At 34.4% G+C, this 71,609-nt stretch overlaps 5 protein-coding genes across 9 annotated transcripts; 4 read left to right on the forward strand and 1 right to left on the reverse strand.

Moving 5' to 3' along the window:
* The first annotated feature begins 1,405 nt into the window (after window positions 1-1,405).
* LOC130745526 (uncharacterized) lies at window positions 1,406-7,115 on the forward strand. 4 transcript variants are annotated; one of them, XM_057597827.1, is made up of 9 exons: window positions 1,406-1,557; window positions 2,131-2,358; window positions 2,494-2,603; window positions 2,943-2,977; window positions 3,076-3,152; window positions 4,383-4,491; window positions 5,405-5,418; window positions 5,756-5,857; window positions 6,480-7,115. In XM_057597827.1, exons 2-9 carry the CDS (start codon window positions 2,314-2,316, stop codon window positions 6,594-6,596), a joined length of 609 nt encoding a protein of 202 aa, XP_057453810.1. In that variant the 5' UTR covers window positions 1,406-1,557; window positions 2,131-2,313; the 3' UTR covers window positions 6,597-7,115. The 4 variants fall into 4 exon arrangements, with proteins under 4 accessions (XP_057453810.1, XP_057453812.1, XP_057453811.1 ...); XM_057597829.1 differs by having other exon boundaries at window positions 1,481-1,557; window positions 2,171-2,358; XM_057597828.1 differs by lacking the exon at window positions 1,406-1,557 and adding an exon at window positions 1,570-1,693.
* Window positions 7,116-7,877: 762 nt separating this feature from the next.
* LOC130745527 (mitochondrial intermediate peptidase, mitochondrial) lies at window positions 7,878-19,887 on the forward strand. 2 transcript variants are annotated; one of them, XM_057597831.1, is made up of 17 exons: window positions 7,878-8,224; window positions 8,326-8,407; window positions 8,659-8,711; window positions 8,818-8,872; window positions 10,848-10,986; window positions 11,093-11,147; window positions 11,630-11,852; window positions 12,153-12,248; window positions 14,487-14,606; window positions 14,713-14,838; window positions 14,924-15,079; window positions 16,035-16,151; window positions 16,473-16,598; window positions 17,671-17,738; window positions 18,618-18,753; window positions 18,851-19,016; window positions 19,562-19,887. In XM_057597831.1, exons 1-17 carry the CDS (start codon window positions 8,052-8,054, stop codon window positions 19,798-19,800), a joined length of 2,130 nt encoding a protein of 709 aa, XP_057453814.1. In that variant the 5' UTR covers window positions 7,878-8,051; the 3' UTR covers window positions 19,801-19,887. The 2 variants fall into 2 exon arrangements, with proteins under 2 accessions (XP_057453814.1, XP_057453815.1); XM_057597832.1 differs by lacking the exons at window positions 7,878-8,224; window positions 8,326-8,407 and having other exon boundaries at window positions 8,818-8,891.
* An 833-nt stretch (window positions 19,888-20,720) lies between these two features.
* LOC130745528 (vacuolar protein sorting-associated protein 9A-like) lies at window positions 20,721-24,709 on the forward strand. Its single transcript, XM_057597833.1, has 6 exons — window positions 20,721-20,879; window positions 22,050-22,197; window positions 22,869-23,039; window positions 23,153-23,329; window positions 23,665-23,965; window positions 24,117-24,709. The coding sequence occupies exons 1-6, from the start codon at window positions 20,779-20,781 to the stop codon at window positions 24,389-24,391; spliced, it is 1,173 nt and encodes a 390-aa protein (XP_057453816.1). The 5' UTR covers window positions 20,721-20,778; the 3' UTR covers window positions 24,392-24,709.
* A 7,758-nt stretch (window positions 24,710-32,467) lies between these two features.
* Window positions 32,468-49,465, reverse strand: LOC130745529 (peroxisome biogenesis protein 5). The gene is made up of 15 exons (XM_057597834.1): window positions 49,179-49,465; window positions 48,953-49,075; window positions 48,696-48,840; window positions 47,686-47,879; window positions 46,872-47,123; window positions 45,912-46,028; window positions 43,181-43,348; window positions 40,655-40,842; window positions 39,212-39,458; window positions 38,336-38,420; window positions 37,852-37,964; window positions 35,940-36,164; window positions 34,424-34,489; window positions 33,006-33,100; window positions 32,468-32,881 (listed from the first exon to the last, which is right to left on the reverse strand). The coding sequence occupies exons 1-15, from the start codon at window positions 49,299-49,301 to the stop codon at window positions 32,800-32,802; spliced, it is 2,223 nt and encodes a 740-aa protein (XP_057453817.1). The 5' UTR covers window positions 49,302-49,465; the 3' UTR covers window positions 32,468-32,799.
* A 3,260-nt stretch (window positions 49,466-52,725) lies between these two features.
* On the forward strand, window positions 52,726-58,736 carry LOC130745533 (ankyrin repeat domain-containing protein 2B-like). The gene is made up of 9 exons (XM_057597836.1): window positions 52,726-52,884; window positions 53,007-53,064; window positions 53,808-53,959; window positions 54,622-54,831; window positions 54,913-55,061; window positions 55,762-55,930; window positions 56,349-56,441; window positions 58,172-58,311; window positions 58,406-58,736. Exons 2-9 carry the CDS (start codon window positions 53,031-53,033, stop codon window positions 58,503-58,505), a joined length of 1,047 nt encoding a protein of 348 aa, XP_057453819.1. The 5' UTR covers window positions 52,726-52,884; window positions 53,007-53,030; the 3' UTR covers window positions 58,506-58,736.
* Window positions 58,737-71,609: the final 12,873 nt, after the last annotated feature.

Raw genomic sequence — 71,609 nt, forward strand, 5'->3', positions numbered from 1 at the left:
TCCTCCACCACTGTCACGCTCACCGTATCCTTTGGCCACCAGATCTTCCTCCCTCACCTTATCGATCCCATTAACGGGTCGTTGCACTAATGTCACGTCGTTGTGCAACGTCCCATTATTGTGCCACCACTATCGTGTGATGCCCCATTGACGTCTCACTACTTTTGCTCCATTGTCGTGACGACACCGCATCCACTATCTTCCACTAGATTTGTCAAGTCGTGAGCTACAAGAGAGCAAGGCATCCTACCAATAGCATGGAATTACATAAGTATGAGATTTTATAGTATAATGCCAAATAAAGAAAAAAAATAGTAATTTAAGAATATATATATATACCCGAGGGTTAGGTCAAGTGGTAAGACTTATAATTTAATGGAATATATTCCATTAATTTTTTTATTCTATTTTATTTCATTATAATCCAAACAAATTCTTACGAATTAAGTGTCTCGCGAATACTAATTAAAAAGGTTATACAAAAATTTCAATAAAAGTATGAAAATTGAAATATTAATATAATGATGAACTTAGACCATCCACAATGGGTAAACAAAAAATGTTTTGTTTACCTCTTTTCTATCCCATTTTTTCTCTTCCCAACACTCCACATCATCTTCTCTCTCCAATTCAACAAACTCTCAACAATTACCCACTCCAATGGTTTTCTCTCTCAACACCCTACCCCACCACTCACCCTACCCCACCACTTTTTTATTTCATATTTTTATTTAATTTAATTTTTTTGTTTTTATTATTTACATAAAATTACAATTATTATTTTAAATTAAATTAAATAATAAACACTTAACAAATTATATTTTTTTTAATATAGACAATAATTTATTTTGTTGAGATTTTGGTTGTTAGATGGGTAGTTAGATGAATTCTGGGTGTTGAAATGGTGATTGTTGTGATCCATTTCAAAAGAAAAGCTAATAGAAAGATAGTAAGATGGTGAGAGAGATAATAAGAGAGTGAAAAAACTTGGTTTTTTTTTCTGTGTCCAAATCAAACGAACCAAGTCTCTATTTATAGAGAAAAAAAATCATGAATTTTGGTATATTTTTTTTTCAGAAAATATTTTTTTTATGAAATAATTGAGTTCAAAAGATAAGGATAAAAGAAATCCGGACGACCAACAGAAACATGACACGTGGCGGCTGCAGAAAAAGCAAACATCTCCCTCTCTCCTCCCAGGCGCGTCACGCGCCTTGTCTGGCCGTGTGGCCCACGCGCCTGGGAGAGGCCAACCGCAGGCTGCCACGTGGCACTTCGCAGAGGGCTCAACATTGTTGAGCTTCCTCAACATTTTACACGTTTCTCTCTCCTCCCAATCACTCTCAACAAGGTTTCACACCCATTGCAAGCCCTAAACAAAACTCAACAAAGATTCTAAACTCTTATGAGCAATTGATTTTTTTTTAAAAAAAGAGCAATTGATTATGTCATATAAGTTAATACAGTATTAAATTATGAACTTTCTGAAGCTCATATAAAAGCCCTCCATCCAGCCCAGCCACTCTCAGCAGGTTAAGTCAGTGGAGCACTTCGCAGGTAATAACTCTGTTCCTTCCTTCCTTATCCATTCCTTTTTGTTCCAACAAGCAAACTCACACTCTCTCACTTTCAACTAAACTCAATAACTTTGTTGGATTCTGCATTCTCACAACGATAGCTAATGCTTCTTCATGTTAAGTATTATGCTCAACTTAAAATTCTGAGATTGTTTTGCTTATGCCCATTCATATTCTATTTGATACTTTGTACAGTTCTGGTATTTTCAATTTTGTCATAGATTCATTCATTGCAATGGTTCATGTGAATGAATTGATTCTCCATTTGATGAACATTTCTCTTATTCTGTGTCCCTTTTTCATTAAAGAAAGGTATAAATTGTTGGTAACAGTAGCAGTTGAATGTGGTGAGGCTATTTTACTAGATATAGTTAATTATGTTTCACTATTGCTAGATAATGTATAGAAGCTTCCAGCAGGTTTAAAATTTCATATGGTGTTTTGAACAGTGTCATTAAGTGAATGTGGATTGTGGAGTTATGTTAATTGTATTTGATTAATGATTTTGTATAAGCAATGAGTGAGTATGGGTACCTGATATGTTATTTTACAGGTTCAATTTTAACCCTAGAAAGAAAAACAAAATCTTACAGATTCCAAGAACTGTGGTGGGTATTTGATATTCTCCCAGTACACCCTCTATCTTGGGGTGGATGTCAAAGTAAGAGGCTTTCCTCTTGGCCAAATAAAAAGACTGGATTCTAGAGAAGTACTGTGGTGAAAATTGGAAGAAAGAATGCAGACAATATCTCAAATCTTCATCTTAAATCCAACACCACAGGTTAATTCTTCCCTCATTTTTTCTTTTGCTTTTTCGAACTTCTTTTTTCTCATCGTCATGTTCTTACTATGTCAAATGAAGACAGTAATATTAATTTGTTTATTGTTCTTTTGAAATATGAAAATTTGTTTGTAGATGGCCAGATGCAAGCAGAGAGTAGATGAGCTTATTTTACCTAGCCTGAATTATAGACGTTTTGGTCTTTCGTGGAAGCTTAGGCATGGTGCAAGGAAGATATTAAAAAGGTACTGCTACTTTCTTATTTCCATTTCAAATTGCATGTTTTTTTGTGTAATTTCTGTATTACATGTCAGAGACATTTGTGTTTCTCACTTAATTAGGTGACAAAGCTTGGACCTTTGCAAATTGCAATACTTCTCCTCTTAATTATATTACCAATGCATTCTGTTTACCGAGTCTGAGTTTTGTGTAGAAAATGTTCAAACTATTTTGGCCCAGACCACCTGTGCTTCCTTGATTGCCTTAACGCAACTAATCCTCTTATGCTGCTCTGCATGCGTTTTTTTAATTTAATCTGTTTGAATAATTTAGATTAATTTTGAAATATCCATTTCTGTTTACAGGGAACAGGCATATCTCCCTGCTGCCGTTATATCAGGTGCTAGATTTTTCTTGTATGGTCTCATGCTTATCTCAGTCCTAAATCTTATTTTATACATTGATAATTTCTCTTGGACTTTGATTTCCTTGTTGTAGATGCCCGAGTTTCTTCTACTGATTTTGAGGATTTCTCAGTCTCTGTTGCTGACAACAATGATGTTAGAGAACTAAAGGTATCATATGTAATTGAAGTAAGTGCAAATGATAAGAGAGAAAGAAAACCTATAGAAGATAGACAGAAGGGAAACAAAGGCATAATATGGAGGGGATAAGCAACGATAGCTCTTAAAATTACTAATGGGGTAGGATTATGGGTTGAATGAAAACCTTTGCTCAGAGCAATGAGTGTACTATAGGGAGAGTGTTGTGGCCTCACATTGACTAGAGATATGGCTAAAGAAGTCCTTTTAAAGAGTAAAGTAATCCTCATTTATTTGAAAAGAAATTGATAAAGTTAATCTGTCCAGTAGATATGTCCTATAATGGGGATGGGGGAAATTTCATAAATATCAGGACTGTGATCTCCATTCTCCAGATATCCGTCCGACCATGCCTGAGCATGAGGGGGGGGGGGGGTGTTAGGGTCCCACGTTGACTAGAAATAGAGATATAGAAAATCCTTATAATGAGTAAAACAATTTTCACCCCCTAAACTAGCTTTTAGGGTAGAGTTAGGCCCATCACTGAATTCTAATATACTTGTAGGGGCCAGCTAGAGACATCAGTGATAAATTTATACCATAGGAGCAGGAGGTCCCAGCAACATCAATATGGTCAGAAGTACGCGCATACAAATAGGAAAGAAGTTTGCAGAAGGGAGATAGGAAACTGTTTACTGGTGTCTGCTGAATAAGAATTGCACCTATTTTGAAGCTTTAATACAATAACAGCCTAACAGATGCATTTGCTTAACTTGGCATACTTTATCTTGTCATGTAGTAAGAGTACAAACAGATCATGTACAACCGAAAATGCAGGGAGGAACAACGAAACTAATAAGAACTTCTACAATTGGAATATTAAGTTTGTTGAACTTATGTAGTAAGTGCTGTTTGAACAGTCCTATTTGCACAGGGGTTACATCTGAAGCTGCAGTGTAACTAATTGTTTAGTTATAAACACATGAATCTGTCATTAATCAACAATAAGCATATACATGATAATGTTTTTCCTCAAAAGCATAAAGTGTGCCCTGGAATGAGTACAAGTTCTTTGTCACAAAAATGGAATCATATATAATAATATAATTTTTCTGTTTGAATTATTTTCAGAGAATGTAGTATAACATATTTTCTAATAAAGACCAACTGTTTTTTCAATATCTTTGATCACATTTAACTTCTAATATGCTCATAAATCCAAACTTTTTGAGTTTTGAACTCTCTTTTAACTCTTCTATCTAGATAAGCATAGAGGTATCTGGGAACAAAACCCAAAGTATCTTTGATGATGTCTTTCGGAAAATGGTTGCAGCAGCACAACCTATCCCAGGATTTCGAAGAGTAAAAGGAGGTAAAGTAATTATGTGGATTTAATATTGAAGAGTACTCTATGTAGTTTTGTTTGTGTGTTGGGGGGTGGGCTATACAAAAATAAGTATATGTTGCTGCTATTCATGCTTAATCATGAGAGTTTTCACTTCTTGTTGTGAATTTTGGTGATTATTTCTGTTCAATTATGTATGCATACTTGTGTTAGGTTAAGATGATTATATCCCTCAGCAAAATAGAAAAGAAAATAAGTTATATACATCTTGATATTGATTTTTTAAATGATAACTATATTAGGTTCATATTTTATTTCTGTTCATTTTGACGGTTCAAGACTTAATCTTTTGGAATTTAAATTTCAAGTTCACAAAATATTTATAAGATGATATTTTTCTTTCTTTCCTTTTTTTTGTGTGTGTGTCAAGCATTGTATTTATATTCTGAAGGTATGAAATTTCTTGTAACACAGTTAACATGAAAAGAAAGGTACTTGGGATAACACCGAATTTGACATTAATGAATTTTAACATGGAGAGATGGACTGCTCATGATATTTTGAAAGAGGTGTTAGGAAGCCAATTACTTCTTAAACTTGTTGTCTGTCTTCCAAAAACTGCTTCCAGATATTACATGAATGAGTTTTTTTTACCCGATAAAAAATGATAATGATGACAGAACAAAAAAAAGCAACACAAGTAGATCAACACTAATGATAATAATAATGGATAAAAGAAAAGTCATTGATGATGAGCATGATGGTTAGATGGTGATTTCCATTACTGTCAATTGATTCTCCCAAAGGTTTTCTTTTCTTACGCTTTCCTCATCTTTAACTTTTCTTTGTTACTTTTTTTTTAACTTCTATCAATAAATCTTGACATTTTTCCTGTGTTTTTTTATGTTGAATTACTGCTCAAAATTTTGACGACTATCAGGAAAAACGCCCGATGTAAGTTTCTGTCCTAAATGATATGGTAGGCATTAGTTTTACATATTTTTATGTATTATAGTTTACAATAGCAACATCGACTACCAACTCTGTGTGTCATCTGTGAAGATGTATATCAAAATGAGAGATGAAATGTATACTTAATATTTTGGAATCAGAGATTTTAATCCATGTAAGGGTGATATTTAGATATAAAACAAATAGTACATGCTAGTATCAAGCAACTTGCGTGTGTACTGTGTAGTACACAGTCTAGTTCAATATGTGCAAATTTAACTGCAGAAGTCTTAAAGGAGATTAATTGATTGTTATGGTTGTTTTCTATTGTGCCTAACAGATTCCAAAAGAGATCTTATTAGAAGTGCTTGGACCTTCCAAAGTTTATAAGGAAGTTATCAAGAAAATAATCAACTCGACTGTAGCTGAGTATGTGGAGAAGGTATTTTACCATAGGCTGGATATAGTGTTTCCTAATTTTGTTGCTTCCAGTAAATTATATGGCTAAGTTTTAATTCATTCCATGTCCCATGCTTACAATCATCATCATCATCATCATCATATAACCACGCTTAATATTACAAGGGAAAAAACCTGATGCTGAATACACTTTGAACTTCTAGTTCTGAGTGAAAGCTCTTTAAACTTCAGTTAAGTACTTTATATAGCTAAGTTTTTACTCATTTCATGTCTGGTGCATACTATTATGATTATTACTTCTATTACAGTCAACCAATCATTGGTACTTGTAAATTAGTGTAGTTGCAATGCTTTCTAATTTGCAGCTGTTTATGACCGGGTTTAATATGCACATCACTATTATTGATTTATTTCCTTTTGGTTGTAAGGTGGAGTTGATAACATAAGTCTTGCCGCATAACTTTAAAATAGGTTTTGTTTTGGCAATATACAATGCAACACATCTACACTGCCATGATTTTTAAATTTAAAATTTGTAAATCATATTGTGTTCTTTTAATATTTTTGTTTATTCAATAGGAACTTCTGTCTTTAGCTTTGCTTTTTCTGTTAATACCAATATTTTTCGGGAAAATTCATTTCAGGAGAGTTTGATAGTTGGCACTGACTTGAGAGTTGAGCAAAGCTTTGAAGATCTTGAAACTACTTTTGAGGAAGGAGAAAAATTCAGCTTTGATGTTGTGCTTCATCCTCAAAAGTAGAACCTATATCTGTTTGTTCAAATATTGTTGCTGGTTCAATGTGATCAATTTTCAATGCCAAATATAACTGTTGCAAGAAAATATTACTGTCCACAATGTCATCTATGATCTATGGCCATCCTAGTGCTGGTGAGCAATCATCCACTTTCATGAGCAGGAGGAGGAACGTGTATGAAAAGAAAAATCTCTCTTGAACAGCTGTTAAGTCTAAACTTCTGAAGAGGTTTTTTGCATGACATTAGAACATGACATTCTTGAGACCTGAAATTGAGCTTGCTTTTCTTGTATGATTTGAGTAATGGATAACTAACCCAATCAGAGATATTTAGAAATGAGTAATCAAGTATTCTACTGTTTGTAAAGCATGTTCCCAATAAGGGTGAGACCTAACTCAATCAAGTCGATCAATTGTCTCATTTTATTATGGTGGAGTAAGGGTATATATAAAGCAATGTTGCATTCAGATCAGTAAGATAATTACAAAATTGTCTGAATTCACCGTCAAGCAGTTTTGATTGATTTCAGATTTTATTGAATTGCATTTCAACCATTGCTTTGTACTGCTAGTTAGAATTGATAAGGGTATCATTGTACTACTAGTTAGAATTGATAAGGGTATCATTGGAAAAAAAATAATTAATATAGCATAAATTTTCATTTGTTTCTAATAAAAATGATCAAGATTTTTCTTCTCTTTAATTCTTATAAATATGACTGGAGATAGTACGTCACAAATGACACACAGAGTTGGTAGTTGATGTTGCTATTGTAAGAGTTAGTAGGGACATGAGGGTTGGGTGAGATGAAAGGGTGAAGGGTCCATGGTTCGAACCCTGAGAAGGACTAATTTACTAATATAATAATGACTGAAAAATGATCTAAAAGACTGAAGTTCTATCAAATCGAAATTGAAAATTGAATAAACTGGAATTTTTTATTGGATTGGATAAAATTTCAGATTTTATTTTCAAAATTAAAACCAATCTAGTTTTTTTTTGAACTTACACTACATTATATATTTATTTTACGAACATCTTATTAATAAAAATGTATTTTAATAAATAAAGTTTCAAGTAATTAATTTAATAAATATGCATCAAAATGGAAATTATAATAACAATTTTTAAAAATATTGGCTGCTAGATTGGTAATATAAGTTATTTATCATCGTAATTATTATATATTTTATATTTATAAGATTTACATACTAAGAATCATTAAAAAAAGTTTATTTAATCCAAATGAAAAAAACTATGAACGGAAAAAAAACTAAATAAAAATAAAAAATTTAATCCAATCCAAATGCTATTGACCTAGGGTTGTTTGCCACTTTGCCTCCCAAATTACTGGCTACTCGGGTCTTATGGGCATCATCAGTAAAATAAAAAACACGATTTAACAATTAACATCACTCTAGCGGAGCCGCGGCGGTTGCTTTGATCGGAAACCACCACCATGCGGAGTGTTTGGAGCAGAGCCGTCAAAGCTCTCCGTCACAGCAAACGGAACCCACTCCCTCTCCGCCGCACCTTCTCTTCCTCTTCTTCCTCACCCACCGGTCTCTATGGCTTCTCCCATTTGAAGGCTCCCAAAGGCTTCCACTCATTCGTCGATGAAGCCATTCAAAGGCATTTCTCATTCCACACACAAACTAAACCATGTCCATTGTCCATTCCAATCTCAGTTTGTTTTTTTTTTCTTGAACTGAAATCTTTGTTGTCATTGTCAGGTCTGCAGAACTCGTCAGCTACATTTCTTCCAAGCCGCCAGCTTCGGAGATAATGCGAGCCATGGACGAGATTTCCAACACTGTAAGTTACCCTGTAGCTGCACACATTCACTCTTAGCTATCTTGTTGCTAGGAATGCTAACAACACTCTCTTTCTACCACGATCTCATTTATCCGTTGAAATTCATGTGGGTCTCATTAAATTGGAAGTGAGATCTCATTCAAATTTTAACGAATGAATGAGACTGTTCAAGTGTTCGGAAGAGAGTGTTGCTAGCATTTCTTTTTGTGCCACAATTACTGGACTTTTTTTTTTTTTTTAATGTCTGTCAGGTGTGTTGTGTTGTTGACTCTGCTGAATTATGTAGGCTAACACATCCAAACAGGTTCTTGTTTTGTTAGTTTCTACTTTTAATTTATTCACATTCTGTTTTCTTGTGTGGTGAGTAACTTATATGTTTCTTTGATTTTTTTAATCATGTGATAACTCAGGGAATTTGTTGAGGAGGCTAGCAAGGCATCAATGAAAATTAATGAGTATTTACATGTGAGAATTGAGATGACTGGTGATGTTCACTTTTCTGTTTTTCATTCTTTTTATTTTTAATTTGTGTGAACCTATCAGTTTTAGCTCTTTCCATTTCCACTTTGGTTCTGTGAGATCAATTTAAGACTGTTTGAGTATATAGTATATACACAATAATATGCATGTCTCATATTCTTTTAGCTGTCGCAATTCTGTTATATACTGTTAGTTGTAGTTTGTTATTGTCTGTTAGCTGTAGTTTGCCTCAATCTATAATACACCGAGACTATAATAGCTGAACTGCATCTAGGGGTGGGAATAGGCTGGGCCTAGGTAGGCTTTGCTTAAATAGGCCTAGCCTATTTAAAAATCTTAAGGCCTGAGCCTGGCCTATGGCCTATCAAAGGCTTTTTTTCGAGCCTGGCCTGAGCCTTCCGAAAGGCTGGCTTGGCCTGGTAGCCTGTTTAAAGGCCCGTTTCACAACAACAGTTTTACGTTTGTTAACAAATTTATCTGTAAAGAAGCTATCAAACTTATAAGCTAACGGGTTAAATTATACTAAAATAATCTTTCAACGATCAGACTTATAATATTATTAGCTAATAAGTAGTGAAGAAACTAAACGAGATTATGTTGGTTTCTTAGAGTTGGAGAGCCAATTTAAAATCACACTTCATTTTTAAAAAGACTTATAACTTTGACTCGTTATATAAGTCAATTTGCTTAAATATATAAAAATCTCAATAAGTATATAATATCAAGATATTATAATAAATTTCTAATATATAGACATCATCAAGGGTAAAATATATTTATACTTATCATATTTACAATTTACCAAAAAAATACTAATCATATTTACTTAAATAGGCTAGCCTGTAAGGCTTACAAGACTTGTTGAATGGCCTGAGCCTGACCTTTTTAACTAAATAGGCTTTTCAAAAAGCCTAAGCCTTGCCTATTTACCATTTTGGTCTGGCCTGGCCTGGGCCTGTGGTAGGCTAGGCCATAGGCCCCTACGAACGGCCTGGCCTATTCCCACCCCTAACTGCATCACAAGCAGAAGTGGACTAAAATGGCAACCTGAGTTAGTTTCGTGTAGGCTTTATTCGCAACTTGGTAGACTATAATTGGCTACAAGATCTTGCTGAGGAAAAGAAAAGATCTTTGTCTCTTTCTTTGTAGAAGTGAATTGGCTCATGTTGTAAATCTGTCAAAATGTGAAGGAAACAAATCACAAAATATAGTGAAATATGGAAATCACTCCTACAAAATATTTGAAGATACGATGATGATATTATGTGATATTCTCGATATATTCTAAGTTTCTAACTGAATAGAAAGCAAACTCTTGAATTTTTGCAGCCCCACAATTCTGAAGGCAAGGACTATGTTTTCATTGTTATATGCCCCGTTGATAAAAGTAGAATTCTCGTTGGACAATTGTGAAATATGATATATCTTTCTGGAAAAACAAATGTGATTTATTACAAAAAGGAAATATGATTTCTAGGGCCTTGGGTTAGAGTATTGGATGGACTCATTGTAGGAATCAAGGTGGATTAAAGACTTATTTAAGTAAGATTTGTATATAAGCAGTGGCATGGTAAACAAAATTATTGCTGGTTTGTTGGTTGGATGTTGAAGTAAGCGAGGCTTACCTGTCTCACCTTAAAGACTGAAGAAGTGCTTTAAATTTAAGATAAGTACATTTAAATTTTAAAACAAGACAGAATATGATGTAGAGTGTTGACTTCACATTTAGGCTCCATTAGATGTCACACAACCAATAATTACAGCTTTTTGATTAAAACCTACATCCATGATTTGCAAGGAAGAGTTAAGTCAAACTTTATTTACCCCATGAAGATTTGTACTCTGCAATCTAGTCATATAAGTTCCATGTAGACATTAGACTACTACATAATAAAATTGAAGTTATGTACGAGTCTAATCTCTGTACAATTATTTAGTATTTCTTCTCTTTGATGTACAGTATCTGAACACAAATCATGATCTCTATGATGCGGTGAAGAAAGCTGAGCAAGAATGCCATATGCTTTCTGAGGAAGCTAAAAGAGGAGTTAGAAACTTACGTATTGACTTTGAAAGGGCTGGAATTCATCTTTGCCCTGGTATCCATATTACTTCTAGTGTCATGTTATGTTCGAAAAACGAATGTGGATTTTTTTTTCTTTCAGAAGTTCTTTATATGATGCACATTTGTTTTATACTTTGCAGAGAAATTAGATCGAGTAAACATGCTAAATATTGAAATTTCTCAGATATGCAGAGAGTAAGTATTTTTATAACTGAGATTAAAAATAAGTTGACACTGATTTTGCTTGTTGTGATATTTATATTATTTGTTTTTAGTGGACAATAGGTGAAAACCTTTTGTTTTATGAAAATATTTTGGTACGCGTTCATGAGGTGCCCCTGCCGACATACCTTTTGTAACTCAAAGATGTTTATTTTGAACTCCATTCTTTTGTAGAGCAATCTATAGACCTCTTCTGGCATCCTATCTGAGGCTTTTCTAGATCCATGAAAACATGAGTAGACCAATGGAATGCTCCCCGTAATGAAGAATTTGACTTGTTGACATTATTGTTGTTAGTTGTTATTGGTAGAAGTTGATGAGACTTGTGGAATATTTCAAATTTGTGATTTCAATTGTCAATGCATCAAAACTTATTCTACCAAAAATAACTATAACATGTCTGACATTTTATTTCAGTGCTCTTGATCTCTTTGCATTTTGTTTGGTTTGGTTAGGTACAATGAAAATATTGTCATGGACCCAGGAACTATAGATATATATCCTTCATCTCGCATCCCCAATAATTTACGTTATCTTGTTAAGCCTATCTATCGGTCAAAATCTTCAACAGCTAAGGATTTATCAGGGTCCAAGGACACCTTTAACGAGAAAGGATTTCGAATTACAACAGACCCACGAACTCTTGATTCTATGCTACAATTGTCACAGGATGATGAGGTACTCTATATTTAATGATTTGAAAGCTTACCCTGATACGATGACACTTGTTATAAAGATAACTCATACTTGTCATAAGGATAACACATAATTCTTGTTAAGGAGTGTCCAGTAAATTCAAGTGATCTAGAAAATGAATTGGAATCACATCTATTCTTTTAAGGCACTTACTATACTAGACCCTAGAGTACTAGTAAGTTTTGCTTGTAGTCTCAAATGAGCCTAAGTTATAAACTTACAGTCTATTTCCCCAATTTGCACTTGAATTAATTTTATGTGTTTTCCTCTCTGTATTTTAAGATTAGGAAAATGGTATACATACAAGGAAGTTCTGTTCCACGTGCAAATGTTGATGTCTTGGATAAGCTTATTTCTTCGCGACATGAGCTAGCTCAGGTAATATCATAGGGTGCCGCAACATAAGTATCTATGTTGTCTCTTTTATTTCCACATTACTATTATGTACCCGTGATTTCTTGGTCCCCATTAGACATTTCTATACAACTATATTTATGCAAATATACTTGAAATGTTAGTATTTCTGACAGAAAAAGAAATTTGTTGAGGAATGAAAGGAGACAAATAAAGAGGATAGTGCATCTCTCACGTATCCACAATGTTTTGGAAACCGAACCAGACGAGGCACCGCTTCAAGGTTCGATGGTCTAACAATAGTTGATCTGATAGTAATTAAAATATTTTTAATATTATCTACTATAATATGTAACATATTTACCCAAGATATTAAGAAATTTAGACTAGTTAAATTTTGAACTATTATATGCTGTTTATCTTATATATTTTATATAATAAAAAAATACTAGAGGATTAAATTAATATTTTAATTAAAAAAATTGACGAGTTCAATCTGATTTTCATAACTGGTTCAACTGATTCTTGAATTTAACAGTATTTTAGCTAATCGAACCGGCCATTTACCGATTCACGGTCAGACCAATTGGACCAGCCGGTCGGGTCCAGTTTTCAAAACAAAGCAAAACCAGCACGGGGCAAAACTTGAAGCTGGGAGATTGGAATATGTAACTAAGCATGCCAATCTCTTTGCATGTTTGAGATTAAAACTCCTCTAAATATATCATGAGCAAAACATCAAGGGGAGGCTAAAAATTAATCCTATCCCAAATGAAGTTTAGAGTTGAAGAAGTACTCTTAAAATTCCATCATTTCTCTCCAGCAATAAGCACCAAAGAACACAGGATAATGCCACAAAGTTTTAGCCTCTTGGCCCAACCTAAAACCTCAAATTAATAGAAACTGATGGAGTTCCTTAAGACCAATATTCTCTTAAAATCCCTAACAGCTTATTCCAAAGAAAAGTAATGCAGAATAGTGCCAAAATAGACGAGCCCTGGTTTTCAAACAAGAATTGATATAACACCCGTGTTGGGAGAAGCAGTGAGAGGTCTGTGCCTATGTAACATACTAACATGTCAGAAGTGCTAATTCTGTTAAGAACCGTAGTCCAAACCAGTGGTGGATCTTGAAGAAAATATTTAGGGCCAATATTTAACTTTGTACAGCACACTCTTTTTATCAACATAAAGAAATTTCCGATTTTTCTTTTTAATTAGTTTCTCAAACTTAATGCTGTCCTATTTGCTTAAAAAATTAAAATAACTATGTAACTGTCATTAAAATATATGAGGGCCTAAACAATATAAATTTTATATGCTAAAATAAGTTAAATCACGCAAGCCCTGTGTGCTTATAAAAATGTACAAAGCTTAAACAAAATAAAATAGATATAAATGTCAATATATACTTAAGAGAACGAATCACCGTCTCCCTAACTGAAATCTTTTTAGCAGCATAAACTAGCATACAAAACTTGAATGAAGTAAAGATAAAAGAGTTGGAAACATCTCCTTGAACATTGCAGATTGTATTAACAGGTTTTGATACAGGCACACCCCACTTTGTCTTCCATCCAATTTTCACTCATATTCTCTTCCTATATCTCCCTTCTTTTCCTAACACATCACCAATAACACTTATTTATCTCTTATATTCTTATCTCTTTCTGGTTGTGAGTGAATTTGGTATCTGAACATAATTTTTATATTTATTATAACAAGTATATAATATTTTTATATAATGGCAATCCTATGGTGGATCATGTTAAAAATTGATTCACCTGCAATCCTATGAACCATAATTTTTTATTTGTGGTAGCCAAAGCCTATAATTTTTTCAGCTCTGCCCTTGGTCCAAACAAAGGGGTTGACCTTAGGTTGGACTTGATTTTCCAGTTGGGTTTCCACCAAAAAAAGTCTATCTCTATTTGGTGAACGGTTAAGGATCTAAAAATAGGATTTTACGGGAAAATACCCTTGAGGAGTCCAGAGTGCACACTCTTTTATTAAATTATAGGAAATATGAACAAAACTACAAAACAGAAGAGACGATGCCTCACTAACCTAATTTGTAATTTCTATCTTATGAATTGCGAATGAGTTTGGCAGCCAAGATTCTGTCTGATAAAAAACTGGATAGTATGTCATCTATGTTGACTTAGGTCGGTACTTTTCATAAGTGTATGCCTACAAAGCTTATTATTTCTTCTATTTTTTACGTCATAAGTCATTAATTTTACCATCTGATTATTTGATCCAGATATTGGGATGCAAATCTTATGCTGAATTTGCTGTTAAACCTAACATGGCTTCATCACCAAAAGTTGTGATGTCTTTTTTAGAAGAGATGAGCAAGATTGTCCGGGCTAAGTCTAAAGAGGTACAAAAGTAGATTCCCGTTAGACATACTTTCTAGGGAAAAATGTGCTATAACCATATTGACTTGTTTATTAAACAAGAATTTTCTTTTTTCCCTTGCATCTTAGGAGCTGAAATTACTTACAAAATTCAAGAGAGAGAAATACGGTCAAAGTGATGAAGATATAAGGCCATGGAATGAAGCCTATTACACGACAATGTTGAAGTCCTCTGTATATAAATTGGATTCTTCGGTAAATATAACATTCATGAGTATTTTGTTTGTCATTGATGCATACCTATCTGTTTTTCACAGTAATGCAAAAATCATGCATGCAGGTTGTAGCGTCATATTTTTCTTTGTCAAATTGTATTGAGGGGTTGAAGGTGTTGGTGCAATCATTGTTTGGTGCAACCTTTCATAGCATCCCTCTGGCACCTGGTGAATCATGGGATCCTCAAGTGCTTAAACTGTGTCTTCATCATCCTGAAGAGGTATTTAGTGTAGAAATTGTCTCTTGAAATGAATTTGGATATATTGGATAGATCTCTATAAAGTTATGATATTAACTTTTAAGACAATGGTGTTTCTCTAGTTTAACTTTTGTATGAGACATATCTATGATTATGAATTCAAAATTGATATTCAGTTCAAAATTTAGTAAATTCTATGTAAAGGACTTGTGAAGAAAAAGTCAAATAACATTTGGGTTGGTCCATTATCGCACTTTCTTCTGGTGGTTTGGAAGAATGTCATCGCTCTCCTCCCAAAATGCCATTTTGCTTATATTAAAATGTAAATGAGTATTGGCCATTTCATGATGAGGTTATCTTATACTGATTACGGCATCAACTATGATACTAAGGTTGGTAAATTATCTAATCTGTGGCTAAACACACAATACTCTATTTATATATTTTATTTAAGCCCTTGCAAATAACTAGAGTTTAATGACTAATTGGGATGAAAAATAATGTATCTATTTATAAAAGGCATAGAGTTTAGGCGACTTTATATATTATTTATGCATTTTTGTTATCCTCATTTATATTTTTTATTATTGTTCTCTGATTTTATGTTTTTAGGCCTTACTTCATTGATGTGTTCTGCGGCCAAAGATCTGATCACTAACATTTAGGGTGTGTTTGGGTTTACAACTTAATTAAATGCCTATTCATAAGTTAATTTGAGAAACTTATTGCTTAGAATAGGTTATAGATAAAGCATAAACTCTTATTCATAAGCTAATCTGAACAACTTATGGAAATAAGCTCAAAATAGCTTATAAGTAGGTCATAAACTATTTACATAAGGTAGCATTTATACTATAGGATAAGCTCAAATAAGCTTTCTCAAACAAGGCCTTAATTAACATTGTTAGGTTGTCAGTGATGATTGATGTCCATTATGTTTTATTTTATTAATCGTTAAGACTCAAACTTATTGCAGGGTGATTTAGGATATCTCTACCTCGATTTGTACTCAAGAAAGGGAAAGTATCCTGGCTGTGCTCATTTTGCAATTAAAGGTGGTCGCAGGATTTCTCAAACAGAATACCAACTTCCAGTATGTGAAATTTTCTCCATTTTAGAATATATGAAAAATCATGTGTAGAGTAATTTATGGAAGAAAATTATCATTTAGGAGCACTTTGATGGTAGAGTATGCTTTAATAATTGTTGATAAAAAATAGTAATAAATTGTTTAGGTTTTCATTGACCTATGTATTATTGTTCGAGAATTGAGTTTTTCCAAAGATCAAAAATCCATTTTTAAGCAAACATCAATACTCATATCCACACTTTATCAATTAAATTGCTCTATTTAGTACAGAGGAGGTACACTGTTTATTTATTCGAGTGTTGCTTGATTCCTGTAATTTTGCAGATTGTAGCTCTTGTTTGTAATTTTTCGGGTTCACGGAATCCATCAGCTGTAAGGCTTAATTTCGGGGAAGTGGAAACTCTATTTCATGAGTTTGGGCATGCTCTTCATTCACTGCTTTCAAGAACGGTATTCTCTTCAACTTTTAATGAGAAAATTGTAGCTTTAGAAAAAGATGACAATGTCATATGAAGGGGTGGAATCAAAGATGAACATTCAAGGAATTTGGGTTGGTGATGCGAAGTATGCAAATGTACAAAAAAAAAAATTAGTTTCCAAGTTAACTACTTTTGCTTTTCAAATGTCTCTCAAAACTACTTCCACTGATTGAAAACCACTTTGATAAATATGCGTTTGTTATTAATATTATATTTTGAAAGTGGTTATTTGTTTCATTTTTCAGTAAGGTGTTGTTAGACTCCAAAGAACATGAAACACTTACCCTAGTAATAGTATGTTAGTTATAGTTGAAACCCTCAATTGTTTGAATTTTCTTGAGAGAATTACTCTCTGCTCCCATTGACTTATATTTAAAGGTTACAAAATGAAATCTCTCCATTTTTAGGATTTCCAAAACTTTAGAGATTAGTCACTTGTTTTCATCAAATATTTCTCATTCTAGGTGAGATATATATTAATAATATAAAGGGAATATCAGATTGTGTAAATAGCATACATAAATTTATAATTTGTGTAAATATAAAAAGATATCTAATATCTTGATTACATCTTAAAATAATTTAAGGTAATTTAGATTATTCTTTAGGTTTAGTTTCTTTATTTCTTTATTTATATTGATTTATCCTTATTTAATTAGGACTAGAAGTCTTACTTAGTTTCCCATTCAATTAGAATTACGAGTCTACCATTACTATAAATAAGGGTAAGTGCTTTGTCTTTTGTAAGACCAAACCCTCAATTTTATTCTTGTTCATTTTTCAACTTCCTCTCCCTGAAATATTAAACCCTATAATTTCATCAACAATACAGTATATTACAGCTTCCTAGTTAGTAATGATGTTGCTATTTCTTTCTCACTTCAAGAGTTAGTGTATTGAAGCATAACCGAGAGCATATGGCCAAAATAATCTTTAAGGGTAGAACAATTCTTAACCTGCTTGCTTTTTTGGTAGAGTTAAACCCAAATTCTAGGAGTTACTGTTGTCTTATTTATAATTTGATGGTTTCTTGTTCATTGTAGGACTACCAACATTTTTCAGGCACCAGAGTGGTTCTTGATTTTGCAGAAATACCATCCAACCTCTTTGAGTAAGTAAAAATTGTTGTTGCTGAGATTATGAGTAGAATGTTGCAAGAAGTTTCTTCTTTAGGTATTTACCTTAGGTCAAGGTGGCAAATAAAATATAAAAGATGTGGTTGAATAAAGGTGTGATACTGCCTAATTTTCTATAACAGATGTAAGCTGGTTTCTTTTTACAGAATTTACCTAATATAAACCTGTTATTTGCTTTGCCTGTCAGTTTTTATCTTAAAACTCGGATTTATTCCTTGACCTCTAACTTCATTCTCAATTTTGTCCCTGATATTCCAATTTTCTTAGTCTAGTCCCTGACATTTATTAACTCGCTTCAAGTTGGTCCTTATGTCTGTATTTCATTATCCACCAAATGGAAACAATGAAGTCTCACCATTAAGGTCATGTCACACTATTTATGCATTGCTGAGCACAACACTTGGGTAGTGCTGACGTTTTTTACTGAAAAATGCTTAGTAAAACTTGCAATTTGGTCCCTGAATATAGAATTGACTACAATTTGGTCCCTTCCTTAACACATTTATTAAAATCATATATGGTTGTTAATGGCTCATTTACAATTGAGGCGTGTCAAAATCTCATTCACAATTATGTAATTATAGAAGAATGATCAAGATTCAAGACAAAGTGTATCATAATTTGTTTCAAGGGAACCTATTGGTATTTTATATGATAACCAAAGTGAACTTTTGAGTTTTGACATTTAAAATGATAAATAATGCTACAACAAAACAAATACATTATCATTTAATGGTTTAAATGAGGAAATAATCGTTGTTGAATACTTAAAGGAACTCTTATGTGCTAATGTTGTGGTATTGTTCTACTAGGTTGTGAATTGTGATTGACTTTGTTCTATTTTTGGTGCACAGATACTATGCATGGGATTATCGAGTTTTGAAAACATTTGCTAGACACTATTCAACAGGTGAAGAAATCCCTCAGAAGTTGGTTGAGTCGATGCAGGGTGCTAGAGATATGTTTTCTGCAACTAGTCTGCAACGTCAGGTGTTTCTTTATTCACAAGATGATGTCTTGAGTCATCACATTCCCGTTCTTTTTGTTTATGAAAAAATTATTAAATTGTTATTGTGTTTTCTTTTAGATCTTCTATTCTCTAGTTGATCAGACACTATTTGGAGAGCAACCATTCCCTCATGGTGATATTAGTTCTGTTGTTAGAGAACTGAAAAGAGAACATACCGATTGGGAACATGTGGAAGGCACACACTGGGAGACTCGATTTAGTCATCTCCTTAATTATGGTGCAGGTAGGTCTGAAATTTCTTGTAGTCTCCCAAACCGCATCAATGATGTTGATATTACCTAAGCGTCAATAAACTCTTGTTTATGTTAACAACACAAACTCAATAGACATGCTAACTTTAGGAGATAGTTGATTTTTCTTCTGTGTTGTGCTTCAACTAGGATGGATATAAAATATGGATCGCGCTACTTCGTTTTAAATTCTCAGGTTTAATACTGAGAATGCCTGAGGCTTTGACTTTGTGCTTTGAATAAATATGGTAGTAATATTGATTATCCTATCAATGCTACCAAAACATATTAGAAGTTCTGTTTAGTTAGTTTGTCACTTAGATGATTAGTTAGTTGTGAGTGGTTATTAGTTTCTGCTGTATAAATAACAATCACATTGTATCTTTTCACCATTTTTTTCAATCATAATCATGGATATTTCCCGGGCTACACTCTCTTGAGAGCTCTATGTTTCTTGATGTACATGAACCATATTTGGCTAATAACACATGTTCACTTGCAGGCTGAATTAATAATTCGTTTCCCCCCTTTTGTGCAGGGTATTATAGCTATTTGTATGCAAAATGTTTTGCTGCAACCATATGGAAGAAGTTATGTCAAGAGGACCCGTTGTCACCATCTGCAGGATTCGCTTTAAGATCAAATTTCTTACAACATGGAGGAGCCAAAGAACCAACGGTTTTGTTATATGATCTAGTAGGAGATGGGATATATAGGCATTATGATGGAGGGATAATCCCTGATATATCGAGTCTTTGTGATGAAATGAAACTGTGATGAATATCTGCAGCAGGTCCATTTGTGAAACTGTTGCATATGAAACAATTTTTTGCATAAATATAGCTCAATAACATTTTAAAAGAATATAAAATAAAACGTAAATAAAGAATACTTTTGTAACCAAAAAAGAGAGAGAATACTTTACCCTAATTCAGGCTTAGCCACATTATGTCAACGGCATTTTTATTCAAAGCGAAAGTATTTCTTAGGTGTTGATTGCTCCTCCTTTTTACAAAATAAAAGTACCAAAAAAGGACTTAAGGATAAATGTGTTTTACGGAAAATATTTATGTAGGACTTCTACTGCATTATTTTTTTTATTTTAACTGTTCCTAACACAATATAAATCAATGTTGTGAGGGTTAAATATGTTTTAGTTGCTGATTTATAGGGTGAATCTAAATTGGTCCCTAAAAGAAATTCATTTGGTTCTGCAATTTTTTTCTATTTGAAATAAGAACTTATGATGTCATAACGTATATGACATCTTTTACCCAGTCACTTGCCTATGTGGTAATCATACTTAGAGATATAGGCAATTGTTTTACTTCTACGTTGTAAAATTAGTTTTTTAGGTCAATTTTATAGGTTAGCGTAGTGATTTCAGCACTTCGTCTTTTAAGCATGTGGTTAGGAGTTCGATTATGAACTTTTGTGAATGGAAAAAATCCATTGGCCAGTCTCCTACCACTTAAAGCACTAATCATTAATCATCAGACTAAGAATTAGTCTTGGCTGCGAGATACCTTACACAATGGAAAATAAAAAAATTTGGAAACTTACAATCATCTGGATCACCCTTACATTTACTGGTTGTTGCATAGAATGAGAATCACGTGCGTGAGTGCCACAACGTATTGAATGTTAGTTCGGACTTTGTATCTTCCATCTACTAGTCTCACTAGAGCACGTTGCCCCTTATTCTTCATCATCTCCTAAACTCTTGTTAACTTATGATTCCATGAAAATATAGACATGGAGGGATCAACATCAACATCAGCATCAACGTTTTTCCATGATTTTCTCCACCGCATGCGACACCCTGCTTCCCTCGACCTCGTCCGAGCCATCAAGAGGCAATTAATCAAACCCCATTCTGCTTATCAATTTCAGTGTTCTTTCACTTTGTTATGCATTAGTTGCTTTTGCATTTATTTGTTCTACTTTTGTGATGAATTGTATAGCAAGGGAAACAAGTTCATGTGTTTTCTATTGACGTGTATGTATGCACGTTTCATAGCACTAGCAGTTACCATTTTATGGTAGATTTTTTAAGTTTCAGTTGAATCATGAGTACTTTAACTTGTTTTGTAGTTAATTGCCTTTGGTTGCTTTGTTATCGGCCCAAAATGAGTTTCCTTCAGGGTAGCAGTTCCTGGTTAAAATGCAATGATGTTTGCAATTTCAAATATAGGACAAAATTTTAATATTTGTTAGTTAGACTCATTAAGGAAATTATCTAGTGATTGAAAGCTTATATCAAGTTTTCTTAGATTAATCCGGTTCACGAATGGAATCGAAATTACAGGAAGTACACCAAAGTTAAAACATTGAATCTAAATTTCAACTATAAAGCCATTATTTAACGAGTTCAATTCTTCAATACTATTGATTAAGCCTACTGATTCAGAAATGCTTTCACAAACCATCTCTAGCACATACACTAGTATTTACATGAAAATCCTGTATAGAAATACTATAATTTCTTTCCATTATTATTTCTTTTTTTATTAAAAAGGATATATAGTTGCTATTTTTTGTATTTTCACATTGCTTTCAAGTTGATTTTAGAGGGATGTATGATAAGTATGCTTGATTTTGTGCCTCTTTCATAGCTAGGAATCGATTTAATAACTATGTGAGCAAGTAAGTCTGTATAATCAGAAACAAAATGGACAAAATGTATCCAGAGATTACTGAATAGATTTTTTTGGTCTCAGTCTTCAATATAGTTATGCTTATTACTGATTACACACAATCGGCACTACAATTTGCAAAATCTTTCTGAGGGCTGCATGTGGTGCACTGGTGCAGCTTTAATTAGTATACAATGATCAGCTTGACAAATAATCATAAAATGCTTCTAGTGACTTGATTGATTTGTTTCCCTGATTTATTTGTGAATTACCAACTGGATCATTATTCATTACTTCTTTTATGTACCATATATTATGTCAATTGCTTCCCTTAAATTGTTTTCTCAGTTTTTGGTTGATCTTACCCCTTATGGCAAATTGTTTTATCAGCTTCATTGTGTCATTTTCATTTTACCCTCCAAAACCTGAAAATGATGGGAAAAGAGTTCAAGACTTCTTTCTGTCTATGGAAGTTACAATCAGAGATCATCCATTGTGGGCCAATGCCACTGAAGATGACATTGATTGTGCGATGGAGGTAATTCACAATGTATTTAATTACATATGCTACTCTTGGTGTAAGTTATGAATGCAAATTTATCTTAGCAGTTAGTTCAGGATAGTATGTGTTTGGTTACCAGCTGCATTCAACGAAAAAGCACTTTTATCCAATCCTTCCATTTGCTTCATTTAGCTTTTTATGCTTTAGAATCCTACATAACTCTGTTAGCCTCATCTCCAACATGTTTCTAAACACGTCCATAGTAGTTATATTCAATATGATAAAGCCTTTTTCTTCGTTTTCTTTTTTGGTCTTTGGCAGTACTTTTGTATTACATCCTAAAAGAGTTTTGTCCTTTAAAGTATATCATAATCACAATACATTATACTAATTTGATGTCTGATTACTCTAAATTGTTATTCTCTCCTTTTCACATTCCTTACGCAAATTCATTAATTTCAACAACTTGCTTAAGGCTGAGTGCTGCTCATAAAATCTCAAGAACAAGGATATTGTATTACTCGAAAATACTACATTAGTTTAGGAATGCACGCGCGCACACACACACACACACACACTGACAGTATGTCTATTGACTTTTTAGATTTCAGATTGTAAACCAAAGAATAGACATATGTCGGTTTCTCTTTCTTTAGGTAGAATCCTTTGATTTGGCATATTCATCGAATTATATGTATTCTCTGCAGGGATTAGAGAAATATATATTGACTAAATTGTTCGCTCGGACATTTGCTGCTTCTCCTGAGGATGCAAAGATTGACAATGAAATCTCTGAGAAAATATGCTTGCTCCAAACCTTTCTGAAGCCTGAACATTTGGATATACCACCAATTCTTCGTAATGAAGCGTCATGGCTGGTATGCCTCATCACGATGCATGATTAAATTTTAAACCGTTCATTTCCGGGTGTATGAAATGAGTTTCTTGATGCATATAATGACTATTGACACCAGTTTCCTATTCCATTCAGCTTGCAGAGAAAGAATTGCAGAAAATCAATGCTTTCAAAGCTCCCCAAGAGAAACTCTTGAGCATTATGAATTGTTGCAGGGTCATTAACAATCTGTTGCTCAATGCTGCAATGTCTGAGCATGTGCCAGCCGGGGCGGATGACTTTCTCCCTGTGCTTATATATGTTACGATCAAGGCAAGCGCCCCTTGGTAATAAGACATTCTGCTGATTGTCAAATATAGTTTTTGGATACTGAGACCCTTTATTTGTTTATAAAGTAAGAAGCATAGAACGAGATTTGTTCTACTTCTACTATTTTTATTTGTTCGTAAAATTTAAACAAAGTTAAAATTAATTGTTAAAATATGAGAACTGCTCATGAGTATAAAATACTGGAATGCTTGGCTTGAACTGTGGCTCATAAAAATTAAAGGTTAGCTTTTGTTTCAGTGATTTTAGGCCTCTAAGCATGATTGGTTTACCTTTTGACTCATTGATACTAATTTCATCTTTTTGGTTTATCACTTCAGGCGAATCCTCCAATGTTGCATTCTAACCTCAAATTCATCAAGCTGTATCGAAGGCAAGCAAAACTCATCTCAGAAGCTGAATATTATTTCACAAACCTTGTGTCAGCCAAGACATTTATAGCTGACTTAAATGCTAAATCCCTTACAATGGATGAAATCATATTCGAGGAGAGCATGCAAGCAGCCAGATTAACCAGCAGAGTCTCAAGTGTAAAACCCTCTACATGTCAAGCAAGCCAGCAAGGGAAGAACGATGGCAGTTTTTCGAAGAAAATGCACCTTAAACGTGATGATACTGGAGGTTAGTTTAACTTGCTTTCTGAACAAGCAAAGTTATGTGCAACCCTAAGCCTCACACTTACTTAGTTAAAAGTCACTTGTATTACAGTAGTAGTTTACTTTTTGTTTCTCGAGTTTCCAATCCTTATCACAATCATGGTAACACCTTGCAGTTTTTCAAGTTTTGCAACATGAAACAAATTATCCATACACGGAAGCTAAGGGTGAAGAGCTAGCAGTTGAAGATGTTGACATATTATTAAATTACTACAAGGATTTAGTTGCTAAGTACACAATCCTGTGCAAAGCTATCGATTGCCTTTCAGTGCCAGAGAAAGAACCCCTCCTTCATCATCTTGAAATGCAAGGAGCAGGAAGTCTGTTTTCCCAGCACAACAAAATCAACACAAACACAAACGACCAAACCATCTCAGAAACACCAAGATGAATGACAATGAGAATGCACGAGTGTGTGTATACAATATCATCAAGCAAGATTTAATATCTCCATGCATTGAAATATAATTAGGCAGGGATGTCACATGTACAAATATTTTCATGAAGAATTAGCCGTGGAACACCCAAGTGTGTGTCCTTTGAATGTATAATTTCAGATTCCATTTAAGGTGGACATGCCAAAACAAGGTGCACAGGTGCAGGTATGTTATGTTTTAGCTGTTGAATTGAACTATGTTTTCCTTAAGATAATCTGACAACAAATAGTAATGGACCAATGTGTAAATCAAATTAACGGACTATTTTCATATATTATTTAAAGTTTCTGTTAGGATGTCAAAGAAGGGAAAATTAGTTAGGGGTTGTTGTGGTAGTTAGTAAGTAATTACTAGGAGGGGACTAGCTAGATATATAAATTGGGTCGTCTGAGACTAGAGAGGCATTTATTTAGTTGTAAACTTAGGAAAACAGCGCAATGGTTCAGTTGTAAGGGGAAACCCTTGGAGGAGATCTCTCTCCTACTCTTTTCATTCAGTAACAATAGATTCTTTTAACTGAATTTCTGATTCTTGGGCTCCTTACAGTTCTATACTAGATATCCTTTTTTCAGAGATATATGTAGTATCGTAACTTCATTGAGATTTGTACCATAAAATTTAAACCAAAAAAGAATAAAAAAAAAAAATTAAACCAAGCAGTAATTTTAAGGTTAAAGAATCACTGACTGATCCAAAATCCTAGGAATTTCTTAGCTTGAAATTTCTTATACATCACGTATTCTTCTTGAAAAACAATAATGGCTTCACTCTTAGAAACAGTAGCATTCAAGGGCAAGACAATCAGCTCTGGAGGTGTGATGAATCACGAATCATCTATATAGGCTGATAAGAAGAAGCTCAACATGACATAATAACAGCCTATTGGCAGAAGGAATCCTTCATAAACTGCTTGTAATCCTTCATGAACTTCATAATCCTTCATAAACTGCTTATAGTCTAGGAGCTTCCTAGCTGAATCGGCCACCCATTTCTTCATGATCCTAGATCCATAAAAATCTCAGATTGGATATCACTCGCTCTGCTGATGGATAACTTGAGATTGCCCCAAATTCATTTTGTATATTACTCAATAGTTCAAGCCTATTGTTAAAGACAAACAAAAAAGAGCATTACTTATGCTTTTATAAAAGCAGCAAAGTCTTACTGAACTAGAAATGGGATTGCATTGCGAAAGAACAACCATGCAATTGGCAGCTAAATTCCCTCCCTTGCATACTGCACTGATGCAAGCAAATACTTGATGAAAGCTTGCTGCACATCTTCAACATCATTACTCATCCAAGCACACAATACATCAGTACTGCTGGTGCTTCATGCTGTTCAGACGTTCTCATGATCTGGGGCTTCTGAAGTTCCAAAATCAATTTCAACAAGAAGGAGAAGAGATCTATGATTAGCTGCCAGATAATTGGTAAAGAGAAATCACAATCTGAACAAAACATGTGAAGCATACCCCCAAACAATTGATTTTCTTCCTCTGAACAAGCTTTATTGTTACCTCGTTGTCAATAATGCGCACATCAACCTCAATTAGGGATGGCAATGGATGTTGGACACATTAGCACCTGCTAAAAATACCCACAATGAGTAAGGTAAAAATCCGCTACATGGGTATGAGTAATTACCCGCAAAAAATAGCTAGTATGGGTGCGAGTATGAGTACTATAACTACCTTACCTGCCCCATACCTGCGTACTATAGTACCTTACCCGCCTTATACACGGCCAAACTTTATTAATTATTTTTATTATATATACACACTTGGAAGCATATATATTAACAAACTTAATTAAAGTTATAATTTCTAACTTACTCTTTTAAAAATGAATGATTTTACTTGTTAAATATTTGGATAGTCATTTGTATTTTTAATTAATGCTCTTTATTTTACAATAGTAGTAGTTATATTATTTTTTATTGGAGAATGAAAATTGTATTTTCATTAACTAAATTATGGGTAATGAGTACGAGTATTAGCATATAGGTGCCCAGAGGGTACGGAGACGTGCATTCAAGTTGCTACCCTACCCTACCCAGACCTTACCCATTGTCATCCCTAACCTCAATGTCTTTTTTATTTCAACTGGAATCTGGATCGAAGACCTTCTTAAGCTTTCATCGTAAGAGTGACAAAGCTTGGGACAATTCTCCAAAACAAATAAAAATGTTTTATTTCGTCAGCAATGCTTGACATGCCATCGCTAATTTCTAAACAAATTTTGTTTGTAAGATCCTAAATCCATTAAATTCGTCGCTAAATCCCATTTTTTTAGAAGTGGACCACACACACAAAACTGACTTGGACATCTGAGTGTCATCTATAGGTACCCCTCCACGTTATGAAACTTGAAGCTCCGTCCTAACTTCCAGACCACCACCACGCAACCTCGCCGCAATTTAACACCTCAGTCGAGAGAGTTGCACACAAGATTTTCACATCCAAATATTTATATTTAGAATATTTTATTATATCTAGAAATATTTTTATTTGAAACTTTTTTCTTTGTATATTTTTAAAAATTCAGCATAAAATAACATTTAAGCACGATACTCTTTTTATAGTAAGCATGTGCTACTTAATTTATAAATAGATTAAATAAATTAGTTTTAAATTTAAACTAATCAATTCCTACTATTTACCTAGTGAAAATAAATTATTTAATAATAGCTCAAGTGGTAAGACTATGAGACATATGAGTTGGTTGGGGGTGGTTCAGGGATCAATTCCTGGAGGGCGTTATTTCTATTTCTGATGTACCCAAAAAATATGTGCCAAAGTTATATTTTAAAATTATCATAGATTATTTTAAATATTTATATATATGTCATAATTTAAATTTTGATCCATTATGTGGATATTGAAAAATTGGAAGTTTTTTCATAGAATATGCATGTTTTAATAAAAAAAATTCCTAGGGAAAATATTAATTTATTTACCAATTCTCATAATTATAAGTAAGACATATAGTTGGTTTAAAAAAAATAAAAAAAAGTAAGACAAAAAAATTAAAAAAATAAGACATGTAGTTCATATTGAAAAACAGGAAGTTTGTTCACATTATATGCATTTTTCAATAAAAAAATATTTAGAGAAAATGTCAATTTATTTACCGATTCTCATGACTATAATAAGACATCTAATTCGTATGACTGTCACATAAAAGGTGTTCTTTTGTTATATATATAGATAGATATTATCTACACCTTAAAAAAAATATTAGGCCAATACATTTAAAATTTATTTTATGCCTGCTTTTTAAAATAGAGAAAAAGTTTGATGCACCGACGGTGTAAAGTTTTTTTACACCGTCAACCAATCAGATTCTAAGGATGTGAGAAAATCTCTCTTTTCATTTAATTTCTTTAATTAACATGTCACATCCTTGAAATCTGATTGGTTGACGGGGTAAAAAAACTTTACACCGTCGGTGCATCAAAATTAAACTCTTTAAAATATATATAAAAGTACAATAATGTTTATAAAATAGATTAAAAATATCTATGAAATATCTTAAACTTCTCTATATAAACAAATAAAATATTTTTATTTATAATAATTATTTAAATATTAAAATTATGAACAGTGAAAGAAAATATTATTTTGTGAGCTTTTTTTTAGATGAGAAGTAGGTGAAGGGTAGATTTTGAATAAAAGTGAGGGCTAAATTATTTACTTAGATAAAAAATAATTTAAAAATTAACTAATTTAATATTTTTGAGCATCAGTAAGTAGTAAACTCAAGTTATGCTTAAGTAGTAAACTCAATAAAATCACTATCTATACAGGTCTATAGAAGACAATTAAGAAAAGGGGTAGGATCCAAACATAGTATGCTCCAATATGCACAAGCCTCTCAAGCCAGTTCTTCTCGCAAGTGTGTCAAATTGCAATTGTTGCCCAACTTGCAAAAGCTCGTTGAAAGCTTGTACCAGCACATTTTCGACTTCTTCATCTTCCCAACAGATGAAGCATCTCCTCTAGCGGCTGCATGTTTAGCTATCATCAGCAGCAAAGAATCTACATTCGCACGAGCAATCCGAAGCTCTCGTGAAAGCCCACTCACATCATTCACCATAGCTGAGAGTCGAATTAAAATGGTGAAAATGTTGATTTTATTCCTAGATAAATTTTTTATCACTTACCATTACTCAATTTTTTTAATTTTTTGTGAATCGGAAAAGATAACAAAAATAGCAATTTTTGCACCAAAAGGGGCAAGATCGGGGAGGGGAGATTCCAAATCCATCATCCTACACTGCAAATCAATTCCAAAAGTGCTAAAAAAATGAAATAATTTTCCACTAATAGTAACTTACAAATATTAATTTATTCTAGTAAATATAAACTAATTTTTCCTTATAACCTATTATTACTACTTCTTGTCTATTTTGGATAACAATAAAGTCAACGAAAGTGTTATTATTCTTCTGTTCAAACAAGTAACTATAGAGAGGAACAATCTTGTATAATTTTTATAATTTAAATAATATTTATTTTTGTTAAAAAATAATCATAACTTTTATATTTATTTAATTTTATTATTAATTATTTTCTACTAGTAAGTTAAAATCAATTGGTCACCTCCTGAAGGGTGTTATCAGCATAAAATAATTAAAGTGAGCTTAAATTATTATAAATAAAATAGAAAGAAAAAATAAATAAATTTTAAAAAAATACCTGATATCTAAATCACATCCAACTATGTCAAAAACAACATAGATAGCAAGCAGAAAAGAGATACTGCTGGTGGCGCAGCAACCATTCCTTCCAACATTCATGCTTATAAATGAGAATTAATGTTAGTAGATGAACATCACATGTTCCATATTTTCTACATTCAAGGAAGTGCGGAAGAGATATTCTAACATAAGATACAATTTTATTGACCGAGAATGAAACATACAATTCTATTGATGGGACCGAGAATGAAATATTGAGAATTTGAATCATTAGTTAGTCAATGTCTGCAAATAGGCAATTTATTTACGAAGTTCACCTAGAAACCCTATCAAAGTTGTTTTCACATTAATTTGTTTAATTTTGATGAATTACTCGTATCGTTCTAATTTTCTATATACGATGTTGATGATTTTATCCTGACATCTATGTTGATGGATCATCTCCAAAGGGATTCTTTAGCAATAACGTAATTCGTGTAGAGCTTTTAAATGGAAGGAAAGGAGAACTGCATACTCTAACAATTGGATGCACACACCTTCAACGAAGACACATGTTGTGTATTTGGTTTAGGCTATGCATGCATTTGTTGATAAAGCAGTTCTACAATCATTAACTGAAATGAACAAAACAACCATTTTATGGGGTGAATGTAGTATCTACCACAGTTGTGGGCCAAATGCTGAAAATTCCATCTCAGGTCTGGGATTTCAATGCTCAAGGAGTATTATAGTTGAATAAAAAACAACCTTGATCAACCTAGCTTCCAAAGTGAACATAGTTGTTGTTGGAGACTATGGAGATTAAATCAATCCGAAGGGGTTGATGAGGATATTGTCCCAAGATTATTGTTTTATTTTGCAACGATGGTTTGAAACGTGAGGAAGAGCTACCTCATGTAGCACATTGGAGGATTTGTTGCCTTGGTCATTGGCAGCAGCAAAATCATCTTTGGGAATTTGACTTAGACTCACAGTACGGATTTGATCCTTCTACTTGCAACTAGTTATTCTTTTCATTGTTTTTCTATTTTTTCTCCTTTTTCTTTACAACATAATTGAGTGCTTTTGTTGGAATTGGATTATTATTCTTTGTATTCCTTTTGTTTTTTCTCTTTCTTTTAAAATGCTTTGTAAAACATTACTTATAAACATGTATCATATACATTCAATTGAAGTTCTTTATGATGTTAATGATTCGTAGCTGAGCCGCATAATATATTGTTGCATATCTTTTTTTATCTCCTTCTTTTTTCAAATAAAAATAAATAAACTTTTCTGGAAGCTCATTTTAAAGAATAATTCCAATCTATTGCAGTCAAAGTAAACTCTTTTTGTGTATTAAATTGCTCTAAAGATTCTGACTTGAATGTAGTGAAGGTTAAAAATCTCTTTAAATGTGTGATTTTTAAGAATCGAACTTTTAACTTGAGGGTTCAAACAATCACTATTAACTATTAAGTATTAACTACTACAACTGTCACTGATTAAGGCTCTTCTTTTCCGATTAGGGGAGGGGATGAAGTGAAATGGAGTGGGGGTAAAGACAAATCCATTGTTTGTATTGTCTACAAAAGGATAAAACCCAATAGTAAGTACTAATGTGTTAGAAGTCTCACATTGACAACAGATATGCCATGGAGATAACCTTTATTAAGGGTAGAGCAACACTAAGCTCTTGAGCTAACTTTTGAATTGAGTTAGGTCTCTCAAATTCTAATATGACATTAGAGTTTATCCTACATCCATTTATTGGTGGATACCTCTCATATTTAGGTCACCTTGTAAATGTTAAGCCCTAGACGTGAGGGGTGTGTTAGAAGTCCTATATTAACTAGAGTTTTTGGGTTGTGTTAGGCCTCTCAAATTTTAATATAATTGTACAAGATTACAAGCTTTATCATGTTCCACTGCTTTTTCTCTCCCCCCCCCCCCCCACACACACACCCCTCATTAGCCATGCGCAAGCCACGCTTAAGAGGAACATTAATATTAACCCAAATACGTACACGAAAGAACGACCCTATCATCCTTGGCTTACTGATTTGTTTCATCATGATGAACTGACCTCATTGTCAAACCTTGCTTCTTGATTAATGCATTGTTCCACAAAGAAAAAGTTGCTTAAAGTAATTTAAAGAAGTTTCTTTGCTATGAAAACAATATGTAATTTGAATAAAGGGTTTGTTGATAATTTGAAATTTCTTAATCATAATAATACGTATACACAACTTTCTGCATGGATGTAGTCCGTTATAGGTTTATTTTCTCTGCAGAATACAATGAAAAAATCTTGGTGTCGGAGCTATCTATATATTTGTACTAAGGTTTATTTTCTTTGCAGAATACATTGAAAAAATACATTTCGAATTGTAATGGTTACCACCTAGTTCGAACTCCAACTACAGGAGGAGGCGTTGCTAGCCTGTCGAGGTTAGCAAAAGAACCAGCTCAGTTTAGGCTCTAGTACATCATCATTCTTATATTCTTCAAGTGTTTTGCTCATTCCTGAGATATTTGTTAAATTTGATTTTTGGAAAGACGTCTCTCGATGTTTTATCTTTAGCATATAATTGATTTTATTTAGCACATTTACCGAGTCATAATGAAATTATACACATGAAGCGTAACCATTGCTTCCTTTACAATAATTGCGAAAGAAACTGTTCATCTCATGATATAATCTTATTATATTACAGTAATTATAAGCATAAATTTGATAACAAAGCATCATACTGACTTAGGTGACAATAGTGCACATTGCTGACTCAATAAGCACCATCTTATTCAGGTGATAAACAACAGGATATTGACATCACAATTGGCATCAGTACCCATAACAATAAGCCCTTCTATTCGAGAAACAAAAATAATTTTATTTCAATGGTAACAACTTGGGAAGAACTCTCTCAAGTGAGTATTTAAAATACATCAGTACCCATACCAATAATCCCAATAAAACATGGATAATATCCTTTTACCAACACAATTATAGAATGAACCAATACTAGATTGGAAACACCCATATAATCAAACCCACCATCATACATATTACATCAGCAAAAGCATATTTCTATGATCCAAGCTCCCTGGCTTCATCCATGTAAAATTTCATCAGAAAATAATTTTCAAAACAACCCCTGATGAACTAATATTTCTGAACAATATCAAAACCCTTCAAAGAAATCTCTCAATGATCTATTTGGTATCACCTAACCAAGAGAGATTTCTAAGCACAGATGCTTTAACCTTCTCATGCATATAGCTAATATACCCCAGCCAATAAAGTTCTAACCCAACTTTCCACATCAGCGAACTTCAGTAAACAGTAGTTCTGTGATAAATAGCTTTTGTATAATTAAGAAATGAAGACTAGCTGTGTCGAAATCCAGTGTAGGTTTATTATACACTATCATGATATACACCGCATGTTCAAAAGATCAATGAATAATGCCTCATATAGACCTGCATGCTTAGTCACTTGATCGATCTCAGATCTCCTAATAATTTTAAGGGAAACAGAAATCTACAACAAGCTGTAATGGCAGAAGATATACCATTTACAGATCCAAAAGCTTTAAGGCAAAATAGGACTATGTTCAAACATCCACCTCCGCCATGGAACTGCTCCTCCTGTAATTCGTCCATTCATAAGAAAGAAAACTTACTGTAGGGGAAACTCCTTCTGGAGAAGGTCTAGATTACGACTATCACAAGCTTCCAACAAGTCATTCCTGGAAGCACAGCTGGATAATAGAAGGTACAAGGAGTCAAGTCCCAGGAATTTAAATTAACAAATAATTTGAAAATTCATCCTCCATTTCCCCCAGTCAACTTTTCGCCGTTACTTTCTAAAGTTTAAAGCAGTACCTCAATGAAATTCTCAAATATTGCCATGCGTTCTCTGCTTTTGGATTCATGGCAAGTGCCCGAACATAATAACGAATAGACTCATCGTACATGCCCTGTGAGGAAATGTGAAAGGTAAAGCAAATTAGTATATTCATAAAACAATTAAGATACAACTCACTATTTTAAATTAAGGGAATTATATAATATTTATGATCATAAATGAATTACAAGGATATTATATTTATACTAATTTACCATTTCATACTTATATTTTAAAAAATTAAATACTATTTATTTGAAAAGGAAAAATAAGTCTTCCCCTCCCCCTAAATGAAAAGTAAACACTCATTTTAGTCTTCTAAATGCCCAAGCATTATCAATTTGGTCCTCTGGTCCAATGATGTAAAATTTTGACCTCAAATTAGTCTTTTGAAGGACCAATTCGATGCCAAAAACTAACAATGGGCTAATTAGAAGTCACTATTTTGATAATGAAGGTTTAATTTTATATACCAAATAGAAACACTTCGGCTTTTTTAGGCCAATAACACTTTGTTGATGCTGAATCAAAATAAGTATTTAAAATAGGTCATTGACCTATTATAATTTTTATCACCTAGTGGTCATAAATCATAAGTTTGATCCTTTCTATCTCCTTTCTTCTAAATAAAGTTAAAAGTTCAATACAGGGTAAAACAGATTTGTATATTGTCCATGCTTCAAACCCCAGTGTTATCATGTAAGGGTAAGGGAGCATGTCAGACCAAACAAAAATCTAGAGCTTACCTTCATAGCTTAAGCTTTTAGAAAAATTAGTCCTAGAAAAATATGACAAACTGAATATTTATACTAAAAAATATATAAAAAAAACAAACATAGAGAAAAAGATTAAACTTTGAGAGTGACAAATTTCGACCTATATTAAATAGTCACTTTTATAGTGTAGGAGCACACAATTGCAGCTTAACATCTCGAAATAGAGGCTAAACTTGTCCTATCCGCTTGGATGCAAACCAAAGAGCACTTATTGGAGCTTATTTAGTGTTTTTTCTAGTAGATAAAGTCTAATAAGCTCCATTTAGTCTGCATCCAAACGGGGGCATTCTTGCCATGTGTCACTATACCATGATCGAAAGAGAACAGCACCAAAAAACAGTTCCAATTTAAGGTAGGCATAAACATATGCACCAAAATGTATTCCAACCATTGCCAAAATGTTACCACTTCTTGCTTTGTAGCAAACATTAAAATCCAGAACCAAATATTGTATCAAAGTTGAGTAGTTCTACTAGTGTTGCTACCTTACACACACACATGTTGCACTTCTACACTTTCAGTCAACATAAACGTAACTAACCAGAAATGGACATGCATGATTCTACTTCCTACTTGAAAATTTATGATAGAAATTAGCTAAAAGCCCAGCGGAAGCTTACCTGGTTTGCATAACTGATACCCATATTTGCCCAAGCACGAACATAATTAGGCTTTAAATCTAGTGCCTGGAAATACGATTGTTTTATTCAACAGGGAAAAATAAAGACCATTAGAGAAAAATAGATTACTTAGAGAAAGAGATGGCATATCATCCACAAACACAAAGACAAATGGAAAGGTAAACAAAGCAAAAGCAGAATCAAATAAATAAATAAATCCAATATCTCAAATACCTGTCAATAAAATCCTGGAATAATATAGGATAGCTCAAGTGGTAAGAGCTAGGGACATAAGGGTTGGGTGGAATGAAGGGTGAAGGGTCCAGGGTTCGAACCCTGAGGAGTACTAATTTACTAACATTACTAACAACTAATATTTGCCTATAAAAATAAATATATATATATATATAAAAATATTTAAACAATCAAAAGAAGTCGACTGGACAGAGTAGTATCTCACAACACCGCGGAGCAGTTTAACTCAAAAATGTTTTTGGAGATGAAACACAACAACAACATTCTTTTCCCACTAGATGAGTCGGCCATATGGACCAAATGAGACCATAATATTCAATCATGACTAACCATTTAAACCTAAATCTCCAATGGGTTGACTTATAGTCTTCTTTGTCTCCTTTTCCCTTTTGTAAAAGGAATTCCATCCATCAAAACTAATTTCCTTACTAGGATTTCTATGTCATGCTCACACGTGCTCAAACCACCTAAGAAAGGATTCAACCATCTTTTCCACATTAGGGTGCTACAGATTAAAATGTGTTAACCATGATACAAATAAAGGACAAAAACTTAATAATTCTCTAACTGTCTCTAAGAGTTACCTACCACTAATGAACTAACTCATAACAGAACAGGCTGTCCTCATTTGGACCTATTGATACATAATACATCCTAACATAAAGTGTCCAATTTTCACCTCTAAGCTAGAATTAGTGATCTGCCTGCGAACCTTACATCACAAATACCATTTTTTTCCTACTTGCACAAGTGTAGTACATGCATATGTCCAGGCTGCACAGTTCATTCTAAGTACTAACAACATCCTAAGCCTAATAACAACTCCAAAAATTTCTTAAAACCATATCTTTTTCATATACGTCCTTAAAAATCCATGTTTCCTTAAAAAGTCCATAACTTCAAAACTTCAGAAAAGACTGTTAATTTATATCGAACAAAAAAAAGCATGACTGTTCTTCGTAGGCTACCTAGTCCCTACATTTTTTCCTGCTTAACACAGAAATATATAGAATACTTAACCATAAAACCACTAGGAAACATCAGGTACATGAACACAACTATAGACCAGCGATATACTCTAAAAAATAGCTAAAACTAGTATTTGAAGAGTCATTATAAACTCCCTAGCTTATAGATGGTTAGATGACCACCCCATGGTCACATTTGATTTCTCAAAAATCTTTATAAATGAAGCTACATATAAATGTCCTAATTACATTAATGCTACAACCATATCAGGATTACATTCAGTTCGAAGTACCTGCTGGTAAGCCATTATTGCATCAGCACTTTGAACACTGTTTGCTTGTGTTGCGCCAAGCTTGTTCCAGAGAGAGTAATCCTGTGGCTTAAGTTTCAATGCCCTTTCAAAAGATGCAATGGCTTTGTCATATTCCCTGGATAAGTTATACAGGACCCCAAGAACTATGTGGACATCTACATCATCAGGTGAGACCTCAGCTGCTTCATTATATAATCTAGCAACCTGCAGAGAGAAATATAAATCTTTCAAAATAAACCAGAAGATACAATGATGTTAATATAAATATTGTCTTAGATAAGTGTCTCTGTTAGGGTTCTAAATATTGGGCCTGAGTTAGTTTATTTGGGTTATTTTATTTTTATCTTTTAGTTTAAGAGTCAATCTTTCTGTTTAAGAGTCTATATTTTATTTTAGGAGTTTATCTTTTATTTTTGTTAGTCTATCTTCTTTATTTCTTAGTGGTTAAGTCTATCTTTATTACGGTAGTTTATTATAAATAAGAGCTTCTCGTTAGTTAGGGGTAGGATATGAATAATATGATTATTGAGTTTAGTGAAAGGTTTTTACCTTTGGAAGGGTTTTCCCTTTTAAAAGAAGGATTTACTACTTGGGTTTTTATTTTAATAACAGATTCAGTATTTTTATCAGTATTGTCAATTTTGGATGGTGGGTCATGGCAGAAAGCCAAAATCCGGCCATACATGACAAATAATGGCGGCCATATGGCGGTAAGCCAAAAAACCACCATGAGAAACCACCTTGGCACCGTCATGGCAGATATATGATAACACTGATTTTATTCAGAGAATTACCCTTTTATCCCAATTCTTTTGTTTGTTCTGTTTGGGTTAATCCCACCCTAACAATGTCAGAATGTTTGTCTTATGAATCTCAGCTTCAAAAAGAGTAAGAAGCAGAAAGAGGTGGGAAGGTCCAGCATACATGCTGATCTTCATGTCACAGATCAACTTTTATGACCTTATGAGGCTTAAATACTTGTGCAGTGAAGTTGCATCAGCCTCTTCCAACAACTCTAACAAGATTAGTACGATAATCAAACTGTCACCCATATTTTATCTAACCCAGTACTTCATAACATCAAAACATACTGAATGGATTGTCATATTATAGGGAAAATTCTGCGAGCCCTTATTTCTATTTGGTAGTATATTAAAAAAAAACAACTGAAAAGATATAATTACAAAAAGTTTTGACTCATTCAAACTCTTCTTTCTCTTCCATCTCATTTCCATTCACTTTCTCTTCCTATCTCTCTTATCTTACAATCACATCACCTAACATATCTCTCATTCTCTCTCTTTTCTTCCTTTCTCTCACTTGATGTAAGTGTGGGAGAAGTGTGAACAAAAACTTCTTCAATTACGAAGGCCCTTGCTCGGGTGAGGACTGATAGCATATGTAATAAGCATGAATGGTAAAATCTGCAGTCCAGCTTCATGGAAATGTGAAGATAATGGGCTGGGATAATATGTTAATAAAATATTTAATTAACCCTTAACTTGTGTATAATACAAAACACAGTCTGTAATCAGTTAGATTAGTACCCTTGATGTTTGAGTGTTCCCCTCTTCTCTACCCTTCTTTTGAACCCACCAATTACTTCGCTCATTTTCTATGGAAACCCTCTAAAAAGACACATGGGCTAATTAAAATAGAAAATCTAAGTAGACAAACCTTGTCAAAGAGCAAAAGTGAGGAGATAGGACTGGGACTATATGGTCTAAACAAAAGACACAAACAACTGAAAAGACAAGACAAGTCCACTAGGCTTTACGATATGTTTATAACTAAAATTTAATGTGTTCTGCACTTCTGCATGAAGTTTCCCTGTTCTTACTACTAACAAATACGGAAACATAATAATCAGGAAGTATACAATTCCACTTACATCAGCATAGTACAAAGAGGAATCAGACATCTCAGGCGGGGCAAGTGTTCCGTATTTCGGGTGATGACGTAGCCATCCAGAAAGATATTTCAGAGCAGCCGATTGCTCCAGTTCTGCAAACATTCACAAAGACGTTCAAAAAAAATTATCCAGGAATAAAATGCAAAGCCTACAAGTTATTTGCATAATGCTTCCAATTACAAATTTCACTAAATAGAAGACAAGTTTAAGATAGAGTATAAGAATCCTTCCAAAGCTGGCACATTACAAAGCCAAGCAGATAGAACAATAGTTGCTACTCAAAAAGCTCTTCAGCCTTTACAATAATTGCTACCAAAGAGAAACTCATAATATGAGAAGAATTATACACACAAAATCAATACACACATCAACACTTGTATGACAAATGCGCTTGATCTGACTTAAATTTCCTATTGAGTTTTACGTCATTTATCCAGGTAACGAATCAGAAATAGTCGCTCACCATTTGTATGACTGACACCAAGAGCAAGAAGCACTTCCAAGTTTGTAGGATCAGCCTCCTGTGCACGCATCATTGCTGCAATAGCCTGCGTAAATTTCAGAATTTTTATAAAATCTGTAAAGTACGGTCTAAAGCAATTATTATAGAAGAATGTGTAAAGCAAATATTTAAGATATAAAGTTATAGATCAATGCAAAACTAGCACAATTGAGATGAATGCAGATGACTAAACTGCACAATAAACAATAAGGACTTCTGTACAAAGGGACAAGGTGAAGGAAGAAAGCATCAGTGATTTACTAAATAATCAATCCAGAATTACCAACATAATGTTGTACAGTGGCAACATAAAATGAACTCATAGGATTTAGAAGGCTAGTTTCCATATCAAAACAGGATCTTTGAAGAAGAAGAAAAGTTAAAAAAAATAAGTTAAGGAAATAATGTTTCTATTAAATTCCACCTAAATGCATGCAACCACTTCAGTAAATAACCATCATATAATTTGTAAATATGTAATGATCAACAAATATAATAGTATACTACTAATTGTATTGAGATTTTGTATGAACAGAAAGTATGTGTCAAATAAAACTGAAACCAACTTATGTCAAATAAAACTGGAAGCGTAAATGGTTAATGATATATCTTGAACAATCACTGGACGGTAAAGAAGCAAAACAGAGTAGCATAATTAATTGAACGGCAATACCAACTCTGCCATCGATTAGTTGACACATACAAATAAATTGTGTAAAAAACTATTGTTTGGACGATAGAGAATAGTGCCAGGGTATTGTAGTGACTAGTGAGACAATAATATGTCCTTGAAGTCTACATAAATAGGGGGTAATCATCAAGGCGGCATAACCTAACCTGTTGATCATCATCATTCTCTGCATGTGCTATTCCAAGTAGTCTCCACCCTTCAGCATTTTCTGGGTTTTTCAAGACTTCAGCTTCCAGTGCTAGAACTGCTTCACTTAAAAGTCCTTTTCTGAAGAGATCTTGGCCTTCTTTTAGTGGATTTGGATGACCAACATAAGGATTTAAATCTGAGAAGACATACACACCGCTTGAACTATCTAACCGCTGCTTGGCAACAACTTGCTCGTTTAGGAACCTTCACATAACCCCCAAAGAGAATCTAATTAATTCAAGGGAATAACCTCCATGCGGGCATGTAAAAACTTCAAGTTTAAGATGGAAATGTGGGCATAAGCAAAGTATTAGTACAAAATAATTGTAAAGGAAAACCCATTCTATTATATTAGTGAAAGAATAATTAACTAACAAAAAAAAGAACTGCATTTCGAAGGATTGTTCTCCTAACCAACCAAATTAGATCAATAAATAACCTTTATCATCAAATAAGATTAGGAGAATTTTCCCTCACATTAGGTACAACTTAGCTTGTACATTGGACCAATGGGAACCAGCAGTTAGTATAACAAATACTGTATAGTGGCACTATATTCAAAAAATGTGATATCAACAGTCCATTCTCATTTTAAAAGTCTAGATACATTAGCCAATAACAGTTTTCTAATCTCTGTAAATTCTGATTCTATTCATGCAAAGGTAACCTGTGTGTGGGTTGTTGAAAACAAGTCCCCTTTTCCCAGTGCCTTCAGTGATAAATATGTATCTCATCAAGTTGTTTTCCCATGCATTGTCAGGTTCATACACTAGTCTTCAACATGTAATACTGAGTTCAATATTTCACAGAACTCTCTCTCTCTCGCTCTCATATTTTTCACCGTAAGTAGTGTGTAACTATGTACATCATAGATTAGCAAATGGAGTCATGTATGTTCAATCTTTTACGTTGATGGAATGCCACTGCAATCCAGAATAAGAGAAAATAAAAAGAGATGCCTAGAATATGAATTTCCAAGGGCAAGTGTGACATTCTCTTCAATGAAAAAGGTAGGAAAAAGGGAATCAAACAAGAATGGGTGAGACATAATTATCTTAAAAAGGAAAAGGAAAATATAAGACACATTAATCAAGAATTCTAGAAACATCAGCTGAGAACAGCTTTCTAATCTGTTAGTGATTTCAAATTCTGTTCATGAAGCCCCCCCCCCCCCAAAAAAAAAACAAAAAGCATGAGAATAGAAGATGGCATAGTCCAGAGTAATTCAATAATCCTCAAAAGAAAAGGTGTTGTTCAGTAATGTATTCAGTAAATAGTTCTTCATGTCGATAGTCCAAAGGCATTCAGTAAATTCTTAAAAGAAAAGGTATTGTTCGTCAATTCATCCAGTATATAGTTGTTTGTGTAAAAAAAAATGGCAATAGAAAAGTTTGACTTACTCATCATATGCCTGTGCCCAATTATCAGATTCCCCTAAAGCTCCTTCACCAACCTGATCACCAAATTCCTCAGCCCAGTCATTAACATGCAACTTTGAGAATTCATCAACCCACTGATCATTAACTGCTCCATGCTGCTGTCCTTCGGTCGTAAATTCATTCACCCACTGATCAGGTCCATTATAAACCTTGAATCCACAAATCAGCATCCAAAATTTGAGAAAAAATGACTCATCAATTTATTGATCCTAACTTGATATGCACTTTCATCACTTCATATTTACAATAAAAAACAAGAGTCCAAATTAATTTAAGACGGGATGTATCTCAGACTTGCATGAGTAAAAGAGTGGCTTAGTGCATGAAGCTCCTACTATTATGGGTATAGGGAGGTCCGGATACATGTCGCAACACCCCGTTTGTAAAGAGGCTGTTTTCACAAGCTCTTGACTACCAGGTCAAAAAGCCCCCTCAACCCTCAAAACTGTAATCAAGTAAAATGAAATCTTGAAATGGAAACATACAGCACCCTATTCAAATGATTAAATAAGAGCTTCACGACAGTACAAGCAGAAGTAGGAAAACTGATGAGCCTACAATGTTTATCATCCACACACAAAAAAAACATGGAAACCAAAGTGACAGAACCCCACTAACACTCTACTTTCCCATATACATAGAACTACTAAACTCTCAAGTCTCAATAGAAAACTAGGATAAATTTTCTGAATGAAAGGTGAAGTAAAAGCATCTATATGCCAGGAAATATCCTAAACCATCTCAATCAAAACCTTCAAAATCTCATCTGAGTTTGGCCTTTCAAAAAAAAATCTCATCTGAGTAAAAACAGCCACCCAACGCATACCAATTTTATTTTCTGTAAGCCCCAACCCATACTGCCATCTCCACAGAAACAAACAACAGCCCAAAATTATCAGCAAATTAGAAATGTATGTACTCAGTGAAACCATAATCCAAGTGAGCCCCTCATCTGATACAAACTCCACAACTAAAACTGTCCTATGGTTCCAGCTTGAAACCAGCTAATATCACAGCCCTATTCAGTCCATTTAAATCAAGCTTTATATGCCCACAATACAAATTTTGGAAAACCTGCAATAAATCATTTGCCTTGATTTTATTAAACATGATAAATTCCGAAACTGAGTTTCAAAGGAGATTACATAGTAGTAAACCATAAGTTTTGCGGTGTTGAACTTCGCTAGTTAAATTGAAGCAGAGCACTTGCGTTTTCAAGGATGCGTCTTTAACTCATGACCTAGTTTGTCTTGAGATTTTGGGCTAGGCCTAACCCTCCCTCAAAATCTTAGGGACAAGGATTGCAATACCCTTTATAAGCACATCTTTGGTCATATCTTTGGTAAGGACCTTAAAACACCCTCCTCACACTCAAGGCTAGACATGTGGAGCATGAATATCGCTGCCTTGATATTTATGGTGGAAATGCCTTCACGTCCATCATAGGATATTCCACGGCCAGATTAACTTCATCAATTTCTCTTGGAATAAACATGAATTAAATTGACTTCATTAATTTTTTTCTGAAACCGCAGGTCAGGTTGATATTTTTAACTTTCAACTTCTACGAGTAACCTATCATGGGTGGCCCAATAGTGGAAAAGGGGTTGGCACTAATACCATCTTGATAATTTTGACTAGGCCTAACTCTGTCGCAAAAGTTAGCTCCAGTGTAAGGATTGTCCACCCTTTATGGGAATTCTTTGGCCATATCTCTAGTTAATGTGTGACCATAACATTCTACAATAGAATTTTGTTGTTGGGCTTTCAGTGGTGTTTTTTTTTTCTTTTTTGACTTCTGGAGAAATTGGGCAACCTTGCTGCATTTTCTTCCTGCTTTGCAGTATTTCCTAATTCTACCCTACACCCAGTTTTTCACTATAGCAGTACCGCTGAACTAGGAGCTACGGTGAATGTCATAAACCAATTGTTCCAAAAGCTCAAGTTGTTGGGTGAAGACATATGCATGGTTTTATATTATATTTCATACGCTCGCCCTCACGCAAGAGCCTAATGGGCTTAAATCGTAGACATTGCTACTCTTGGAACTTAGACGGATCTAGGATAGGCTTTAATTCCATGTCATAAACCAATTGTCCCAAAAGCTTAAGTTGTTGGGTGAAGCCATGAAAGGTTTTATATTATATTTCTAGCCGTGAGAAACCTAACGATATATACTTTTTACAATCACCTAAAATGAAGGGCACAATTATGACTGGTAGTGTTATATTAGTAAACACAATTTGAAGTTCAAGGCCAGTATTTTGTGTTACAATTATTCAGAGCCTTTCAGAAAGCTCCCTGATTACGATCTCACTTGTTTTCTGAATCAAACTCTCCTTATTTTTTTGTCTCATTAGGTCAAAAGTAATAAAAACCATATCTTGAACTCTTGATAGGAATTTCTTTAAATGAATATATGCAAATTAGTAATCAAGAACACAAAAAACATGCAAAAGAATATGGTTTCAAGCTCAGTGGACACACCTTATTATTTAAATATTCACCAGCCCATCCATGATCATTATTATATTGCTGTTGGTATTCTCCGGCCCAATCTCCAGATGCAGGTAATGCAGTTTCTTTAACTTGATTGTCATCAATAATCAACTCACCACGGCTCATCTTTGAGACAAATTGAAGGAATTTAGAGTTCTGCATTCCCAAAAAGCATGTTATTGAAACTTGTTATTTCAAAAAAAAAAAAATGCATGCTACAATTGGATAAGATATTCTGCGTGACAAGAACATTAAAATAAAGCACAGAAAAAACAAGCTCATCAACACAAAGATTATTATTCCCTACACATGCCTTCTAGGATATAATTTGACAAAATTATGGCATAGCACCAACAGTGTCCTTAAAACGAACCTTATCCCATCAAATATTAATGAACATCGTGAGCACTCTGCATCAACCTAAAACACCAGATTGCAGCATAAACAGCCAGCCGGCAAATTATTTTTCCTCAATCCTGTGATCTCACATTTTAAGATTGGGCAACCCACTTTTTAGGATTTTTGGACAGAGGTGGGTAGCCAAAAATATTTTTCCCTCAATCCTTTGATCTTCCCTTTCTATCTATTTCTCATCCTGTGAAAAATTAGGGATCACTGTAAATGTAAACAAATTAATACCTAAGACTCCTATTACCTAACAAACCTAGAGTATTGGATCTTATACTGTTAGCTGTCCTACGCTAGATCTCCACGACACCCTCCACCAAAATGATTTCCACTAAGCACAAGTGATCTTGCCTTCTTCTGAATAGTAGTACTAACGAACCTAGAGTATTGGATCTTATACTGTTAGCTGTCCTCCACTAGATCTCCACGACACCCTCCACCAAAATGATTTCCACTAAGCACCAAGTGATCTTGCCTTCTTCTGAATAGTAGTACTACCGAAACTAATTAAATTAATTGCATTCAAGTGAGAAATAGAATACACTTTAATGTAGTAGACAGAAATACTGCACCCACGTGACCAACAATTTATGTTTTTACCACCTGAAATCCATGTTAATGAACATAATAACCATGCGTGTCAGCAACTTTCTCACAATCAGAAAATTAAGCTAAATCCAATATCTATCTACAATATCCACATACAAGATTCAATACATGTAATCTTATGATTGTAAAAGTAAGACGATTTAGGTGATTAATTTACAAATATTGCTCCTGAAATTCTCAGTATATTTTCCAAACAACTTAGAACGCTCATACAATCTACTTTAGTAGATCATATGGATTAGGGGTGTCCACCAACCCGTCACCCGCCCGAAAACCGAAAAACCCGAATTTCTGTGTGTGTCAACGGGTGGGTCGGATCGGATATCGGGTCATTCCTATGAAATAAACCAGTTTTAAACGGTCTAACTCAGTCGGTGGCGGTTTTGAGAAATTTTCCGTCGGTACCCGACCGACACGGTACCTTATATGTTAAAATAACATTTCCCTGCAGATACAGCTCCCTATGTAGTCCCAATATAATTATATATAACCATTGTGTGTCAAAAGCAGTTATAACACATCAATACATAATAAAAAAATATTAACCACTGTCCACTTTATGTCAAGTTCATTGTAGCTACTATACCTATGAAGTAACTTTTCTATCCTATAGCTTCCAGCTGCCATCGACCATGCTTCAATAATTCTGATATATTTTATTTTGTTTCTATTAGAACGCACATCCCAATATGAAGTCCAAAACAATAGAACCATTTCTCAAAGTTAATCTAGCAATCACCTTTGCTCTGTTGCTCAATTCTCTCACCCTCTCATTTTCCGGTGGACTTCCTCTCTCTACCTTTTCTCATCATACAACTCTTCTTCTTCCCATCGCACAACAATCGCTCGCACCTCCGAGACCTAGCCACCTTCTCTTCTTGCATCCTCTTCGCCGTAGCAGCTGGGCTCCAGCGCCACCGCTACGGCCCAACATATCTTCACTCTCGGTTTCTAACCTTTCTGAGTTCCCATACATGTTTAACACTCTCATATGTTGTTAACCTAAGCCTCTGAAATCGCACATCTCAAACCCTAAGCCTCTGAAATCGCTTCATCCTCCATGCTTCTCTGATCCGAAAGAGTTTGCTCATCTTCATCAATCGATTCTGATGTGAAATCGCAAGGATGAAGTGAACATTCTCTTTCGCATGAGAAAAGCAATGGAAAAAAATTGTTCTTGACTTCATGGTAAGTTGGTAATGGTATCTCCAGATCTGATCTTCTTGGTTAATTTGTTCTATGCTCTTCATCTTTCTGTTCTGATGTTCTCTGCAAACCCGGTAGAACCCGCCCGACCCGCCCGTTACCCGACCAACCCGAAACCGACCCAAACCGACACAACCCACGGTCGGTTATGGGCCCAGTTTTGTCTCATGCGGGTTCGGTCGGTGGAGCTTTTTGGGCCCGAATCCGACCGAACCCGACCGGTGGACAGGCCTAATATGGATGTGCGAAAAGTTTCTAAGGAAAAATATGAAAAAATATTCGACCAATGATACCGGATCCAAAAATATGTGTCTGTGTAATAATATACATTAGCTAGAACAGAAAGACAAACATAGTGAACAGAGAGCAAAGTAAATTAATAAAACCCAAAACCTGTTGAACTTGCATCTTCTTTAATCTCATAATAAGATACTAGATTGCAATGATTTACACCCTTGCGAAATAGAAATATAAAAGATATGAACAGTGAATAAACCTGGAATTTAGGGTCAGCATTCTGGGCCAATGTATTTGCGAGCATACGAGTCTGCTCCATTGCAGCAAAGTTTGGCATGTTCATACCTCGCATTTGATCTACTGACGACAATTGAGACTGCAAGAGAGAATTATTTTTTAAGAAATATAGAAAGTTAATTAATTTAATAATATCAAGGTAATATTGAGACATCGATTAATATAATATCCACAAATACCAACATAATCCATGCCTATGGATACCAACATCAAGACCGTTGAAAAAAGAGTGCATTCCATCAAAGACACATTGTGTGGAGAAAAAGGATGCCTCTTTCCCATTATTGGTTAAAATTTTATTGCATGACTTCATTACTTGGGTTCTACCCATTTTGGATATCCTGACTGAAATTATGATAATCTCAAAACACAAAATACATCAAACTGCCAGATATATTCTCATGGCATTCCTTACACAAGCCTTTCTCCTGATATGTGTGCTATGCACAGTTGATGGATACCAACATCAAGATGGAGAGTTCTTTTTAAGGGAAGCCTGTATAGATTGTGAAATTTAAACTAAAAGGAAAAAGTCGTGCAATGGTGGAAAAGGCTGTTGAAGAAACATCCAAGGCTATGAAAACCTAAAATTTAAACTTGCCAGTCAACAAAAAGCAAAATTGAGGAAGTAATCTCCACTACATAATTATAAGATGAACTTGTTTGGGAGACTTCATGGATTGACCAGAACTGGGTATACCACAGGTCTAAAATTATATCAAATTCGGCATTTGAGAAACTTTAACCACAATTTTGTTAGCAATCCTATAATATTTGCAGCAGGACCGCAGCAGTCAATTCAGCAGCTCAGGGATTTGAATCATGCGTTATCAGAGTGACTCAATACTGGGTTGATTTAAAGATTAAAAAGATTAAGAAACTTTGAATTATAGCTAGAAATAGAACAATAAAGACTTCTCACATGTTCAAATTCAGAAGCCCAACCATTCGCACCGTGCTGTTGCTCAAATGAGTTGGCCCAAGAATCAGGATTATCATGTCTTTCCCTATTTTGACTGAATTCCGTAATCCATCCGTCTGCAGGATGAGCACCAAGTCTCTGGTTGCCTTGAGACTCATTCCAGTAATCCTCAAGCTCCCGAAGTCTTTCAGGCATAGGTCCCTTACCACGGACATTACTGTCAATATCTAGAGAGCATAGAAGTGCATTTACCTGAAAAGTGATTATATGTGATAACTCAAGAGTTAAACAATCAAGTCAAAAGAAATAGAATGAAGGCATTTTATTTAAGGACAATCTTGCAACATATCCGGTAGTTCCTGAGTAAAATTTGGTAGAGCTATAAGCCTATAACCTAAAATGTGATGATGCTAAAAGTTTGACTAATAAAATAAAAGGTCAGCTCACAGCTGAAATGTACAAAGATATAAACAAAACACCTATGAGACTGAAGTTACTCCAAGCCAGCATAATCTCATATTCTCATGTTAATTTGCATTAAAAAAAATAAGTTTTTAAAAGTCATTTTGATATAACTTGAAAGCAGATAACAAGGAGGAACCTCTTCCGCAACTCACATCAGAGATTAGGTGAACCCTCTTGTACCTATTGAAAACATTGAAGTCTAACCACCCACAACCATTTAAAAAAACATCAACTTCCCTCAATGATCAGTTCAGTTTTTAGATCATTATGTTTATATGCGTGTGGCAACCTAAATAAGTGAAAAAGAAGTTAACTGAAACCAGATGAACCTATTCATGAATTTCCTTACTTGGGCATTGATAAACTCTTCATTTTTATCTGCAAAGAGATGCCTCGCCATTATGCTGCTGCGGTCACGAATGCATTGTTTATCACCTTCAGATAAACCCAACATTGGAAGAGGGGCAGGATGAAAAGGTATTCCACCACGGCTGCTATCAAGAAATGAGTGCAAAAAGCTAGATAGAACTCTTTGTGGTGTCCCTGATATATAGCAAAAAGAACAAACATCAATTTGATATCTCTGATTTTATTTTACCAATCTCAAAGCATCAAAATAGCATTGAGTCCATGGGACAAATGCTACAAACTATAGCACGTCAACTAAAGCTCAACAAAGGGACACGTCAAAGGAAATTATGCAAACAGGATGGCAATTCTAAAAGATAAGCACTGCATCAGAAGTCACTCCCAATGAACCTAAAGCAGGCCAACTAAAAAACAACCAACCTCAAAGACCTTAGCCCCCATGCACTTCCATTACCTTTTTTTACATTTGATAAAAAGGAATTCATTTAGACAAAGAGAAGATGATTATAAAGCATAAGGATGATAAGAGAACTTCCTCTAAATGGAAAAAGACAAAAAAAAGAAAACATCAATGAAGTAAAGCTTCTCAATGAAACATCCTTGAAAACTGGTTGCTTTAGTAATCAAGTCCCAGTGCCTTCTTTATACTTGCATGGTCTTCACTCAGTGAAGAAAATTTTGAAATACGATAGCACATTTGGTTTAACTTTTTTAAGCAAGTACTATTCGCCTATTCAGTAAAAAATGTTTTCATAAGGAAAAAAAAAAGTCGTGAACAACAAATAAACAATCATATTCCGGAAACAGCTAAAATATTCAGGGTTTGATTGAACCAAAGAGAACTGAACATGTTTCATTCCATCTGTGCTACTATAATCCAAAACTTCTCAGCTAAAAGCCTCTCTCTCGCTTTGATCACAAGTTATCTTACTTTAAGAATACAAAAAACAAAATAATAATCCAAACAATCCCAAAATTCCAGAAAAATACCATCCAATGCAGGTTGATGAAGCTGTTGAGGCGGTGGCACCCTCCCATAGGGTTGACCAACCCTTCCCTCACGCTGTATCTCATCCCACGTTTCCTCGAGCCCGCCCGCGCCAGCCGACCTAAAACTATTCAAAAACGCCGAACCCTGTCCATCCAAACAAACCAACCACACACAAAAAACCAAGTCCAATCCTTCAATTCAAATCATCACAACAAGTAGAACCAATCCACCATAACAATAAGCAGCATAACCAAACCTGAGAATTGGAATCGAGGAAGGGCTTATCGAATTCGGAACCGGGAAGCTGGAGCGGAGGCTGGGAGTAGAATTGGGAAGCGGGGCCAGTGGGAGTGGAGGTAGGGATTTCCTTCAGCCTCTCCTGTTACGTTTTTCGCCGTAATTGAATCAATCAATTCAAACAACTAACAGTGATGATGATGATGATGATGATGATGATGAGTGAAAAGTTGAAGAAGAGGTACCTGAGTCTTGGAGGAAGAACCGACGAGGACGTTGGCGAGAGCGCCGAGAGGGTTGGCGGAGGAAGAAGAAGCGGAGGGGTCAGGGCAAGCTGTGGCGCCAGTGATAAGGTCACGCATCGCCATGGTAACTAACTCTGTTTTTTCTTGATACTGAATCGATGGATGGGTGGATGCGATTCCTTCTTTCTTTTTTTTCTTCCAAGACACAACGAGGCTGTTGTTGCTGCTGCCTCGTTTTTCTTCTTTCCTCGTCACCCCTCTCTTGTGTAGTTTTTTTATTTTTGTTATCTTCAAGGCATATGCTATCCTTGTTTGTCATTTTCTAGGCAATTATTTTTCGTTTTAATGGATTTTTAAATAAAATTAGCACATGCTTAAATACGAATTTGGTATCTAATATATTCTTTCCATGTATCGTCGATCTAGAGGATTCACAGCGAAGTCAATCTCGTGTTGTTGTCCACGACAACCAAGACGATATTTATCTCGTCCAATGGTCAGTCGAATAAAAGTAAAATTGCGGTGATTAAACACCTAAAGTTTGTCCAAGCATAGTCATTATCTAGGAAACTGTCCAAGATGACTCCACTAAGGACTGCATCAAACACAGGTCATATCGCACTCAATTAATATAGGTTTGGTTGTTAAATCACATAAGCGTTACTCATTTTTTTTTCATTGAATGTTCTTCTAAGACTTTAAGTTTCTTTCTCGGATCTGGAAGATGACTTGAGTGTCTTTTGCAAGCAATCCCTCATTGTGCTCTGCCATGTACGTTTGACACGTCATCATGCATTCAGCCTAAATCCACCACACTACGATGAGGTACTTTGAACTCTTTCTTTGGAATAACGGTTTGGCGTCTTCTATGGAAAAGAAATAATCAATTCTCATCATAACGGTAGAGTCACACCACAAGCAATTCGCAATTGGAAGTTCTATTTCAAACGCTTTTGAAGGTCATAACTCAGCAAAGGTTCACTCTTCGCTACTCGGAAAATTCAATGTTCTTGATCTTTTTTTTCTGAAGAGATTTATACTTCGACTATACTTGTAGAGTTATTGGAGTTGATTATATAGTTATGTGGGAAAACAAATCCAAAATAGAGTGTAGATAATTTCATGCCATATATGGTGCTCATAGGAGTTTCATGTACTTTAGCGGTTTAGCCTATAAAGCTTTCCCATCAACTTTGTAAGAAGTTGTCTTGCTCTTGTTCAAATATTTTTCTCCTTATTATGTTAAGAATTTCAATGAGTTGTCTTTTCAGTTTACCCAGCAATTCACTATTCACCAACATTCACTTTGGAATGTATGTCTCACAACAAACATGAGGCAACATAAAGAAGAGTAACTTTGTAATTTTCTCCTGAGATTCCATACGGAGATTATTGCAACTCTTGGCGTATAAAGTAAAGAGATATTGGAGTTAGTATGCAAAGCTATCCAACATGGTATGTTTTTCCATGCATCATTGATGACAACACCTCAAATTAGCTTAAAAGAACTTCAAGCTACAACCACGAAATAGATTTATTCGAAAGAAGATTCAATCATTTCCTTCCATCAACGAATTAAGAGTGTTAACTCCGTTGATAGAGGAACGATTGGTGGAGGAGATTCTAAAAAAAATCTCGTAGGAGACATCTAAAATATGATGATTAAATTCGTTTACGACTCGAATCCTAAATTACCTTTGGATAATTCCATAATATATTTCATAAATCAATAAAATGAAGGTGACAAAGAGAATTAGAATTCACATTCGACGGTCTCGACCACTATAGCCAACGTAGGGATGCGAAAAATATTAGTAGATCCTTGGAGTTCCGCTAATATAATTTTCTAAATTGTTTAATGGCTTTGAAGTTAAATCATGAACATTTATTTCCACCCATGACCAATTTGATCAGTTTCACAGGTGAATAGATAGATCTAATGGGCTATGTGTGAAGACCAAAATGACTTGGGGGGTTGGGGCAGAGAAGCTAAGTAAAACCATCAATATTTGTTTCTTGGCACAAGATTGCTCATCAACTTAAAATGTAATCTTTGGACAACCATTACTCACTTCAAGGACTGTGTGGTTGGAATGGTCACCATATACACTCTGAAGCGGTGTTGGCTTAATCATTGATGTTTGGGTTAGTGTCCTTTGTCAAATCAATATCAACATTGATAATCATCTTGGTGTGACCTACATGGGGTTTGACTTTACGAGTTAGGCATTTTTTAACAACAAAAAATTGTTTCATTGAATTTTGGATGCCAAATTGGGATCTAAAAGAAAAAGGAAAGAAGAAACACATTTATTATATGAAAGAAAGTGCAAAATCTCAAAGATGACACATTAACACTTACCCAATTGACTTCCTAACTTCACTAAAAGAGGCTTGGAGAAGAATATGGCAATGGAAATGTAAGAGCCTGTTTGGTTTGAGAAAACATATTTTGTTTCCATTTTCTATTTCTATTTTCCTAAAATAGTTTTCATTTTTCAAATTTCCAAATTTTGAAATCATGTTTGGTTTGACTTCTTATTTTCTATTTTCTATTTCCAAAATTGGTTCCAATTTTTAATAAAGATCTAATGTAGCAAAATTCACAAACACTGTTCCAAAATTCACTATTCGAAATATAACTGCATATAAAATGAGTTATGAATATGATTTCACTTATAATTTAATCACTCTCCCTTACAAACATCTTTACGTTAACACAAGCTTAAAGCATAAAACAAGAAATTAAATAATAACTTAATTCTTGAAATTCTAGGCCGTCTTACACAAAACATCACAAGGTCATCTAAAAATGATCATTATCTCAAAAGGCCTTCATCAAGGCTTCCTAGGGATTCATAGTCACAAAAACTATGATCATCATGCTTACAAATACATGTTTGGTTGTTAATTTACTCAAGCATTGCTCATTTTTCTAATTCTTGTTTCTTCTTAGACTTTAAGTTGTTCTCTACTTGAGTGTCTTAGTGTTTTTTGCAGGCACATCCCTTATCGTGGACAACTTCGTTGCAATTAGAACATTCAACGTACAACTACTACGCGAAGATCAGAGTTAGTTCAATTTCTAGAAAAATAAGACCTGAATTGCCTGCAGTCATTTATTTGACGACGTCCTTACCATCACCAAATATGAGCAATCAGTTTAAGATTCTACGGTTGATATTTAAACTCAATTTATAAGACATAAATATATGTTCAATGAAATTGGGTAACTTGCATTTGTGACTACAATGTAGTCAACCACTACTGGGAATCCAAACTCAAGAACAATACCTCTTTTAAAAATATAAACAAAAAATATACGTATTCGAGAGTATAAATATTACATTTCTACTGTAATACGTTTTTACTCTGACTTTTTAAATTTATTTTATTTTATGTCGATTACACAGCGCAATTACCAAAAGACCCAAACAGATAGCAGAGCAGTGGGGCATATCACAGCTAGCCATTCGTTTGAAGAGGATGGGGATTGAAGGGACCCACTAAAACCACTTGTTTCGTTCGCATGCATCATCGGTGATTGACGGTGTGGACGGCCAAACGGGTTTTTTCTTTTCTTTATTTTTCTCTCATTTCTTCTCATCTCATCTCATCACAATCGTACCCTCACACTCCTCTCTCTCTCTCTCACACACACACACACACACACACTCTTCCCCCTTATCGCACTTCCCAGATTCAGGTTTGAACAATTCACTCTTCTCCTTCTTCAATTTCCATCGCTTCTTATTGATCTTCCTCTCAATTCCAATCTACGATTTCTCGTAACCTAGATTTTTTCTCTCTCCGTTTTTTTTTTCACAGCTATTTCTATCTTCCCCTTCTCTCATGGCTTCGGATTCGGGGAAGGATTTTCCTGCTGGTACGTACCGATTCGTGCTCGAAATTCTCTGTGCTAGTCGATTTCTATATGTAACAATCATTCATTGATGATAATTTTCTTGTTCTTGTTTTTTTTTTTAATCTCAATACATGCAATTTTGTCTCCATTTAGGGATTTTGAATTGAAACCTAATGTTTGTTGTACATCAAAATCGCAAGCTGAATTTGGCGTTTTCATGTTTTGCATAATTATCCTCATATGTGAATTATACTGTGTTTATATATTTATATGGATACAATGAGCAGCACTTAAAGCCTATATTCTTTACTTTGGGTGTACTGCACTCACGTACCTTTTTTTTTTTCTACTTTAATCTTTTTAATTTCATAATACTTTCCTGATTCTGCAATAATCGCAGAACGAAGCTATTTATTTATGTGAATTTGAAACTTTGCTGTTTTCGCTCCGATTTCGTTCCTTCTTGCATACTACCACTGTAACAATGAGGTGAAAATGTGAAAATTAGTTTTCACGTTGGGATTCCTCCTGTTTCGTTGTCATCCTCTTTTTGCTTCCACAAAATAGATTTGAATTTGGATGTGGGTCATTGCAAAGAGTAACGCAAGAGATACTGTGCTGGCAATTTGACGTTACATTATTCAATGAATGTGTGCTCTGTATAGTTTGGATGAATGGATTCTTATTTTTATGTTAGTAAAAGATGCTATTGTCTGTTGAATCTTTAAAGTGCTTTAGTTTCACACATGTTGGTATTTTTGTAGATGACAAAGCTGGTTCAGCAGAGAAAAGTTCCAAAGATGAATCGTCCTCGAAAGATTCACCGGCAGGACAGAAAGCTCCGTCTGGGCCTGGGCCTGCAACTCCGTTTCCAGCCAACCCTTTTGATTTCTCAGCGATGTCTGGTCTGCTCAATGTAAGTTACCATCTCCTTTCTTTTGCTATTTGTATTAACTATGTGATATGTGATATCTTCTTTGTTCACAGATAATTCGGTCATGTTAGTCGTTTATGGTGTTGGGTATGTTTGCATGCTCTTAATGAGTATGAACTGTCTTTACATAGATTGTTGTTTTTGCACATGCATATTTTACAAGCCCAGTTCGTACATTGGATTTTGTCCATTTGGAGCCTACGGTTGAAAATTGACACTAGGAATAGGATTTATTAGGAAAGTTTTGGAATTTTCAGACGTCTTCACTGTTGGCAGTGAGCCTTCATTAGGATTGCATTTGTCTTTTCCTTCAGAGCTTTCCAGATTATGAGATTGAGGGGTAAGCCATTTGTTGTTATTGCCAATTTGGAAAAGGATTGTGCCAGATGGTGTCATCTCTTATAGTTACTTATAGCTGCTATCTGCTTCATATTAATCTTTAAGGCTTGCATAGAAGTGAGATTTATTTAATAATTAAATAAGGAGAGACATTTGATGGCTTTGGAACTCTGACCTGAGTATTCTCTTTTTCATTTTTCACTCAGAAGTGAATGTCATTTGTCATTGGATGGACTCTGAATTTCCAATCTATACTGATATTTCTTCATATAGACTTGCTAATACTTAAAATGTTCAATGCACAGGATCCAAGTATCAAGGAATTGGCTGAACAAATAGCAAAAGATCCATCGTTCAATCAGATGGCAGAGCAGCTTCAGAAATCATTTCAAGGACCAACACCGGAGAGTGTGCCGAACTTTGATAATCAGCAATATTTTTCAACCATGCAACAGGTCATGCAGAATCCTAATTTTATGACCATGGCTGAGCGCCTGGGTAATGCATTGATGCAGGTATTTATGAAAGTTCTTCCTTATGTTTTTGTTACACTAAATGTCTACTGGTTGGTAAAATGTATGCGCTGTGTATCACAGGATCCATCTATGTCTTCTATGCTTGAAAGTTTTACTAATCCATCAAATAAAGACCAACTTGAAGAGAGAATGGCACTCATCAAGGAAGATCCTTCTCTGAAACATATTTTAGATGAGATAGAGACTGGTGGGCCTGCTGCTATGATGAGGTTTGGATGCCAAACATGTTTTATTTTCTTTAACTGTTTTGGCATTTCCATATTCCCACAATTATTTGTTTTTGTATAAATTTTAGAAGTTTCTGAGACCTCTGGTCCCACCTAGTTTCAGAAGTTCTAGATGTAGCGGGCATAATCGGGAATTCCCTTCAATCACAGATCCCAGCCCTCGGCCCCTAAATGGGGAACCTCCTTTTGTGAAAAACCCAACCCCTAGGTCTTTATGGGAAACACCTTTTGTCCCGACCCTTACTGAACCATCTATAGGTTCCAAAGCTCGTCTTAATGGGAAACACTTTTTGATCTCGACCAAAATGAATGTATCATCAGTTAACTATCATGGCATCATACTAATTCATTCATACAGTCATATTGTATTATGATTTAGTGAAATCAGTCTTGATATACGTACAGCCACTTATCATTTATGATGCAACTTTGGCATTCACTTGTGTTTACTTATGCCCATTCTGAGTTTAAAGAATAATGGACCAATTGTGAAGAAAAAATTATTGTATTTCGTCTTGATATACGTACAGCCATTTATCATTTATGATGCAACTTTGGCATTAACTTGTGTTTATTTATGCCCATTCTGAGTTTAAAGAATAATAGACCAATTGTGAAGAAAAAATTATTGCATTTCATTGCATCGTCATACCTTCATAGCTTTTCTTTTCACATACTGCAGATACTGGAACGATGAGGAGGTTCTGCGGAAGTTGGGACAAGCAATGGGCCTTGCTAATCCTGGAGAGGCTGCTGCTTCTGCTGAAAATTCTGGGCCAGATGAGGCAGAAGATGTGGGAAATGAAGATGAATCAATCGTTCATCAAACTGCTAGTGTTGGTGATTTGGAGGTATGACGCAGCATTCTTTGTGCATATCCTTTCCCAGTATTTAATTCAGTTTTTGAATGGAAACTACTTCCATCTTTGTTGGTTCACTTGGAATTCCTAAGCTCCCTATGAAGTCTTTTATTTGGAAAGTGGTGCTTGATATATTTAATACTAAGTAATGACTAATTGCACGTTTGCCATCCACGTTAGTCTCTTCCCCTTGATATTTGTCTTAGGTTTTATGCTTTATTTTCTTTTGCTAACTTTGAAGGAATGCAAATGTAAACTGAACTAATATTGTTTCTTCATTAAGTGTTGATAGGGCTGTTAAGCTTAATGTATCTAGTTTTCCTATTGTTAAAAAATTCGACAATTGTCTTCATTGTTTCTGGGTATGATTTGAAGATATGAGAGCTAACTTTTTACACCAATTAATTAGGGCCTGAAAAATGCACTAGCCGCTGGTTCTGACAAGGATGAAGAAGATTCAGAGGGAAGAACTGCTCTGCATTTTGCCTGTGGATATGGCGAGGTATGCTAATATCCAGAGTAAATATTTTCTTAACTTTTATAACTTATGTTTCTTGTTTTTTTTTTCCCTAAGTTTCTACTTATGTTACTGGGTTGAGGGCTTTTTTAGAACCATGGTGGGAAGGAAATGGAGGATGCATCAAGGGACTCACTACTCAGGATGTTATTGTTTAGTAAAATTGCCTTGATTTTTCTTCCTCCATGGTGAATCTAGAAAGTTTACATATGATAAGAACCGGCTAAGAATAGGAAAATGAACTGGATGAAAATAATATTATTAAGAACACTCCGATTCTCCATAATTGGAAGTAACTGAGAAGAAAAGTGTTTACAAGGTAAAACTCCCCTGGATTTTTCGATAGATCCAGTCATGTCCTAAACTCCCAGCTGATTTCCTACCTTTTTCCTTTCCTTCTATTTTATAATCCCTGGTTAGTTATCCCCTGGCCCGACAGTTAGTATAACTGACAGTGACAGGTTGACAACTAAGCCCATTCAGTTATTGTCACAATTAACTAACGCTAACCTGCACTAACACACTGAGGTGCAGGATTATTTTCCCTGGTCATCTCTTAAATTTTCTTCTATAGACCATAGTGATAGGGGGTCGAATCCCACCAACATACCATAATGCATGATAGGGATAGTGAACATGTAATAGTTTGAGTTAATTTCTGAAATTTGGGGCTAGTCTGCGTGGGGTTTTGTGGCAAGCATTAGATACATCCAAATGACTTTGCTTTGTGATCTTGTTCATTAGTGGTTGTCTTCTTCCACCTTGGAGCATTTCTCCATGATATGTTTAGCAGTTTCAATTAGTGTCTAGTCTAACACTATGAAAGCTTTCTGTTTTTTCCATTCTCTTGTACGTGGTTAGGAATTATTTATCTATTGTACTTGTTTTTTTCAATTTAATGCTAGGGAGACAGCTATGGGACCGGAAAATGTGAGATATTTGGAATTTTTTTATCTTTCTGCCTTGCAGAATGCTTGCAATTTTAAAGCCATTTATTTCCTCTTGCACATTTTATGCGATGGCTTCCATTTAGTCTACTGGACATAGTTATTCCATAAGGAAACCTTTTTCTCAGAAATGGGGGAATTGACTGCCCTTGTGTTTTGTCAAATTCCTTTTTCTTCAACCCGGTTAAATTTATTACCTTTTTTTTGTTTAACTTGGTTTCTGAAATAAATTTAAAATTCTGTTAACATACTTTGGATGTATGGTCTAGGATTTTTAAAGCAAATATAAATGTTGCCATAAGTTTAGAATTAGATGTAAAAACAATTATATAGGTGGGGATTGTAGAGATAGCAGTGACAATTGTGGGCCTGTGACAAGGCTGTTTTACATCGTAGTGATGGTAAAGGCAGAAGCATTGATAGAAATAGTGGGGTAATATTGTTGCCAGTGATGTCTTAGTGGCTGTGGAGTGTGGAGAATATGGATACTGGCATATTGCTATCAGTATCATGTACTAGCTTCCTCCACCCGCTCTCCCCTTCAAGGGTCTGTAAGCAAAGCGAAAGTTCATGGGCATTGGAATTGTAGATTATATATAGTAGGCTCTTTGTAGTATATGGCTGAACAGATTCCTACTTTGTCCACTCCCTCTCCCTTTGATGGTGTGCAAGAAATGTAAAAAAAAAAAGCTTATCAGGAATTCAAATTTAGTATTCTAGCTAACTTTTTCTACTTTAGCTGAAAATGCGCTCCTGATATTATTCCAGGTGAAGTGTGCGCAAGTTCTCCTTGAGGCCGGAGCAAAAGTTGATGCTTTGGATAAAAATAAGAACACAGCTCTTCATTATGCAGCTGGTTATGGGAGGAAGGAATGTGTGGCCCTGCTCCTTGAAAACGGTGCTGCAGTGTAAGTAGCCTTTTTAGTTTGTGATATGAAAATCTTCAACTATTCAATTATTGATAGTTTATTCTGGTTGATTCCCTCCTTGTTCAATTCGCAGTACACTCCAGAATATGGACGGGAAAACTCCTATAGATGTTGCGAAGCTAAACAATCAGAATGACGTTCTAAAGCTGCTTGAGAAAGATGCTTTCCTGTAATTGCAGGGCTTGAAAGCATTCTGTCATCGGCTAGAAAAGGGGAAACCGGTGGGAGGAACGAAGGCATGATGTATTCTTTACTTACCTTTTGGTTTCTTCCAAGCGTTTATCGTGTTAAACTAAAACAGTCCAATGGGATTGGATGTCAGTCACCATAAATTTTTTTTGTGCTTGTAATGCATTGATTGTTACGCTGCGTGGTTATGAAGATTAGTGTCTTTATCGATTTTATTACATGCTTCAATTTTATAGTCACTGCGTTACTTCATTGTAAAATTATGGTGGTTGTATGTGGTGGTTGTATGTGATGCCGTATTCATCTGATAAGATTGACCCAGAAAGGGAAGTCAGAAGCATGGCTGAATTTGGAAGTTTTTGCATTGGATGCTTTTGTCATTGAAGTTCTTAGAGGATAGCTTTAGCAATAGATGTTTCAATGACCTATTTGGAATAGGCTAGGAAAAGATATAGTAGTAGAATATGGGTGGATAATGATACTTTAAAAGAAGGTTCTGTAAAAAAAAAGTAAAATTGTAAAAAATGTAGGAACCTATGAGGCCTAACTCTGAAAATAGCTTGACGTGGGAATTAAGTTTTAAGCTTTCTGCTTTGTGATGAACCATTCTTCTAAAGCATGCGCTTGGAATGTGAACCCTTCACGCCTACAGTACCCGCTACGTTCTTCTATCCACATCAGATCTAGAATATGAGAGTAAACAGAAAAACCTGCTACGTTCTTCTATCCACATCAGATCTAGAATATGAGAGTAAACAGAAAAACTGTATGGACTGTGTATAAGCTAATATTCCCCCTCAAGTTGGATATATATCTAAAATCCCCAACTTGGTGATGAAAGATTGAAAAACAGAAGCTGAGAGAGACTTAGTGAAGAAATCTACTGTTGATGTTTGCTGGGCAAGCTCCTTGATGTAGTGATAACCCACATCTATGTGCTTTGATCTTTCATGATGAGTTGGGTTAGAAGCCAAATGAATGGAGGACAAATTGTCACAAAACAAAAAGAATAGAAGGTACTGTCATCTCAAAATGAGTAAGTCTATGCAGCCAAATTACCTCATTGGAAAATCTAATGAAACGACCCTAAATTCTTCTTCAGCGGAAAACTTAGACACAACCGTGGTTAACACTTAGTCTTCCAAGAGATCAAAGCATTTCCGAAAAATAGAGCAAAGCCAGTGATAGAGCGTCTAGTGTCTACACAATTTGCCCAATCTACATTTAAATAAGCAGTAAGATGAAGAGAGGAGCTGCAAGGAAAGAGAAGTCATTGACTCGGAGATTGCTTGAGATACTGAAGAATTTGATGTAAAGCATGCAAATGGGGAACACGTGTTGATTGCATAAACCAACTTTGCTTGTAGAGTGCAAATCTCACTACAATAAAGCACTAAATTACCGAGGGCTTTTTAGCGACAGTCCCAAAATCTTCACAAGATCTTGCTATGACTGGCGGCCTGACCATCGGTAACGTGTTTTTTTATTTATATTGTACTGACTAATGTCAAACCGATATATCGTAAGATACAACAATCTCCCAATAAGTCTCATGTACTATGAAGCATCATATATGAGCTCTCCATTATGCAAAGTAAGTTTGTAATGAGGATCCATAGAAACTTTTGTTGGTTTAGCAGCTAAGAATCTTGTCTTGTAGCAGCTACAATGTATATTTCCTATGAGAAATACTTCAAATCCCCTAAAACCTTCAACTTGAATGATTTCTGACAACGGGATAGAATTCTGTAGAATTTGGACTTGCTAATATTATATCATCGAAATATCCTAAAAGAACAACCAAATCATTCCTCGAAACTCGAAAGTGTTTTTTTTTCTATAATAAACTTAGTTTTTAATAATCATATTTTCCTATCTATTTGACATTACTATTTTCAAAATATATTTTCTCACTACATATATTTTTTGAAAAAATTGACATTTTTGTGGAAACTTATTTTTTTCTTAAGAATGTTTTTTTACTATAAACATATTTTTTTAATAACCATATTTTCCACCTTACTATATTTAAAATATGTTTTCTCACTTACATATATTTTTTTATGAAAAACATAACAAGATCTTACTTTTTTGTTAAAATATTTTGTTATGGTAAAAAATTTGTTTAAAAAAAACCTATTTATGTTTATTTTCTATTACTATTTTAAAAATGATTTTCTCAGTTATATATGTATGCATTGGTTCTCCCTAATATGCACCACTTTTAAAGTAGTGTAATTTTACACCACCTACTTTGACCGGGTATAGCAGGTCAACACAATATTTTTTTTAAGAAAAAATATCATTAAAAATTTGTCATATATTAAATTTCTTTTAAAAAAGATATGTTGACCTGTTATAGTAGGTTAAAAAAAGTGGTGCATATTAGAGGCACCCGTATGCATTACATAGAAGCGTAAAAAATACGGCAATAAAAAAATATACGGTGTCAAAATACAGCAAAGTAATTACTACGCATAATAACTACAAGAAAATAAAAATACAACACATGTTATAGGAGGCTTAAGTTCATCCAAAACATGTGAAGCATACCCCCAAACAATTGATTTTCTTCCTATGAACAAGCATTATTGTTACCTCGATCGTTGTCAATAATGCACACATCAACTTCAATGTCTTTTTATTTCCTATGGAATCTGGATCCAAGACCTTCTTAAGCTTTCATTGTAAGAGTGACAAAGCTTGGGACAATTCTGCAAAACAAATAAAAATGTTTTATCTCGTCAACAAAGCTTGACATGTCAATTCTTAACACACCAAGCTGAAGGACTGTTGTTCCGCTGACTTCTCAGCCTCTCGACCTAAGAATGTCTCGACCGACCCAAAAGGCTTGTACCAGAGCATCAATCACTAGGTTGAGAAGAATGGCTTAGGATGAGCACCCTACTCGACAGTGTCTGCTAGACCATAAGAGGACCGAGATCGGCAAGTCAAGGCAAGGGCCACTTGCCCACTCAAAAGCTCTGATAAAAGGGTTTCCCTCATATATACTTGTAGAGATAATCATCAAGGACTCCGATCCTATAAATATAGGTTCAATCATCATTTGTGTAACATATCATTCATTCTAAGTATGTTACTTAGAGTTCTATCCAAGTTTCTTAGAACCACTACTAACATATTATTCATTCTAAGTATGCTTTAGTGAGTGTTGAGACTTAAAAAACTTCAATGTTATTAAATTTGTGTTTCAATAAATATAGGCTAGATGTAAGTTAGCTCAAATGGCAAAAATAATTGTAAGACCTAGGATTTTATAATTAAATAATTAATTTCCAGCTCATGCATAACACTCTGTGTAAGCGTGAGTGGAACTTGACTTGTGTTTGACGTTTTGACTAATGTTATGAAGATGAAAGTTCGCAGTATGTTTAAGGATGACACTATAGTCATTTTGATTGATAGCACGAGCCATATTCGCACCCGACTAAGGTCGAGAGTGTCCGAAAAAGGCTATATCCGCTCCTAGAGCACTGTTAAAGAGAATTTTAAAATTAAAGAGAGAATAAGAACCTCTGAGTATTTTTCCCATGACCATCTTTCTGATACGAAACCCTGGACTGTACGCTTGTTAGGTTTCGCTTCCCGGAAGTCCGCCGAAGCCAGACTTTAACTTCTCGGGGACTTTAACTAAGACCCTGAATGAAGAGTTTTTTCTATTCGGAGCTTCTAACGAAGTTTCCATCCGCGTTGCCTCATTTCTTCCGACATTTGTGATATTTCTTCAGAAGGAAGTTTCTTCATCCGACGTCGACTGCAAAAAGTAGTTTTTCGGCGTAAATCGACTCACACCGTCTTTCAGACGTTTTCCTCAATTAAATGAACCTCGATTTGAGTTTCGACATTCTGTCGCCGAATACTCAATTTTTATCAGCAGAAGAAAGTACCAAAACGACCGGAACCGCGAAATATCGATTTTTCGGATTTTCGCCTCACCTATAAAAAGGGAAAAAATGAGAAATTTCTCATTTCTTTTCTCATTTCTTCCCAAAAGTGGCCGAGAGCTTCAAGAGAGAAAGAGAGAGTGAGATTTTTCTTCAATCCTTGCCCGATTGTCCTGATTTCGGAAGCTACGCGTAGGCACAGAGGTAAGGATGCTTAATCTTACTTCTATTTCTGTTTTCTGTCGACTTATTCTATCTATTCCTGTGCTCAAAGTTTTGAGCTTTTTGTAAAAATGTCTGATTACCTCGATTTTTCTTTCCAACTATCTTCTACTACAACCCAACATGCTATAATCACTGTCGGATCGTTCAGATTTTCACCGAGTCGCCGTAGATCTGAAAAACTGACTAAAAACCCATTTTTCTTCACCTGTGCTTACTTTATTATCAAAAAGTCGCAACCAAGCTTAGTACCCTTGAGATTAAGTGTTATAAACGTCGTTGTGAACAACCCCATCAATTTTGTTTTTCAGAATTTCAATTTTGAGTTTTTGGTCATTAATTCTTGACCAAAATACCCCTAAGTCGTATTTTCAGTCGTTAAATATTTCTGAGAGTTTCCCTGACCTAGATATCACCTACGAATACCTGAGAATTAAATTAGATCGAAGAAAAAGTTCGGAAACCCTATTTTCTAAAGTGGCCGAAACTTTTTGGAGCTGTACCGTGTCCAAAAATAATTTTTGGGTTAGTATGGCCTGAGCCATAGTGTAGCCCTTTCCGTTGTCGAAATCTTGGCTGTGGTTTCGTGTCATTCCAAGTTCTGTAGCTCGAGTTATGCGCGTTTTAGCGAACGAAGTTCTGTTGTCAATTCGTGCCTAAATTGGAACTCCGAAGCTTTAAAGCTTTCTTTCCGATTTCGATTAGTGTTATTAGATTGATTGCTTCTAGTAGGGCTTGTGTTGATGATTGTGTTTCCTTGTTCTAGGTTCGCAACTTCCATGCACAACTTCTACTCACGAGATAAGGGTAACTCAGTTTTAGAGCGTCTTTGAGTCTTGCATGCTTTTATCACACTGCATGCGCTTGAGATGAAGTTGTTTAAACTTGATTGAAAATTGATTGAAATGTTGGTATGCTTTCAATGTTGTATGCTTGCTTATGTTGACTGTTTCTGAGCCATGTGCCAAATGTTTTCTGAAAGCTTCGGCCGAGTGAACTTATTGAGACGTGTGTCTCCGTTTTCTGAGAGGCTTCGACCGTTTATTGGTTTTTGTCATTACTGCTTTCTAGTGGATAAGACCGGGTTATTGTTGATTGATTTTGGCATATAGGGCTGAAACTTAGTGGCAGTGTAGTGGTTGTCGTTCCACATGCCTGTCCCGTCTTTCAAGGCGTTATTAAGTGGCATCCAGTGGTTGTCGTTCCACATGGTTGTCCCGTCTTTCGAGGCGTTATTAAGTGGCATTCAGTGGTTGTCGTTCCACATGGTTGTCTCGTCTTTCGAGGCGTTATTAAGTGGCATTCAGTGGTTGTCGTTCCACATGGTTGTCCCGTCTTTTTAGGCGTTATTAAGTGGCATCCAGTGGTTGTCGTTCCACATGGTTGTCCCGTCTTTTGAGGCGTTATTAAGTGGCATTCAGTGGTTGTCGTTCCACATTTGTCCCGTCTTGCGAGACGTTATTGATCGATCCATTTTGGTAGTAGCATATAGTTGCATTATATAGGGAACTAACACCTGACCCTATGTTGTTGATGATTGTTGATATCTGATTTGATGTTATATTGTTGAGGTTATTGTTATCCGACTTAAATCTGTTATTATGTTACTGATATCTGATTAAGTCTATGTTGTTGATATATGAATTAAATTTATGTTGTTGGATATATGTCGTTATCTATTTTGAATTAAGTTGCTAGCTTACATGTCATGATATGCACTTAAATTTGTTTCGCATGCTTTTCTCTTTTATACGTGGTAGTTGCATGGAGTTAACCCTTTCTATTTGCTACTTGTTATTTGGGCGCTTAACGCTATTAGGCGATGAAGAGCCTTCTGGCGATGCTTAGCCATGCTGAGATGGAGGAGGGATAGTAACCGGCAGAGCAAGGATGGAAGAAGCTGTATAGTTTCCTCTTAGTAGTTTATGCTTTGAGTCTTCATTATTTGAAAACTCTGTTACTAAAACCCTGTTTTCGCCACTGTTTAAGTGTGCGCACTTATTGTGGAAACTTGCTTATGCTACTGTAAGACACTATTATTATATGCCGGGAACGGGTTGTTTAATTAAGACTACGTTATGTATTAAACTGTGTTTAGTTGTTTTGAAAAGAAAAAAATTATCGTGTTTTCTTAGGATTACGAAATAATCCTTAGACTTGTTAGGTTACTAATGTGACTCCTCAGTTGAGAAATTGGGGCGTTACAATAATCACTTTAAATTGAACCCGCGGAAATTAAATGTTACATTTTTGAATTCCCCTTTCTAAATTTAGCGACGGATCAATTCCTCACTAAATCTTTCACAGTATTTTGCAATGGGAAAGATCAGCGACGAAACATATCTGTTGCTAACTTCCTAGCTAAAAGTCATAATCAACGTTAGACAGGGAATTAGCGACGGATTCACAACGAGGACATTAATTCGTCGCTATTTATAAACAAACATTATAAAATCTTAAATCCATCGCTGTAGGGACGAAATCTCTTCCGTTGCTAAAATCCGTCACTAAATCCCATTATTTTAGAAGTGAACCTCACACAAACACTGACTTGGACATCTATAGGTACCCCTCCACGTTATGAAACTTGAAGCTCCGTCCTAACTTCCAGGACCGCCACCACACAACCTCGCCGGAATTTAACACCTCAGCCGAGAGAGTTTCACACAAGATTTTCACATCCAAATATTTATATTTGGAAAATTTTATTATATCTATGAATATTTTTATATGAAACTTTTTTCTTTGTATATTTTTAAAAATTCAGCATAAAATAACATTTAAACACGACACTCTTTTTATAGTAAGCATGTGCTACTGAATTTATAAATAGATTAAATAAATAAGTTTTTAATTTAAACTAATCAATTCCTACTATTTAGCTAGTGGAATTGAATCAAAGGATGTGCCAAAGTTATATTTTAAAATTATCATATATTATTTTAAATATTTATATATATATATATATATGTCATAGTTAAATTTCTATCCATTATGTGGATATTTAAAATTTGGAAGTTTTTTCATAGAATTTGTATGTTTCAATAAAAAAACATTCCCCTTAAAAAAGTAAGAAAACATTATTTCCTAGAGAAAATATTAATTTATTTACCAATTATCATAACTATAAGTAAGACATGTAGTTCATATTGAAAAATAGGAAGTTTGTTCACATTATATGCATTTTTTCAACAAAAAATATTTCCTAGAGAAAATATTAATTTATTTAGCGACTTTTGTGACTATAATAAGACATCTAATTCATATGACTGTCACATAAAAGGTGTTCTTTTGTTATAGATATATCATATATGGATATTATCTACACCTTTCAAAAAATATTATCTAACTCAAAAAGTGTCACATTTAAAACTTATTTTATGCCTACTTTTTAAATTTTTTTTACAGGAAAATACCTACTTTTTAATATATATAAAAGTACAATAATTTTTATAAAATAGAGTAAAAATATCTATGAAATCTGTTAAACTTCTCTATATAAACAAATAAAATATTTTTAAGCTGGTATGAGATGAGAAGGAAAGCGTTATGCAACAACTTTGGTGAAAGGCTTCAGCAAGAATAATATGAATGAGTTTTTGTATTGGGCTTTATAGTGGGATTATGTACAGTTCTATTGGTGGGGTTTTGTCATGGAGTAGTTCTATGGGTGTTTGTATCATAGACTCTCTTGAAAGTGAGTACTTTTTTTTCTTTCTAAGTTTTTTCCCAATGATTTTTTTTATGTTGTGAAGTTTTTAATGAGGCTTATTTTCAAGTGAAATGCTTGAGGGGGAACGTTTTTTGATCTCTTTCACGGTGTGTTTTGTGGTGGTTCCCCTTTTCATGGGTTACTCCCAGGTTCATTTTCTATTAATAAAGTTCTTTTATTGGCCAAAAAATTATTATTTAAATATTAAAATTATGTAGTTCTTTTGTTAAAGAGAATATTCTTTTGTGAGATTTTTTAGATGAGAAGTAGGTGAAGTGTAGATTTTGAATAAAAAATGAGCGTTAAATTACATAAAAAATAATTAAAAAATTAACTAATTTATAAATGGTGTAAATTTTGATTTTATTCATAGATAATATATTTTATCACTTACTATTACCCAATTTTTTTAGTTTTGTGAGTGGGAGGAAACATATTTTCCACCTTACTATATTCAAAATATGTTTTCTCACTTACATATATTTTTTTTTATGAAAAACGTAACAAAATCTTTTTCTTTTTTGTTAAAATACATTTTTACGGTAAAAAAATTAGTTTTAAAAAAACCCTATTTCTATTTATTTAATATTACTATTTTAAAAATAATTTTCTCAGTTATATATGTATGCATTACATAGAAGCGTAAAAAATACGGCAATAAAAAATGCATACTGGTTTAATCAACAGTGGATTGATAGGAAGTGCTATAAGTTTCACACGTCACTTAATCCTTAACGTCTCCTCTATCAAGTCTTTGCCCTATGTGATCCTGAGCCTTTCATTAGCCACATTCATGCTCCTGATTCCACACTTAGCGGACTACATCAAGGGTAAAGTTTGGGGTGGTGCTACTGAGGTTGATGTAGGGCTGAGCATCGGGTAGGTTCGGGCCATATAGCTCGGGTCTGGACGAGTTTATATCATGCGTTCAGTTCAAGGTAGAAACAATGACTATTTTCTTTTTTCGAGAAGAAACAATGTATAAAGAACATACTTTTACAATACTATACATATATAAGTCATAAAAAAAACTAACAGTTAATGGTAAACATAAATTAATTTTTCAATTTTGAAAACCTAAAAATAATAAAATTTTTATTTATTGATTTAAAAAAAAATGTAAATTTGCAATTACAAAACACCACTACTACTAGTTTAGGAGTTCCACTTTTTCCTCTCTTTGCTTTTCAAATCTGTTATCAAATATTGTATAACTTGTGGCAGGGTTACACTTGAGGTAATTCAGGACAAAAGAAGCTATCTTCTTGAAGAGATGGTTTCTTTAGTGAAGGAAAACATGTTTATGGAAGACTCAGAGGAAAATGAGAAAAGAACCCTCCTTATGAGAGGGATTATGGCGGGGGTTAGGAGGTGCGCGCATCCGTAATGAACCCGAATTGTCAACTAGGGAATTACTTGCTATGATGGACACGGTTCTGTATTCTAAAACAAGGATTTGTTCCTTGTTTCAAAAGGGCATCTACGCTTTAGCCGACTGCAAATTTGCTCATGGGGAGCAAGATTTGAAGGCCCGGCTATGCTACAAATTTTTGGAGGATGGTTACTGCCCCTTTGGTGAGGGATGCTTGTATAGGCATTGCTTTGACTAAGTCAAAGCAATGTCCTATTTGTTAGCTGCTACGTTTTATGGTATATCTCAGTATATTCTAATAGGTCTAATGGTATATGTCAGAGGATGATAAGAAAGATCGATTTGTATCTATTTGTTAGCTTCTACTGCTACAGTACATTCTAATAGGTCTTATGGTATATCTCAGTATATTCTAATAGGTCTTATGGTATATCTCAGTATAGAGGATGATAAGAAAGATTTGTATCTGGATAACATACTTTACAGTACATTCTAATCATTCTAACTAGAAATAATACCCACGGGTTAATTTACAATATTTTTCAAAATTATATATATATATATATATTTATTATAGCCTTAATAAATATTAAAATATTTTTAATTATAAAATATAATAAGTTAAATAATAATGGAAGTGAGACATTTTATTGAACATAATTAGAGTTCTCTAGATCTAAATAGTTTTTTATTACTCAAATTTAATAATTGATATTTGATAATTAGCACTGAAATAGTTTTACTATTTTATTTTTTTTAATAATATCTAAAATCATTTTTAAATCAATTAGTAAGTTTTTAATATCATAAATAAGTTATAATGACATTTTTTTTATACTTTATATCATTAATAAAGTAATTTAAAATTTTAAAATTATATAAGAAATGATTTTATCAGTATAAAAAATTATTCAGTAAATTTAAATTTATTCAAATTTGATCATAGTTATTTTGCTCTGTTATTCTTTCTCAAGTCATTTCTACTAATATACAATAGATCAATTTTTTTTTGAAACAAAACTTTATTGAAAAAAATAAACCATGAGAACAACCCCTCAAGTAGGTAATTACACTATGCTACACATAACTCATAAGACATCCTGTCTCCCACTTTTTATATTTAAATAATTTTTTCAACAAATGCACATTACTCATATAGCGACACATTTTATTTAAAGACTATTTTGTCTTAATCATTTAACGTATTTTTTATTTTACAATTTAATATATAGTACTTTCACATGTTTTATTGTAGTTTTTTTGTTGTTGATGATTTTTTTCCTAAAATATATAAATAATAAATGAGTAATGTAAAAAAATTTCAAATTTTAGTTTATAATTTTATCATTTAATGCAGGTAGCTAAATAGTCTCTAGTTAAAAGTTACTTTACTTTGGAAGGTGTAAAGTCAAAAATTAACAAAATTGGCAAGTTGAATAGAAAATAGAATTTAATTTTTTTATACTTTATATCATTAATAAAGTAATTTAAAATTTTAAAATTATGTAAGAAATGATTTTATTAGTGTAAAAATTTATTTAGTAAATTTAAATTTATTCAAATTTGATCATAGTTATTTTGCTCTGTTATTCTTTCTCAAGTCATTTCTACTAATATACAATAGATCAATTTTTTTTTGAAACAAAACTTGATTGAAAAAAATAAATCATGAGAACAACCCCCTCATGTAGGTAATTACACTATGCTACACATAACTCATAAGACATCCTGCCTCACACTTTTTATATTTAAATAATTTTTTCAACAAATGCACATATATTATAGTCATATAGCGACACATTTTATTTAATGGCTATTTTGTCTTAATCATTTAACATATTTTTTTTATTTTACAATTTAATATATAGTACTTTCACATGTTTTATTGTAGTTTTTTTTGAAAATGAAATGTATATTATTAATAGAAGCGCTTGAGCCAATAGCAAACCAAGCGAGAACCAAGTACAATCTGAACTGAACTCGAACGACCTATGAACACCGAACAAAATAAACCCACCACCATCCCACAAAATGGCATAAACGAAATCCCAAGATAGAGCCTCATTAAAACCTTGCTAGACAAAACCCAGTGGGAAAAAGCCTAGCAAGGAAAAAGAGTACTACAACCTTAAGATAGCCATTCTGTACCTGAGTTCAATGATATTACATCCGTTAGCTGAATGTACTAAAACAAATACTCAAGAACTAAGGCGTCCACTAGAAATCGAAGCACCAACAGGTTCATCCCCAAGTATCCATTACGACCACAACCTTATTAATCAACGAAACCAGCAACAGCATGTGTAAAAGACCGTCCAATATCTCACCAATAGCAACAAGCAACAGCAGTTCTAATTTGACAGTACCATCATTTGTTTTATAACAGCAAACACAGCATATTTCAGCAGCAACAGCAACAACAGTTTTAATTTGACAGCAACAGCATTTGTTTTATAACAGCAGCAACAACATATTCCAGCAGCAACAGCAACAACAGTTTTAAATTGACAGCAACAACATCTGGTTTATGACAGCAAACAACATATTTCTTTAGACAGCAACAGCAAGCATCTGTCTCAGCAGGATAAAAACTCCACAACAGTACCAGCAGCAGCTATACGCATCAACAATCACCCCTCAGCTATGCCTCAAGCATAAAAGGACACAACAACCTGCATCTAGTACTCCACCTGACAAGCATTCTGAATCTCAACCACCACTGTCAAAGCTTGAAAACTGGTTTCCCCCCACAAGCACAGAAGACCACCCGCAGTACCTACCAACTGAACCTCAACCAAACGCATTTGCAAGCTTTGCGTCCACTACACATCTGTTATTAACCGTTGAACATTAAACTTTGTTTCTTGAAGTAAAATTAATTCAGGTTTAAGGTGCTGAGTTGCTTTTTTCACTGCCTCCCTTTTCGTAGAACCTCCTAGCCCACGCACATTCCATGTGAGCCAACGACCCGGCTTGTCAATTAAGATGAGGATGGTTCTCACGGATTTGAGCTTCCAATCCTCTCAACATCAAAGCTTCTGATCCGCGTGGTTTAAGTCCAAGTTGCTTTCCAATCAACCAAGCACGTTGCGCGCGTGTTGACACCTCATCTTCACCTGTCACTGGTTCAAGAAAATCATGAGGCAGAGGTATAGGCTTATTTTTGCTCCCCTTAGGACGACCCCGCTGAGAGTGTTTCTTGGAAGAATTTGTGTTTGGTGAATTATAAGGAGTTGGTGTGGCGAAATCAGTGGGCACCAGTTGAAGCTCTTGCAAAGGCGTCTCTGGCTCCTGGGGGGAGATGACGTGATTCACCTGAGGGAGAACAGAGGTCGCTGGTGTACCTTGTCGAACAATTTGGTAAGGCGAGGTCCGATAATATGATTCACGTGATGCTGTGTTGTTTACGTGAACTGCAGAAGCCAGGGAAGGTAGCAAAGATGTCGCGAACCTCAATAAGTCGTTTTTATCATAAAAACACTTAGGCAAACATGGCCTTAGCAATTGTTGTTGGAGAACATGATGTGGGTCCCAATAAGTAGAATAGAGTGGCCAACTGTATTTCTGAGCCAAATCCTGTGTGTTAAATGAGTAACCTGTAACAGAAGTTTTTTTATTATAAATTAAATCAGAATTTTGAAAAACATAATTGCTGATTTGATTTTGAATTCCTTCAGCAGTTATATTTCTCCTCCATTCCTCAATCTCATCAGCCGTGTATCCCGTTTCCTGCAAAACACGTAACTGCTCCCCAAAATTGACTCCATCATTAACGGCCTTGATTGTTACCAAGTTCAAATTTGAAAACGGCTCCCCTGGTAAAGGCTCCTCCAGCCGCTCAGCCCCTAGGTCCGGCGCCACCACTGGTTTGGTGGCC

This window comes from Lotus japonicus, chromosome 3, assembly GCF_012489685.1.
Source record: "Lotus japonicus ecotype B-129 chromosome 3, LjGifu_v1.2".
Classification (NCBI taxonomy): domain Eukaryota; kingdom Viridiplantae; phylum Streptophyta; class Magnoliopsida; order Fabales; family Fabaceae; genus Lotus; species Lotus japonicus.

Bases quoted from the DNA above. Each gene is read 5' to 3' on its own strand.
- LOC130745526 (XM_057597827.1), top strand. From the start codon at position 2,314: ATGCAGACAATATCTCAAATCTTCATCTTAAATCCAACACCACAG. The intron at 2,359-2,493 runs GTTAATTCTTCC...ATTTGTTTGTAG, and splicing joins TCTTAAATCCAACACCACAG to ATGGCCAGATGCAAGCAGAG. The intron at 3,153-4,382 runs GTATCATATGTA...TCTTCTATCTAG, and splicing joins ATGATGTTAGAGAACTAAAG to ATAAGCATAGAGGTATCTGG.
- LOC130745527 (XM_057597831.1), top strand. From the start codon at position 8,052: ATGCGGAGTGTTTGGAGCAGAGCCGTCAAAGCTCTCCGTCACAGCAAA. The intron at 16,599-17,670 runs GTATTCTCTTCA...TGTTCATTGTAG, and splicing joins ATTCACTGCTTTCAAGAACG to GACTACCAACATTTTTCAGG. The intron at 17,739-18,617 runs GTAAGTAAAAAT...TTTGGTGCACAG, and splicing joins ATACCATCCAACCTCTTTGA to ATACTATGCATGGGATTATC.
- LOC130745528 (XM_057597833.1), top strand. From the start codon at position 20,779: ATGGAGGGATCAACATCAACATCAGCATCAACGTTTTTCCATGATTTT. The intron at 22,198-22,868 runs GTAATTCACAAT...TATTCTCTGCAG, and splicing joins ACATTGATTGTGCGATGGAG to GGATTAGAGAAATATATATT. The intron at 23,966-24,116 runs GTTAGTTTAACT...AACACCTTGCAG, and splicing joins TAAACGTGATGATACTGGAG to TTTTTCAAGTTTTGCAACAT.
- LOC130745529 (XM_057597834.1), bottom strand. From the start codon at position 49,301: ATGGCGATGCGTGACCTTATCACTGGCGCCACAGCTTGCCCTGACCCC. The intron at 48,841-48,952 runs GTTTGGTTATGC...TTGGATGGACAG, and splicing joins TCCTCGATTCCAATTCTCAG to GGTTCGGCGTTTTTGAATAG. The intron at 34,490-35,939 runs GTACTTCGAACT...TCGTATTTCCAG, and splicing joins CAATAATGGCTTACCAGCAG to GCACTAGATTTAAAGCCTAA.
- LOC130745533 (XM_057597836.1), top strand. From the start codon at position 53,031: ATGGCTTCGGATTCGGGGAAGGATTTTCCTGCTG. The intron at 54,832-54,912 runs GTATTTATGAAA...TGTGTATCACAG, and splicing joins TGGGTAATGCATTGATGCAG to GATCCATCTATGTCTTCTAT. The intron at 55,931-56,348 runs GTATGACGCAGC...CCAATTAATTAG, and splicing joins CTAGTGTTGGTGATTTGGAG to GGCCTGAAAAATGCACTAGC.